Raw genomic sequence first — 64,141 nt, 5'->3', positions numbered from 1 at the left:
CCCCCGGGCCCGCCCCGCGTCCCCACCTGCACCGCCCGCGGCCGCCTCGCCCCGCAGCGCCGCCCCGCCCCGGCGGGGACGCCGCGCGTGTCCGCGGCGCGGTGGGCCCGGGGGTTGGCCAGGCCGTGTTTGCAGGGAAGGGGCCGAAGTTCTCGTCCTGTTCAATACCCGCACTCCTGTGCTGGGGCACAGGACGGTCATGGCACGCCGAGACGCTGCCACACACCTTCGCTCTGGTGACCCCAGCCGCGGCTCTGCCTGCCGACCTCAGTGGTGCCTTTCCATCCAAGTCTGACCAACCTGATGTCCCCTTTCACAGGGAACAAACATTTCAGCCACAGCTTGTTTCCTCTGCACCAAGGAGATGGCACAGAGAGCCAGTGGCCACGCGGGAAGCTCCCCGGCACGATAAGGAGCCGTGAGGCTGCAGGGATTGCGCAGCTGAGCAACGCCGGCCTGACCATGCTCACCACTCCCGCTCCCCCAGGATGCCTTTCCCGCAACCAAGCCAATTCCAGTACTTGCCCTTAAAAATGGCAGAATGCAGCCTATGCGTAATCCCAAGTCCTAATCAAATACACATTTTTTCTTGTAATCTTACCATGGACGTAGATTTTCATTGGAAACAATTTACAAGGGCAATTCTACAAGAGTCACTGAAGGTGCCTGAAAAGACCTCGTACTTCAGTATGTCCATTTCCTTTCAGTGCTGTTTTTCAGCTAAGCACCCAGCCTTTTGGAAGTAATCTAATTCAGCCCAAAAAACATACAAAGGAAGAAGTATAAATCCACTGGAGCGAACAAGAATGCAGAGAGTGTTTTGCTCTCCCCTTTCCATAGCAATATCTTTATGGCCTTTCCAGAATCCACAGCTTTTTTTCCTTGGAAGGAAAATGAGTTGCTATCCATGTTGTGCTATTTCACACCCTTTCTCCAACAGATGGCACAAATCCTCACCTGTTTATAAAGGGATGTTTGAAATAGTTTTACAACTTAAAAATAGAGCCTAGCAATCAAAGAAATTAGTGATTCCAACTCACAGGTTGCTTTTTTTTTCCCAAATATTCATCCCTATTTTTCCTTATTTTTGGAATTAGATGGTAACCCCTGCACAGTTCTGCTCAGGCTGTGAATATGAAACTATTGTGGGTAAGTCTCAGAGAAAGGATGGGCAAGCTGACTTGTAATTCCTGGGAATACTAGACTCGGGTACAGGTGCCTGGATATGTTGATACGACTGCTCACTTGTACATGTGAATACATACAGCACGTAATAATAGAAATAAAACATCATGTCTACATTTAGAGGTAGCCAGACTTGAATCTAGGATTCAAACGCTGAGGTCCAGAAGTAGAAGCAAATGCTGCAACCAAGTCATCTTTCTATAAAGGACTATGGTAGAATATGAATCCTGGGGTTGAGAGATGTCTGGCCATTTTCTTGCTTCTGTTTTCTTTGAAGAGCATCATGACTGTAAAAAGAAGGAAGGTTGAATGGTGCTGTACCTGCACAGCTGTAGCAACCTCCTGAGATTTTAATTCCATGAATTCCTACAAGTTTCTCTTCAAGAATGTACTTTTGTGTGATATACAGCCAGTGAACAGCTATATTGTTGCTGCCCAAGCCCAGAAACTTTCAGCTATTCATTGCCAGATCTGTGAGTGATTTGAAGCCAAATGGGGATGGGATTCAACACTGAGGAGGAGTCAGAGGATTGGTAAATACTAGTCATGGCTGATCTTCAGTAAAACAAGAAGAGTGAGGACTAAAGCTGTAATTAAAACAGACCTTTACAGATCTGTGTGGACTGGACAAATCCTAAAAGGAAAGAAAAACATTTAGGACCTCTTCTCTCTCAGTTATAACAGTGGAAAATGATAATGCTATGGAGAGCAATGCAGTCATAGTGTCATACCTGAGAAAAGAATGAGCTCACAGATCTTTATAATTTCTGTTTATCATTAGATAATTAAATTATTATTTAGAGTGTAGAGACTATCATTTAATGTAATCATGGAAGAGCTTTCTCATTTCATTCTTTGTCAATAGTGTTAGGAAGAAACACATGTTGACTTTCTGCAAGTTTGTGCTTCTCCAAAACTGACACCTAATTTCCTCTAACCCATGCTGTCAGTGGGGGAGTACCACACATTCACTGGCACATGTTCCTCCCAGCAGAGGAATGACATGCGTCATATTTTTCACGTGTAATTCAGAATTTTTGTTGCTGTTGTTGCCATGCAATTTGTCAGCCAAGCATAATCTCCTGGCAGGAGGAGACAGACAAACAAGATAAAGAGAAGCAATATACTTGGTTATAGCTTTTAAAGTATATGATTCAAGCGAAATTACCTGGTCCTGTTGTCAGCAAAAACAAGAAAAGTGCAAAAGCATAAGACATTAAGTATTTTTGCTCAGTAAAGTAAAAAATAAATTACATGGAATGATGTCCAATACTAATTGTCCTATTAACAGCAATTTTCAGATTCAAAAGTGAGTGGAAACTACTGAATGCTAAGAAACTCTTAACGATATTTTACAACATCAGAGAATCAAAGCTGAAATCAGACTTTCTAGCTTACAATTGCCATAGCCATGCAATAGGCTAGGCAGAACACGATTTCAGGATTGGAGTTGTTCTTGGCAAGAGTACTAAATCCTTTCATCAGATTCCCAGCCTTCACATCCAGCTATTGCTGTGAACTGGTTTGGGCACTGTAATTATTCGAAGGTTCTTCAAATTCCAGGTTGTCATATGGTCATGTATAACTTATCAAGGAGTCATTATTGATGGGAGACAATCATTACTGTCTCTTCTCCCCAGCTTTTTTTAGGGTTAATCCCTAGTCTTTAGCTATGACTGAATAGAGAATAGGAAATGATTTGATGAAAGAGCAGTGACTAAGGACCATGAGGACACCCAAGTGTCTCCCCTGCACAACGTGCCCAATGGGAGAATCTTACCCTTTGGTGTCAAACAATTCAGCCTCAGTTCAAGAAAAACATCTGCTAAGTGTAAGACCTGGACATTACTCTTCACCCTGAAGAGCTACAGAGGAGTAGTTTTGCCACAAAGGTGTGGGAACTGATGGAAATTAGAAGTTTCCTGAGGCTTTTATAGTTCTTTGAAATCCACTTGGAAAAAAAGTATTTAGAATACATTTCATGTTTTCATCTATTTAGAATACAAGGTGGAAGAGAACTCCCCTGTACATTTCATTGTAGTGGCTCATGTACAATAGCAGCACTGGATCTATTAAGAAAAAAAGAATCTTGTTATTTATATTGTCATTGAATTTTTTGCTAATTCTGCCTTTTAGAGTCCTGAAGTGTCCCAAGTGAGAGTCACGTGCAAACAGAAGGGGAAGTAGAGAGTTCCTAGAGTGTGACACAGACAAAGCAACAATGAATCTAAACAATGTCAGACATGAGTATGTAGGTTAAAAAAACAAACCATGGTTTATTTAAATGTGTAATGTACTTGGGAGGGAAAAAGATTACATTGTAATGGCAATACAGACAGCACATACCCTAACAAGCTCATCCATCTTAATGAATTCAGGCTACTCTTTCTAGACTCTTAATCCACTCAGTCACATAGATCTTTGGGAGAGGCTCACCCTCAATTTCTCTAGGGGACTCCACACTACAGATTAATTTCAGACAGAGTTTACTGTCCTGTTTCTGTATGTCAGACTCAGGAGCATTGTCCTCCCACCAGGGGAGAAAGACCAAATATAGCAAAACTTCTCATGCACTAAGACCCTCTGTCCTGGGTTAAGTAAAAGTAGCCTGATGAAGTATCTGATCCTAGGACAACTTACCAGGCTGTCTACCTTAACCTTATCCCAAATGTGTCTCACCACTGGGATGAGAAGCCTAAAACAGCAGAGACTGAGAGAGATATTATATTATAAAATGCCATTTCCAGACACAGATTTTTATTTCATGTTCCTCTCAATCCAGTCTTTGAAGGGAAGAGCTTTGGTGTAGCCACTGTAGAGTCCTAGGCTGCAAGTTTTATCATAACCCCAGCTCACTAATCCCATCAGGTGCCACCTTAGCTCAGAAGATGCTTTTCCTGGCAGAGTTATGGCTGCAATCCCACCAGTCTCAGCAGGGCAGATATTAGAAAAGGCTGTGTGGTCTTGTTTGGCACAGAACATACTATCAGTGATGCTGACTTGTATGCCATTATCCTCATACTGTTGCTCACACAACAGTGAATCCACCATCTGAACAGCTCCCATGCGGATTGTGTCATTCTTGTATCCGGGATCTTTAATGTCAGCCAATACCTTCCAACCAGTAACCATTATCTTTAAATCCTCTGTGGATGTCGTCAAGTCGTGAGTAGATGACAAGCAAATGGGTTGAACACGACTGCTGATTCTGGCTTTGTCCAGGAGTTTTATGATAGCTATATCAGAATCAAGTAATATAGGGTCATAATTGGGATGCACTATGATGGCAGAAATCTGGGGAGGAAACAGAATCGGAAGAATTGTAGAGTTAACAGGAATGGCAAGTCAGCAGCACTCTTTCCATACTACTAAAATACATGTTAGTTTATTTTGCATACTTCTCCTCTATCCCTGCTTCTCCTCTGCCCTCACCTATGCTGTTCTTTCACTATGGTGTTCACTCAAATGAGAAACATGCAGAGACTGAGCATCTTCTGACTTGTTTTTTTTTTTTTCCTTTGGCTTGGATTTCAGGACAGTTTTTATTGCATGAGACACTTCTTAATCAAAAGCAGTCAAGGACAGTTTCAGCAAAATGGGGAGTTAACATGCAGTTCAAGTTTTTCCACTGTTTACTAAAAAGGTTTTACCTGCCATGTCACCTTCAGCCTGTAGATTTTGGATGGAGGGGGGGCTTTGAATTAAAATGCTACCTTACTGAAATTCAACTATCTTCCCACCAAAAAAGGATATAGTAATATGTTACATAATATTGGGGCCAAACCTTTACTGCTCATTTCCTTAATGAAATGCTACAAGAACAGACAGGGTTCCTATAAGGAAATACTGTAAAAAAAAAAAAAAAATATATATATATTCTTACAGGAAAAGTATGAAAAAGCTGGGATTAGAGAAAGAAACTGAAGCTAAAAAGGGGGGCAGGGGAGAAAGAATCAAGTTAATTATGATTTCTTGGATAACATCTATTAATTAACTCATATACACACACACATACACACACACAAAAGAGACACATATTCCCAAAGTTGCTGTGTTTCTCCTCATTTTAAATTCAGCCTTTCTAGTTCTACATCAAAAAAGTAAACCACTACATGAGCCCAAGGTGCTATTTTTGGAGCTGAAGTCAGATATAAACTTCTTTTGAGTTTAGAGCTATACAGCCTTGGGGTGAGGAGTGAAATGTGCTCATGGCATCAAACCATGATCTAGAGCACAAGTGTTTCCCTCATAAATTATGCTAATCAATTTTGACAGTAGTTGGCATCTCCTCTCCTTTTTTTTTGTGGCAACATCACTCAGGACATTATGGCTCACAGAACCTGAGCTATTTTCCTCATGTTCTCTGTTAGAGGGTGGATGTGTGAATTGGACAGCACTGAGGAATTTAATGAACTACAGCATGTGCCCTTCCTGTGCCATGGCTGTTCAGTCAGTTGCCTCTCTAGATATGCATTTTGAAGAACAGCATGTAAAAGAGTTACATTGCTCGAAGTGTAAACTTTTTCTCCCCGTACAAGACAGGTGGGATCAGTATCTATCTGTACTCATCATTTTCCACTCCCATCAGACTTACTCACCCGCAGGTTCTGGATGGTCTTTTCATCCCTGTCATCATCTCTGTAGAATTTCCCCAGAACCACCTTGAGCTCTGCTGTCTTGAGCACGATGGTCTTGCCCAGGTCGGTGACACAGTGAGCTGCCACCACCACTGTGCGCTCATTCACCAGGGCCCCGCTGCAGATGAGGATCCAGGCCCCTTTCCGCAGGCTGTTCTCCTTCACCCCGTTGGCCGTGCGATAGATTGCTGCTTGCCAGGGCCACCTGGTAGAGGTCATTATCTTCTGAAGTGTGATGTTTTCTGCCTTTCCACAGACTGAGGAAACATGAAACAAAAGTTAAGTAACACCTTTTCCCCGCCAAAGAATCTGAATGTTACTCTTGATTCCTTCTTAGGATGTGCCAAAAGAAACTAAACTGCAACGACTAGCATGACGGACAGTTGTCTAATTAACTTCTATATCTGACCTGCAAAATTATAGGAGTATTTTACATAGCTTTAAAAAAAAATAAATCAAATTTTCCATTATTCTCTGAATTCCTGAATAAAGTAGGAATATGGATTTAGCACTTGAGCAGGTGAATTTTCACAACAGCCTTATCGAGCTGCATTATAATGAGATGACTGCATAAAGAAATGCAAAGAACATCCCTGATTCTTGTTTATCATAAAACACCATAAAGCCAGCATTGCACTAAAACTCACCCTAGGCAGTCACAAAGTACTTGTGAGGCCTCTACTGACACTAATCTTTGCACAGGTGAATTCATGCCTATGAGAACAGACTTGTCTTGCAACAAGAATGTTGAAGCAAATGCATGTCATCCTGGGGAAAAGAAAAAGCTCTGCCTTGTTCTAGAATTATGTTACCCAGGGTCAGACCTGGAGTAAAATCCCCTGTATTAGAAAATGTTTATTTCCAGTGAAAGAGTTACATCATATGGTTGCATTTTTTAGTGTCCCTTAGGACACTGTTTTTCCTGGGATGTAGTGTGGGCATGTCCATAGTGAAAAACATTGAATGCAATACTTTTCAAAATACATGATATGATCTCAAAGTAAAACCACAAACAAGAACAATAAAAATTTGTTTGTTGTTAAGATCTACTTTTCACAATACTGGGTTTTACCAAATCTTCTGATGTTCCTACCCTAACTTACTTTGTTCAGTAGTTCTGGATAAGATTTTATCTGGACTTAGAGTTCACAATATGAACCCTTCCTTAGCAGAGTTTGTTAAAGGAAGAGCCTCTTTAAAATTGCCGACTCTCCACTTTATTGCTTAAAGTTTGATGGTGGTGTCAGCTGTGTGCCAAAGTATAAAGGAAAGTGTTTTCGAATCAGGAGAAAAACTCAGTACACCTTTTGCTCAATGAAAGGGTAGAAATTAATGGTAAATTACAGTACTGAAAGATCACTTTACCATCAACTGCACAAGTTCTACTGGTGGATGAAATGACACATATACCCTTCAAGCTTTATCGCTTCTTTCTCCCAGCTGGAAGCATAGGCAGCCTACACTTCTGGGACTCCCTAAATATCTAAGATGAATACACATTATGTTCCCTCATCCACCCAAGTGATATGTGCATTTTTTTTTTCCCTTGGAGACTCACTTGGAATACACACAGGGGCTCTCCCACTCCATTTTCCTGTCTTCAGACAAGTCCTCCTGCTGCTACCCAGGCGGCGGTAGAAAGGAGAAACGCATTCATACTGGAGCTGAGTGTGCAGGTGCTGGTACCCTGGGGGCAGTTCTCCAAATGGCAGTGCTGGCTTCTTGGTTGGATAGATTTGAAGCTTTTGCTTGCTGAATGCAGAAGAGTAAAGTTGATGCAAAGGTGTTTCTCTGTTTCAAGGCACAAAGAACACAATAATTGTAATATTATAAAAGCAATCATTACCGTAACTTTATCACCAGTTGTGTTAAGTATCATTTAAAAAGCATATGAAGTTTGCTTGTGAAAGAATAAGGCAAAAATATCATTCCAACAGAGTTTAGCAATGCTCTCATTTACATATATATATATATATATATATATACACATGTATAAATACACATATGTTTATACATTTTCTCTTTGTGTCTCTCTTTTTTTTCATTTTACAGTTTCTGAATTGCAATCAGTTGTCTCTGAATGTGGAACAGTTTTTGCCATTCACAAAAGGGCTGAGATACCATTTTTAAATAAAGAAATTACACCTGAAGTAATTGCTGTAATTAATTCTCACTAGGCAGGAGTTAGGCACATCTTTTCTCTAGTGAACTTTCTAATAGGCAGTATTAGGAATTGACTCCGATTAAATCATGTTGGTAAAGTTGCTTGGTTTAGCAATTAATGGAGATAATTGCCTCACCACAGAGATTTCATAATTTCATAATCGCTAAGCTTCCATTTAGAAATTGTACTGATTAGCTGAAACATAGCATAATAATTAAAAGTAAATATATGCACCAGCCTAGATATGATCCATAAGCTTGACTACAGTCATACTTAAATTTTTATCCCTTAGAATATGTCCCTTGTTCTAATGCTTAAAAGCCCATATCCAAAAAAACCTATTTATGTCTGAAAAATTCAGCAGGAAATTAGTTTCCCTTGAGATATCTGGTACTGCCTGCATCCAGAAAAGACATAATTTTTCTTTTTCTCATGACAATTCCATTTTTATCACAGAGAGACAGACACCTCCATCATACCCACTCTGTGAGACAATACTTAACAGGAAAGTAAAATTACTAAGAACAAGAGCAATGGCAAGTTTCTTGTATTTTGGCAGGAGGATGAGAGCTGCTGTGGTCATGCTTAGACTGCCAGGGTCCCATTCCAAACTCACATATGACTTGCAATATTGCACAATCCAGACTTTGTCTCACTATTGACCTATGAAATGGAGATTCTACTTCAGGGGATTAAAAATAGCCCAAAAACATGAGATGGCATCATCTCATGGCATCTTGTAGATGTGGGGGCATGTATGTGCCCTCACACAGCTGGTGTTAATATCTGAAACATTTAGCATAAAAAGACCTGTATTCAAGTGAATTGAGAAATTTAAGCAAGAAAAATCTCCTAGTGGCTACTAAAGCCTCATGTTGGCCTCTCAGGGACATCTCTACAGTCATACATCACAGACCTGGAGAGTGGGAGAGTGCTTGGGAAGTGCATGCTTGCCTTGTTCCTAAAACCTTCTCTAGGTATCTACTACTGGCTGTTGCCAGAGACAGGATATGGCTTGAGTTGGACCTTTATTCTGACCCGATATGACTGTTCTTAAGTCCAAAGATGAGGACAGCTCTTGCACTGCATCTAAAATTAAATGAGTCATGTACTGCAAAAATAACCCTGAAATGAGAAATTACTACTTGGACAAAAATGAACCTGAACATAACTAATTCAGGTTGGGTTTATTTCAGGAAATCATCAGAAGAGTAAGCCCAGGAAGGTTTTGATCTTTCATTTCTTCCTCCCTTCCTACTCTACTTCCTCCTCTCCCTCTTGCCCACACTCAACTCAATCTCATATTGCTTTGGATGGCGAAACTTACTGGGAGCAGATTACACTGCAGATTACATTACATTGTTCCCTGCTCTCCTTTTGCTCTCTCTGCACATTTTTTCACTAAGACGGCACATGTTCATATTTTAACACACACCATTAGCCCAAGGAACTGTTCTCAGACTGTTCTTGTGTCTGTCACAAGCTTGAAAGCAGAATTCCAGCATCACCCTGTAGTTTGCACATCTCTGTGCATTTCTTCCTGGCTGCCTCCAGCAGCTTCAACCTGTGCTTAATCAGACCTCCCCTCCCAGCAGCCCTCATTGCTTGGTTATCAGTGCATTTGTAGGAATCGCTGCTCAGGCAGGCTAAATACACAGAGTGAAAAGGAGAGGAAGGAAAAAGAAATCACATTTTTTCTTTAAACTGTAGTTGACATATTGCATTCTCACCTTGACTGAACCTGCATTGGAAGCACTTTCTGTCTCACCAGGTCAGAGATCTTTGGCTCTCTGCAGGCTAGAAAAAATATAATGTTGCACAGTACTTTTTCACATTCACAGCTCAAGTGCTATGGTTCATGCACATTTCCAACCTTTCCTCTCACTAGCTATAGTGGACTGGATTAAGAAAAGAGGCAGTTAAATTACGTGCATTAAAATAAAGACAGACCCTAAAACCTAGAGCCTTGGAAGAATACTTCTCCACAGTTCGCAAGATCTGTCCCATTTACAACAGCGGAAGCTACGGAACACCTTCTGCACTGGCACTTTCAGACATGGAGGAGGATTTTTCCATCAGTGTGTCTGAATGCCAGATTTACACCACTACGGCTGATGGGTTTGTATCTGAGCAAACTTTAGAAACAATGGAATTATACACAAAAATACTTAATTTCTATCTGTGTAGCCCCACACAGCTAATCCCAGTGACTCAGCATACAGAGAAAGGTGGCAGGATGTTACGGACTTCTAAGAGTCTGTGTACTCATGGAAGGAACTGGAGACTCTGATTCAGGGGAACACCTCAGAGTTACCTGAACAGGCATAAAATAACAGAAGGGAGATTCAGGATTTCTAGTTTTGTATTTGTTTACTTTTAGAATAAGATAAAATATTCAGGTTTATCAGTTCAAATAACTCTGCCAGGGTCTCCCTGCTACTGCACAGAGTGGAAGAAAAGAAACCTTGCAGGATGGATTTTATCTGTATGCCTGGACACCTGTATTCTGTGTGATTTAACAATATCTAGTTCTTATGTTAACCGTTATGTCACTATCACAGTAAACATGAATAAAGATGCTTTTTACAGATGATTATACTCTTCAGGGGGTGAATATTTTCATCTAAAATAACAGAATAAAGCAAATTCCCCAGGAGACAGATGTATTTCCTTATATTATCATTATTTCAATTTTCAAAAAATCCATTAAAATATGTGTCAAACGATTGCTTTGATAAAATGAATTTGGGAGTTCCACAGCCCAAATTCATTGATTCATTGATTCATTCATTCATTCATTCATGGATTATAAACAGTTATAATAGCTCCAGGTCAATAGCATAATTCCCTTTCTAGCAAAGGATTTAAAGGTGTGATTCAGTGCTTTAATGAATACAGATAGTTTAAGGATGTCCTCAAGTGGTTTTCTGAACCAAATCTTCAAGGTAATCTACAGCCTTGGCCTTTTACACTCATGACTGGTCCCATTGTCTTAAAAGGATTGTGAGAGGAGAGTTGTTCCCTATGACAGCAACTGATTGTTGTCAACTGTCTCATGAGACAATCATTTCATTCTATTTCAATTCCCTGCTGATTTTCTTTGATTTTGATCTTATGCAAATTTGATCCTAGAATAGGGGTAATAAGGGTTTTAGGGAACATTCCTTTCCCTGTTTAAAGATGGAATCTTCTGGAATCATTTGCATCTTCTCTGTCTGAGTATAGCAGCCAGTAGGGCTCACAAACTACCTATCTCAGTATCAGGTACCAGTCAGACATCTTATTCTTAGAAAAATGATTGTTTGGTGAGTGCAAATTATATTAAACAAAATCCAGTAAAACCATAGCAGTTTGTGTGAGTTGTGGTAAAAAAGTTTGTAAACTACCTTTTATGCAGATTGGTTGCTTCCCTGACCATTCTCCATCGTCTTGGCAGGTCCTCTGTTCATTCCCACTAAGAACATATGAGTTGTTACAAAAGAAAGCAATGACTGTGCCAATTTTTGCATAGCGTCCATTCAAGAGCCCAGTGTCTTCTACTACTCTTCTGTAGCCATTGAGTGGGCCACCAGGATCTGAGCAGTTTTTTTCATCTAGAACTAATGATAGGGGAAAAAGATAGTAACCATTTTATCACGTTCACTACGTTATTTTCACCCATCAAATTGCTTGGCATTTCATTCTCATGTTACTAAACAGTCTACAGTTTATTAAAGATGCCTTTTCAAGACCCTTCTGGGATCGCTGTCTTTGAAAATATCAAATATTAAAGAAGAAATTATAATATAGAGATGTCTGTTTATAGTACATACTTTAGTCTTCACGAAAGGATAAGATTCTTAATTGTTAAAAATTCTCAAATTGTTAAACCCATAAGAAGTAGCTGACAATACTGAAAAAGAACCTTGACTTTACATGATGCTAATATCCCACTAATATTAACAAGGCTACTTCAATAACATAAAAGGCTATACTTAAACTATTTGCAGGAAATAGGCCCTTGTCATTCATTTCCCTCTTCTGTACATTCAATATTTCACTGGACTTGGATAATAAAACTAGACTACTTCATTTTACTTTTATGTTTGCATGCATGCAAATGTATGCATTTTGTTTTCTTAGCACTGAGAGAGAGCTCAATAATCCAGGGAAATATGGGAATTGAAAGAAAATATATATATGTATTTATTGATACTAAAAAGTAAATATGGAAAGCCTACTCATGCTATGTTCTGTCTATAAAACCTCTTTTACTTCCTCCTTCCCAGTATTTTCCCCTTCTTTTTAATTCTTGTTGGGTTTGGGTTTGGGTTTTTTTCTCTCAATAAACTTAATTTTTTGGCCTAAATCTGGATTGACTATTTGATGCCAGTAGATGTTTTCCCCTGTATTTTTAACTCTGCTCTTTCTATTTAGCATGTGACAAGGTACTATTTTTTCCCTTTGGATTTCATCTCAGTTTTCTTGTCAGGACGACAGTAACGTGCAATTCTGTTTAATTCATCTGTCTGATGTCTCCTTGCATGATAACCAGCAAACATCCAGTTTAGACAGCTGGTGTTGGTGCTGCTCTGCTTACAGAGGGCCGAAGACTGAGACAGATCAACTGACCTGAACGGACCTTTTCATATCATTGCTTCAGACTTAGCTGCCTGCTGAGCCTCATTTCACAAAAGCACCAACATATAACAAAGCACTTAGACATTTATTTAAATCACTTTGAAATCAACACAATTACAGCGCAAAGGTATGGCCTTGTCCTGTCCCCATATCCTCATGCCACCAGACAAAGCCCAACTCAGCAAAGCATCTAAACACACAGGTAACCCTAACAATGCAAGTCTAATGAAGAGCATATGCTTTTAACATTGAGTAAATTCAAGCTAAGCATACATTTCTGTGCTTTCTTTATGGGTTTTAGTACATGCTCAAAGCTATATATGTACCTAAATACTTTTCCACAAGTCCTATTCAGTAAACAATGAGGATGTCTGAACTTCCTCTCAACCAGGAGAAAAGGAAAAGCAGAGCCCTGTCTCCTTTTAATTTGGCTCCCTTTTCCTTCTTTGTACCTCACAGGCTCTCTCACTTGTGAACTGAAAGTGAATGGTAACTTGATAGAAGCTAAAGACTACAGGGAATCCACCACAGTATAATGCTTTATTTGCAAGTTGCTTTCTGCACTGATGGCTAGCCTAGAGGCATCATTTGATGAGTGGAGTACATGTTTCCAAATGTACCAAAAGCTTGACCAAATAGGTCAGTTAAGACCTTCTCTTATTTCAGTAATTTGAAAAGTAATTGTCTTCTTCCCTAAGCTCAGGTTTATGACCTTTTTGATAGATTAAAAACAAAGAGAAAACATCTGGGAAGGAGAAACCCAAATTACATCGCCTAGCACTTCAGTAACAGCCAAGTCTAGAGACAGATCTTTCTATAGATCTTTAGCCAGGAACATTATGCAGCAGGGACTTAGCATGATCCTGACATTACATTCACTGCAACTGGAGACATTCTCTCTAGATGGAAGAATGCTTAGTGCTTGCTCTTTCAGATGAACTTGTATACAGATCTTTTCCAACACTTCCCCCCCAAATTTACATTGTTTGACATAACACACTTGTAAAAGCATTTTTTCAATTGATACAAATTATTTTGGAATATGGAAATGAAATTGTGCCATACAAATCAACTAAAGAAAAATTAAAAGCCTCTTTGGATGAGAAGAAGGGGCTTGGAATTTCATAGCTATATCAATGTGAAAGGTAGGCATGCCATCTTGCACAGTCAGAATGAATGGAAGTTTCTTTTTTATCCATTTTTCTCTAGGATGGGAATTCTGTTGAAATAAGGGTCTAGCCTTCACAGAGTAAGCCCCTAGTGACCTCCGCAGAGCGCACCAGATTTCTGCAGAGAAGGTGTCAGGGATACATAATAATGGAAATAACTACTCATTGTTACATAGTGTCCCTCACTTGGCTTTGGTCCTAGACATTTTCAATCTGTGTATAAAAAGGATATATGCCTAAAGTCTTTGAGGATATTAGTTTTCAGTCAATTGATGTTTCAGTCAGACCTTTATGTAAGAAAGTCTTGCAGGCTTGGGTTCCAGTAGAGTAAAATAAAAATTCCTACTGCTTCTTAAAGACAGGAAGACAAAAGAACATGTTAAGTCACAGATCTACCAAATTTCAAGTGAGATTTGAATAGTCTAGTTTCATGGGCATACATTGGCCAAAGTATTTCATAAGAATTAAAACTTAAAATGACCTTACCACATTCAGGATGATGTGATGACCAAATCCCATCAAGCTGACAGTAGGCAACACGGCTGCCTTTTAAGCTGTAACCTGCGTTGCACTTGAAGTAAACCTGGGCCCCGTATTTAAAGTCATCTCCTTCCACAATACCATGAGCGGGAGCACCTGGAGTCCTACACATCACCACTGACAGTTCAGATATTTCAAAAAAATCCACTTTATTACAAAAACAGGACTGTGTTAGGATGATTCTATATTTAGAACATTGAAAAACCAATTAAAATGGACACAGGAGTAAAAATTAAAAACCTGGTATATGTTGATCTTTATATATATGTCACATATATATGTCACTTTTCAAAGCCTATATAGATCCATTAGTTTCAATGGGATTGCTCAGAAGTGTGACGTGATCATGTGCATGTGTTTGAATCATTAGGGATCATTTTTTCAAAATATTAGTACTTGAAGCACTTTCTATCTTAAAAGTGGTTTTGAATGAACTACTATGCCTGGTCAAGAAAAAATTTAGGTCCTTTCAAATTCTTTACATTTTTATATAGATTTGCAGATAACATCACTGAAATATTAAAGCATCATTATTTGTATAGACCAAACATTAGCATAATTACATTAAAAAGGAACCTTGATATTTACTAAACTGGAATATTTACCCTTTCTACAGGGTTCACTCTATTGGGGAAATACAGATGATGGTCTATATAACTACTGCAAGTACTAAATATTAGATTAGGCATCATAAGCAAGATTTCTCTGACAGCATCAAACCAACCATACTAAATCAGAACAAAAGTCCACCCAGCACAGAAACCTGTCCACTTGTGGTAAAGAGTAGATTTGAAGGAATATAAAAACAGAACAAGCATATAGGATACTTTCCTGGCATATTCTGTCAGCATTCAGAAGTCTGAAGCTCAAGGTCTAGAAGAACTAAAATGGTATTTTTGGTATAACATACCCTGATGATATTTTTTTAACATTTATTTGTCTTAGTGTTTTCTAAACTCAGCTACATACTTGGTGCCCACAATATCTTGTAGGAATGAGTTCTACAGATTAAGGGCTGTGTGAAAAATGCACTGCCTTCTTTAGTTTTGTTTCTAGCCTGACACCTGATAATTTTATTTGATGCTGTAATTTCTTTGTTATAGAGACAGAGAATGTCCATGCCCTTTTAACTTTCTCCAAGTCACTTTTAAAAACCAATTTCCTGTATGTAGAAATTACATATGTGTATTTCTGTAGATAGAATTCACAGCAATGTAGGAAACACATGGTTTATTATACACACAGTTATCCATCTCTTTGTCTCTCTTTGCCTGGGCCATTCATTGTGAAAAACTGCATGAGAAAGGATTCAGTGCAAAACTTAGATAGGCATATAGGTTTTTTACCTGGGACCTGTAATACTCCACTAAAGATACACAGATGAATGCTAAAGAGATCAATCCCTACTTTATGCTTTTAGAATTTGATTTTTTTCTGATTTGCCTCATAGCTAATTGCTTGCTAACCTGAAGCCAAATTTCAATCCTTACACTTTCAGAGAAAAAACTTTTCTAAGGCCTCTGCCCTGTAATCCTTACACAGAGCACACATAAATACATCTGTTTATGTGGATTGTGGACCATTCAAATATTCACATAAGGAAGACATCAAATAATGAATTGGAAGAATCATTTGTGCACTAGTGAGCACAAGTCTTGGCAAGAAAAACTGTCTAATGTTTAAGCATTAGAGAAGGGCCTGGACTCAGTGCTCCTAATGAAAACACATCCCGTTAGGGGAGCTCAGCATTTCCTCTTGGCTCCAAGTGTTTGGCATCAGTATCATTGTCAAAAGAATAATGATAAAAATTCAACAGAATTTATTTCTAGCCCTTGACATTTCTCATGTAAAATACAGACACATATACATGCATATAGGTGGATATGTGTATACACAAGCACATAGATAAATGAAAGGGAAATAATAGGAACACAGATTTTCTAGGTGTTTTAAATTCTCAGAACACTTATCTTTACAGTCATGATCTTTGTGTTCCCAGTCACTCCCTCCATATCTTTCTCTGTGCAGCAATCCATTTCCCTGCATTTATCTTTCTCTCTTTCAATGTAAAGTCACCCTGAGCTTGTCAAATGAAAAATTAGATGAAACATCTGTTTCATCACTCAGAGTTCTATTTTATCATCATAAATACAGGTTTTCTGTTTTGCATGTGGTCCAGTTCAACTCTGCAGAACAACTTTTGTGTTCTAGATCCATCCTGGAAAATTTTCACAAAGCTACACTTACTTACTTATAAGTATCTGTTCTTGTTCAGTCTCCTAACTCATTAAGCTATTTCATTTCTAGTCCTTTTGATTTGTTCTGTTGTCACACTTTCTTTAGATTCTCTGTGCACATGTGAGCCAGCTGGAACAGCTCTGGTTTAATTTATTATGTAAATTCAGTGTTTCCTACACAGGTTAATTTAGTACTGAACTATGGCCTAGAACAGAGGATATGGAGGCAGAAGGTCAGGAGATCTAATCATAGCTAAAAAACTGTGGTCATAGGTAGGTTGCTTCATCTGCTGTATCTGACAAATGAGAGCACCCCTTTCATCATAGGGATGTCACAAGCATTAGCTCATAGCCACTTATGTTACAGAGCCACTGCAGGGTTTCTCTGATGGCAAAACAGCTTAGTATTATTAATAGATGTGTCCCTTTTCATACCCATGCCTTTAGCTACTGCTTGTCCATTCTCTTGTAACATAGGGTCTTCCCTCATCTTCTGTCCTTTTCTTTAAAATTTGCCACTAGAGGCACAGCCACTCCATTTATTTTGTTAAGTTCAGATAATCTTGTTAAGTTCCTTTGTTCTCTCTACGAGTTAAATGTGGTTTTGAATCTTGGGGTGTTCTCTGCATTTCAGTACCACAGCTGAGCTCTCTGTTTTCAGTGATATTATCTAGCCTGAAAGATTCATATAGTTACTCTAGTACTTGCTTCTACTGCTTTGGTTTGAGCTCTATAGTTTTTTTTCCTCTTCAGTTTGACTTGCCTTTTATCCCTTTCATGTAGTACGCTTCAGGCATCTCTTCTGCACCTTTTCCCTTTACAGACAATGGAGTTTTGAACAGTTATTATGAAGGGAATCCTAGCCCGTGTGCTTCATCCAAGTTCATCTTATCTTTTTGTGGGTAGCTTCCCATCAAGACTGTGATTTTGACTGGTTCTTATATCTTTCAGAATGTGCAGTGTATTCCACTGAATTTTAGGACAGCCTCCTTTGTTTGAGATATTTTACTGAAGTCTTTCAACATTCTCTTCTGGTGTAAGACTACATCCAATTCTCCAACAGACATTTCTCAGAAGTCAAAAAAAAAGGAAAGAACATTTTGTAAATGTCATTCATACCTATCTTTGCCCTTACCCTTTGGATACATATTAGCCATAAAATCCAACCACCTGAGCTGACCCACTTCTCTTCAGTTTCTAAGGTTTCTAAGGTGTTTGATTGATTTCAGATTCCCTTGCCTAGGCAGGATGGGGCTGATCCTGCCATCTACTGAGTACTTCTGAGTATCGGTCCAGAGAGGGTAGGATTCCCCTCATAGCCCTCACTCACCCACAACCATCCCCATCCCACCTTGTATCCAGCCCGAGCTATACCTGTGCCTGGTCTAGCCTGACTGCTATAGCACAGACAGGGCTGGAAGCTGCTTGGACAGCACCTCCTTGGGAAGCAGGTGGTGGGCTCTCCAGCAGCACTCCATGAGCTTGAACCATTCCTAGGCCACTAATTAGACTGCCCTGCTCCACATGGAAAACAAAGAAACAAACAATCAAAAAACATTCCTACTGCTCTGTGACTCTGGCTTCCTACCTTTGAGGCAATTTAGATGTGTCATTTATCCTCTGTTTTGCTACAGCATTACTTGTCCATAGCAAAACGAGAGAAAAAGGAGTAGGAAAATCTGTCTTGATAACCCATGAGAGGACTTTTCTCAATGACACAGCAGTGGTTAAAGAAAGAACTGGCATCCAGAGATCTTATCCTACCTAAAGGCCTTATCAAATTTCCCTAGTGTTAGTGCAATGCCCTCTGAATAGCAGTCACTGCCTAACTTTTCCATGTGCTTTGCAAAGCAGACAGAGGAAGAAGCAAAAGACAAGGTAGAGAACTTCAGACAGAATTATGCATAAAATGTACCATGAATTCAGCAATACTTACCCCAAAATGTAAATTTGAGACAGCCCTACCAAAACTGAACTAAAAGCGTCAGGATTTCAGGTTGCAGGGCTCAATCCCTGAACTTTCCTGTCAGACCAAAGCCACTAGGAACCCAGAATATGGACCAGGTGTCTACAAAATTCTACTATGACGTGGCAATGGACAGCCAAATATGAAAGACATTCATTCAAGGTCTGCCAAAAAATATCTGAGCAACCCAGAGACTCCATGAGGGTCAGGCTGATCCCATTCCTCCTGCCGGGATGTCATCAGACCTATTAAGATTCTGGTGAATTTATATCTAGAAAGCAATAGGAAAATGAGAGATGTTTCAGGGAAAGGTGAAATTAATGTTAGGGAAATGTAATCTTGAGAGTGACTAAGAGCTAAGAATGACCACCCTGGTCATAGAAAAGTTAAAAACTGCAATAATCAAAAAGCTAAAACCAGAAAGGATGCATTAAAATGTTTACGGGAAGACAAAGAGGTATATTCAGGTAGGATAAAATGAAAAATAGGGTAATTCTTACTCAAGAAAAAGTCTCCTTGACAAATGTTAGAAAAGCATAATAGGATGTAAGTGGAAATTATGAGTCTCATCATTTGAAAATTGAAACTCCGCATAAAAAAAAATAGACTTTGGAGAGAACAGGGTGACACTAACAAATGCATTATGAATGGAGATAGTTCTGTTTGTTTGTTTTATTTTTTCCATATTTTGCTACACAGCATTGTTCCTGGGAAGTTCTACAATTAAACTCTACAGGCATATAGGTAACCCTTGTCACTTTAGGGTTTGAGGTGAGTTTTGGCTTGATACAGCTCCATACATAAGACGCCAAAGAAGGAAGACATATGATAAGGTGGTTACACATGCCTCTGGCAGAAATGCTCAGTTGTGGCAGCCCAGTTGTCAGATAATAAAAACCAGAGCTGCCTCAAGTGTCTATATCACAAACTCACACATTCCTGATAAAACTTATTGTGCTTCTTGCCTCTTATTTGGTGTCTTGGGAAAAAGAAAACAATTTCTGTACCATATGAAACATTAAAATGCCTCCACATTTCTCAAATAACTTTCCTCAATATGAGGAAAGTTTGACTAGAGGAACAGTAAGTTCCTGAATTTTTAAGTAAAATATTCCATTATTAATAATAACAGTGCAAATACTTCTTCCTTTTAAATTATGTGTAAGAGACATTCCTCAGATCTGAATTATGTGCCATTTAGAAATAGTTTTCAAGCTAATTTTATCACCAGTGAGATAAATTAGATGATCTCTTGAGCTACACTTTTCTCTCTTCAATGTCCTTCAAATCCTGCCTGATGGAATTATCATTTGCTTTTGTCCCAGGATCCCTTCAATAAATGAACACTATTTTTTTCTGCTGCCTTCCTCTCACCCACTTTGTTAAATAATATATATTCCCCTTCACACATATCATTTATTATCTCTAAATTCTGCACAACCTTTCAATAATATATTGCATGCCTGAAATAAATCTCATTTCTCATTGCCGGTACTAATAAAAGGTTTATATTTCTCTTTTTGTCTCTCCCTGAAATATTAGGTGCAAGAGCTTGTAATTTTATGGAGTTTTGTTCTTAAGTTGCTTACAAAACTTTTTAATATGGCTCCTGCAAAAGAAATTTATCTTGTTGCATATTTTCAATCAGAGTTTGGATTTTAGGCTGACTTGTGCTGATGTATATAGCATATTTTGCCTATGTAGTATAGCTCTGTTGAGCATTTTTTATAGAATCATACAATCATAGAATCATAGAATGGTTAGGGTTGGAAGAGACCTTAAAGATCATCTAGTTCCCTGGCATGGACAGGGAACCTTCCACTAGACCAGGTTGCTCAAAGCTCCATCCAGTCTGACCTTGAACACTTCAAGGGATGAGGCAACCACAGCCTCTCTGGGCAACCTCTTCCAGTGTCTCACCACCCTCATGGTAATGAATTACTTCCTGATATTTAATCTAAATCCACCTTCCTTCTGCTTAAAGCCATTCTCCCTCATCCTATCACTACATGCCCTTGTGAAAAGTCCCTCTCTGGCTCTCTCGTAGCCCCCCTTTAGGAACTGGAAGTCTGCTATAAGGTCTCTCTGGAGCCTTCTCTTCTCTGAGGTGAACAACCCCAGCTCTCTCAGCCTGTCTCCAGAGGAGAGGTGCTCCATCCCTCTGATTCTCTTCAGGGCCATCCTCTGGACTCTTTGCAAGAGGTCCACTTCCTTCTTGTGTTGGGGGCCCCAGAACTTTTGTAGGTACTTGTAATACTGCTTTTGCATAAAGTCTGTTGGTGTGCTCAGTGGAGGACAAACACTGAAAATGGTCACAGAAACTGCACTTGTAACAAGTAGGGGAATAGAGCAGCTTCTGCTGTAACAAATCCTAGCATATTTCCTCTGCAGAAAAAGAGTTATGGACTTACTTTGGAACCCCTGGTGCCACCATCCTAGTCAAACCATCTAATGGCTGTCAGAGAAAGCCCGATAGACACTGAAACTGAAGAAATTCGAAAAACTATCCTGAGAGACCAGACATTTTGTCTGGAGGAAGGCAAAATGACGTTCTGTTTCAAGTGAATGTTACCATGACCCTGCATGCTGCTAAAAGTCACAGAAGTTGCTAAGCCAGAAAAACACCTGCACAGGGATCCTGAGCATCAGGATTTTGGATCTGAACTTCGGGGTTTCTTGGCTTTACAGCAGTGGCCAACATGTTCTCTGGAGCCAGAGGACCTGGAAGCCCTAGAAACATGGCTCCAAGATGCTGTTGCTAGAGGGAGCACAATAGGCAGAGTATGTGGAAGTGACTTTTTTTTCTTTCTCTCTAAGGAAATAAAAATTAAATAAGAATACAGCAGAAAATACAAATTTCTGCTGTGAAACTGTTCTAACAGAAAACTCCTAGCCAGCTCCACCTACATACACTTCATACAGCTCACTGATATTGGCAAAGGCTGCCTACAGCCAAGCCTGCTGAAGTCAATAGCGATAAATCCCATCATGTTTGACTTTTGCACTGCAACTCTGATTTGACCAAATTCTTTTTGATGGTTTAAGTTTTGTTTAGAAGGCAAGTCTGATGACATGACTACCTGAGTATCATTATATAACAGTAATCTGTTTTTCCAATGTTTTTTATAAAATTAGCATGTCTGCATTTTACTGCTGGGGAAGTGATAGCACTGAGATATCAAATGATTTATCTGAAGGCAAACACTGAGTAAGTGGCAATGCTAACAGTCCTGTCATCTCCTGATATTCTTACTATATTTATATTTAAACTGACCCAACTTTGTGCGGCATTAAATAGTCTTACCATTTAGGAATCTATGCTTTATTCTCAGCAGCAGTGTTTTGTTCAAAGGTGATGAAGCCATATGGGAGCAGATAGTTCAGTATGTTTGAACACAAAGCACATGAGTTAAAGAGGGACCCAGCCACCAGAAGCTTAGCAGCTACTGCTGGGTATTGTGATGCCCTTTTCAAAGTCCCCTACGGGACTTTTCTGAATTCAGACTTACAGAATTTGTTGTCTTCACTCATAATAGAGCTTATTATCCTGGTCCATGAGCTCTGTCAGTCCATGTAAATCTCTGATACCATTTATCCCTGTGCTGATCTCTTCTCTCCGCAGCATGCATTCACTAGGTGAGGACCCTCAGGTTCTTACAGGGTTTGCTGGCAGAAAAGAACTGACATGGGGGAGGACTCAGATGGTTCTCCTGAGACATCCTCCTTCTGCAGCTTGGCATAGCAGCCCAGAGACGGTTAATGCCTAACACATAAGCCCACAGAGACTAACTTTAGCCAAAAGCATAAGGACCTTGGCTGTCAAAATATTTTTAGAATAGCTGTATCCTCTAGGAAAGAATGAGGTGAAAGATTCCTGGAGGCCATGGTTCAAAGTGCTCAGAATTGCTTTTCTATTGCTTCTCATAAGCAAGGTGCAGGGCTTTCAAACCAGCATATGAGTTTGGCAATGGATTTGATAAAATAGTCCACATTGGGAGGCATCAGGCCATTCTGCCATCCTGAGGCAGTGCAGTGTGGCTCTGCACTCTTCTGTGCTCAGGCCTGACAAACCTGCATTTGTTAGGTCACACACACACTGACTCCAGACTTATGCTTTAGGAGTCCTATTGTTCTTGTCTGGCTCCTGTTTGCCTTCAAGGTTCTCCGCATGCTGGAATCATGGGCACATCATAAGTCCGCTGACAGCAACATTGATCCGTGAGGTCCTGTAATGCCTCATAGAGCAAGCTGTGTAAATTGTGGAGGAAATGTCCTTCTCTCTGTGACTCTCTCTGCCGGAGCCTACAATTGTTTCAGCACAGGCTTTGTTCCTACAAGGAGTTAAATTCACAGTGATGGTAGTTATACTCAGGAAAGAGCCTGGCATCTTCTGATGCTGCTCTCAAAATCAATTCTCAGCTCAAGATCTCCTGAATAAATGGTATCAAGCACTGCAGGATCCAGCATAAGGAAACTAACACTCTTGCCACCACCTCCTTGAACCTCCCACTGCTCCTGCGCTGGAGAGCACTGATGACTAAGAAGCCACACAGTGACAAGCAGCCCAGCTGTTCTCCTCCAGACTCTGGCAAGAGCTGGATGTGAATGAGAGCCAGAGAGGCTCGATGGCATTAGCTTAGCAATGTGATCATCATTCTTCCCCACAGCAGGAACAGACTGCTGGGAGCTGAACAGCTTTGGAGGACAGGTGGTCTTGGTCAGACTTCTGAAGAAAATGCTTTCCGGGGGTGGTGTGTGTTCACACGGGCCATGTCTGAGGGGGCTGGTGTTGTCTAGAATGCTCGCTTGTCTTCTTTGTTGCCACTCAGAACTTTTACTTTTTGGAGCTGACAGGCTCTGCACTTTAGGTGAAAAAACAATCTGACTGCAGCTTTTACAATTAGAAATTAGAAGAGAGTGAACAAGGAAAGCCAAGAGTGCTAAGGTTTGGATTGAAAATTATTTTGTTTTAAAGCAAGACTCTGTAGCAGAGAACAAATACATGCAAACACCACAGTAGATCCTGTACAGGAAAGGGCATGGAAACCACTGTCATAAAAAGCGTTCACAGTGATGGCAGCATTTTCTGAGCAACTACAGCCACACATCAAAGCAGCACTGCTCTGCTTCGTTATGCCTGTCACCACAGACTCAGCAATGACTGGGCGAGGCTTTAGGCAGGGGTTTCAGAGGTACCTCAAACCTCTGTGTTATCATAGGCACTTAGCCAAGGCTAAGATACTAATGGCCAGCTCCACAAAAACACTCATGTTGTGGTGATTGCAATAGCTAAAACAGCAAACATCACTCAGGACCTTGGCCTTCAGTATCAAACCCAAGTTCTGAAGGGGTAACAAGGATTATTCCCCAAAAGTTCTTCCCTGCATTGCAGTAACGTCCATTTAGGTTGCTAGCAAAGGAGGACTTTTGATAAACTTTGTCTGCCCTCACTCACTTGTGCTTCAAAAGGGAAGAAACTGTTTACCTTCCTTCATGCCTCTTGTGATGTCCTAAGACACATTCTCCCAGCTCCATGCCCAGCTCCAGCCACAGCTCATGCAGAATTGCTGGGGCAGACTATTCACTACAAAGATCTTTGGCCTTAATTTATCCCCCATGGAAGAATCCTGTAAATTCAAATCTCCTCTCGTTGCATTTTGCCAGTCCTCACGTTAGTACTGGAAATGTCAAAGGAAATCATAACAAGAGCAGCTGATCAACCAGCCCAAAGAACCAGAGACAGTAGGTGTCCAGTCCTGCTCTCTGGGCCTTTTTGCTTTTACAGTGGTTCCACTGGCTAGGAATAATTACACAGAAGTATGACATAATTCCTACTGAAATCCAGATCTTTTCATTCCCTTCCAGCCAATTGGAATTCGCCCCTGATGTTTTCCAGCTCCCTGCCTCTGTGAATGAGACCGTATCCATGTGAAAATATGCTTGGATCACTCACTGTGATTTATTCATCCGGAGGCAATTTGGAGGTTGTTGCTTACAATTAGCCACTTGATCTTTATCAGCATTGTTCTTAGCCCTTAGAAAGCTGTGTCTCTGGATACAACCTTTCCGGTACTTGGATGGCCTATTTAATTATACAACTGGACCTGTTTGTGCTGGGATGCTGTATCCTAACAATCCACAACATTCACTTTCTCTATCAGTAGCAAGAACTAATATTTATCATAAGTTCCCTAATGTGTCCCTTGGAAAACATCACAGTATCGTGCTGCAGAGGAGAGCACTGTCTGCTCTGGGGGAAGATTCTAGGGCAAGAGAGAAGTGGATATGCTCATTATTATATCAAATTACAAATGAGAGAGTAAATAAGCCTGAGGTGTTTCACTGTGGAGATGTCAGCTTTCCAGATAAACAGGGACAAGCCCAAACAACACTGGATGAAAAAGACACTCTACAGAAATGCATATTGCTTTGAAACAATGTTTGTGAATGTGTACTAACCGTAACAGGAAAATAATATTTAATGATATAGATTCACCCTAGCATGGCTGACAGAATAGTTCATTCATCCTTTTGCGGGGATCCAAGCTGAATTTCATATAGAAAGGAAGATCAGGCATTGCCCATTTTAGAAAAAGAGATGGAAATTACCAAGTGTTGGGATGAGAGTATAGGGAAAAGAAAATTAAGGGAACTAAAATGCAGGAGAGTACTAAGGAAGTAGCAGGGCAATTTGGTTGGCTGTGAAATGCAGTTCCTGAGCTCTTGAAGAAATCAAGGAGGAGAGTGGGAGCCATAAGATATGATCAAGCGGAATTCTGCCTGGTCGTTTGTGTCATCATTCCTACCACCTGGGGCCATTCTGCCTTGGCAGGGTTTTGTATCACCTGCAAACAGCATGCAAGACAATGAAATCCATTCCCCTGAGCACAACAAAGGGAAGTGTGTAAGGTAGCTTGCCTCAGAGATGTTTGAGTGTAAAATCCTCAAGGAGGAACAAAGCCTTTTAATGAACTTGGAGGGGGGGAGGGGAGGAGAAGAACGAAACTGTCAGCATTTAAGCATGCTGATTATTTCAGCAAACTGTCAAAGCAGTTGAAAGATGAACTGCAAGACCGTGTGCAGACTATGCTTACACCGCAGAAGTTACCAACACTATATCAGTAGTCTGCAGAGAGGACTGAGCAGAAGGGTAGGAGGGGGAAGAAAAAAATAAAAATTGTATTTTGGGTGGGTTCCTGTAGCTGAAGCTTACAATGATGTGTTTTCAGGCCATAGACCTTGGAGAGAGGCCAAGTAGGAATTATGATGACCTATTTTTTACTTTTCTTAGGGTTGTGCTTTGTTTTGGGAGGGTTAGCAGTTGCATCTAACCCTTCACCATATTATGGAATGGTAGGTTTGCTGTTGGCGTCTGTTGCAGGGGGTGGGTGCTGGTTGAGTTTGGGGGTCTCCTTTGTGTCATTGGTGTTGTTTATGGTTTATTTGGGTGGAATGACAGTGGGTTTTAATTTTTGTCTTTAGTAGCAGACTTTTTTCCAGAGGCTTGGTGGGATTGGTTGTTATGGTGTGGGTCTTTTAGAACTTGGAGGTAGTAACTGGGGGGGGGTTACTTGAATGCTGAAAGTTTGGGATGGCTACTGTTGATAGTGGGGGTATGTTTTCTGTTCAACTGGATTTTAGTGGTGGAGCTGTTTTGTTCTTGTGGAGTGGGGATGGTTTTGGTCACAGGATGGGGGCTATTATTAACTTTAGTTGTTGTTTTGGAGCTTGTGTGATTGTTATCTGACAGGGTGATTCGGGCAATTTAACGGTAAAAATCAGAGAGTAGTTTAATGTAAAATACCAGCTTTGAGAATTGGAGATAGAGGTTTAGGTCCCTTTTTTCTGAGGTGATTTTTGGAATTCTAAAGAAGAGGTGTAGTCTTCACTTGTTGGTTTACAATGGTTTTCATAAACTATTAGAGTATTTTTAGAAGTTGAGTATTTTGTTTTCTAGGGCTCCAATAATAGGGAAGAGGATTAGGAAGGTGATGAAGCAGGTAAGGGAAACTAGCTGGCCAACAATGATGAATGCCTGACAGAGGCAGAGATCTCAAATCTATAATCTACTCTGGGCCTTTCTCTCATTTCTTCTAGCTCCAAAGAAACCAAAAGTTACATCTCCTCCTCCTCAGCTAGGCAGCAGAAAACACCTCCATCAGCAACTTGAAAGTTGGTTAGAGCAAGGTGCTAGTAACAACAAAGTCACAGGTTCGATCCTCATAGAGGCCATTCACTTAAGGGTTGGAGTGAATGATCCTTGTGGGTCCCTTCCAACTCAGAATACTCTGTAACTCTACACCATCCCCCCATCATCTTTGACCTTTGCAAAACGTGGGGCTAAGCTTAGAGCGTGCCAGTGATGCAAGCTGGTTTTGGCCTGCATGCGGTTATTCTATGCTGATTTATGCCATACATTAGAGCAGGCCTGCCAGAAGGACTTAGTCTCCTACATGACTCAGTGATTAAATGACAGGGAAAAGTATTTTTGGCCTGTCCAGTGGGGTAAAAATACCTGGAATGCAGCTTGGTCCAACACTGACTCATCCTTCCACATGGCAAGTCATACCAGGGAGAATCCTACAGATGGTTTTATTTCTAAGGCATCTTAGCAGACCAAGGAAAAAGTTCAGTATTGTTTTGGGATAGGGTAAGTGGAGATTCCTTATGAAAATATTTAATGTAGTTTAGAAATAGACTCCTTTTCCAGTGGCAGGCCTGGCCCTGGATAAAGACATTAACAAAGAGACAATTTTTTATTTGTTTAGATGATAGCAATGCCTGGGGCTATGCTCTGGGCAGAATACCATAGGGTTTTACCAGATATGTTTAACTTCATCAAAAACTAAAAAAAATGGCTAGTTAATTGACACCAAGAAAATAAAAAGGGACAAGAGCAGTTGTCAGTAAAGCAGATGTCCTGTCTCTTTCAGCCTTGCTGTTAGCAACACTTACTCACTAGAGTTTCAAAACATTATAAAAGTATTATGAGATCAAACACTGTTACATGGTGTGAGCACCTTCCTCCCAGAGACTGCATGACCTATCCAATCCAACAGTCATATTGACAAACTGAAGGAAAGACCAGTCCTAGGGACTAGTTTTCTGCAGGCTAATTTACAGGCAGCTGTTATTTAGTGGTTGCTTCAGATGTTTGCTTTCCATCCTCAGCCATCAACATCATTTTTCTCTTAGGTGTTTCCGTCCTCCTATGAAGCCTCTTGGCTGTTTTTGTAGCAGGAGCTGAACAGCTTTAGTTTATTGCTCAGTAAATTAAGACAACCTGAAATTGATGTTAGGTTATCTTAAAACAATAGACATCATGTTTGGTGGTTTGGCAGTTTCTGTGTGAACAGTTCCAGCATCCTTCTAACCAAGGGAGAAATCTCCAGGAAATATACTGAAATGAAAACTGGGAGCAGAAATCTCTACCTCCATATCTACCCAAGCCCTTCAAATTCATGCACTAGGCACTAAACAATACAGATTGCCTTGTAAACACATGATCCTCCTGGAAAGGAGTACAGTGTTGGGCAGTGAGTATATATAGGGAAGTAATGATAACATTCTAGCAAACGTTCTAGGCAACATCACAATGTTCTTCTCATCAGCTCAGTAGAACAAAAGAGTGCATTATGCCACCAGAACTGAACTCTGAAGATGACATTAAAAACCTCTCTAAGGACTGTAGTATCTGGCTTTGGAGAGACATGTGGGTCAGTGAAGCTTCCTGTGTGACTACACTGGCCATGTTATCACTGTAGGATTTTCTCACTCTTTTTGCACTAACAGTCCTGAACAGTCTTGGCCACAAAGAGCAGTTTAACCAAGTAACAGTGCTCGAGGCACAGGGAGTGATACTACATGTCCTCTCAGAGGGAGTTCCAGGAAGGTTCTGGAGAATGGCCACCTCTGAGGGCATCCTGACTGTGTTCACACTACAGAGTTGCTGCATGACAGCCCAAAGGATGGTGCTGTTTTCAGATTTAGCCTGTAACCCCTAATGGGATGTGGTGGAGAAGGAGTGACGTTAACCTCATCTCTTTGGCATAGCCACCAAAAGAGCCACCTTGACAGAAGTGGGGATGAATTTCGTTCCTTTAAAAAAAAGCCGTAACAAGCTATTTTCCACTGGAAAAACTAAGCTAAACCCAACAAACAACCAAAAAACCCCAAATCAAACCAAACCAAAAAACAAAACAAAACAAAACAAACAAACAAAAAAACCCCCAAACAAAACAAAAACCCCACACCCACAAAAACCCGCTCCCCACCAACCAATGTCAGCCCCAGGAGCAGGGAAATTAGGAGTCGCATTTCTGTTTGGAACATTTTCCCCAACTGGAATAGGACTGATTTCCAGGACAGAGTGGAAAGAAAGAACTGAGGGGTTATGAGGGTGTTTGGTTATCAGGTTATCAGGGGTATTATTAAGTTCTCCACTGTAATCATGCAGCATAGGCATGGTCTAACACATGTGGGCTGCAAATGGCCCAATATATACCAGTGATTATGACACTCCTTGAAATCTATTACTGAGAATCTTTCTGACAAAATTAAACCTGCAAGTGTTCCTTTAGAAGACTCTACATTACACATCCATGGTTAGGTAAGAAAACAAGGTTTAATGTCCAGAACTTTTCCCCAGTGCCTCATTATAGGCTCTGCTGAGTTTAAAACTCTGTCTAGCTTATGCCAAGCACTGACAGCTGGGCTCATTTCTCCCACAGCAGAACAGGGGGTGAGGTGTGGTGGTGGGATGTTAAATGCTTTCTCCCTGTCTTAAATATCAGTCACTCTGTTAAGGGTGAGCACATCCCCAAGAACCAACCCAAGTCACAGTTGTATGGGGCCAGGAAGGATAGAAGTGGATTATATAATCATTGGGGAAGGGCCTGAAAGCTACATTCAGAGGCCTGTTGGAACACATTAAGGCCAGCCCTAGCAACATCAAAGGCTACAGCAAGGAGTTAGTTTATACAGTTTAGTCAATTGGATTAGACTCTTCATTAGGATGCAGAGCAAACCTTTTCTACTTGGCAGACAGAAGCAAGAAACAGAATAAAAATGGAAATCAGATCTCAGCCCTGAATTCCCCATTCAGCAAAGCTCTTCTTATGTGCGTAGGAACCCTAGTTTGCTTGGCTTTGTTTGAAATAAAGGTAACAGGAAATTTCTGGGCAGGATGAGGTCAAGGTCTCTTGCTTTGGGGCCAGCAAGCTCTAGGAGGACTTGAGTCAGAACACCCTGTCCTAGGAGGAGGACAAGCAGAGGGCAAGAGCATGTGCTATGGGGTACCAGCAATACCATCTCTCTACAGCTGCATCTTCAGCAGGAAAACTCAACATAGAGACTTTGGAAAAGACCTTTCTTAGTTTAAGATCAACAAGTAGCTGTCACACTGTAGAGTCATTGACAATCTGATACTGGAGTGGATGCTTTTTAGCATGCAGGATGTGCACTTGTCAGCTGTTTACTTTTCCCCTGCATCTTTTGAGGAAGCTGCCACTCTGTCTCACAGTATTGCAGGCTAAAAGAACAAGATTATCTGATTTTGTGTTTTTTTGAGTGCCTCTGACTGCATTAAAATCTACAGAGGTCAAACAGAAAAGCCTGAGTTTTACCTCAATCATGTCACCATGGCTAAGGGGTTACTGGGAGGGGTATGCAGATATACTGCAAATTAAGTTTAAGGTCAGAAAAAAAGCCCAAGTATTTAAAATAGGGAGTAGTTTTCTCTACTTACTGTACCATGATAGCAATGCATATTTATCTGTAAGAAGGTATTTTTTTCTGTACTTAAGTCTTGTCTTTATTGTGGTTTTGGTCAGAAGAAAAAAGCTTAGTATTTGTTTTACAATTTCATATTGTTTGGATTTTTTAACAGTATCTGGAGTGAAATGAGACATATTTTTATAAAATATTTCTTGCTCTGAAACAGGACTGATCAAAATATATTAGCAGCTGTTAGAAAGATACTTGCTTATATTGCACTTCATGCTGTTGAAACCTTTAAATCACTGTATTAGCTCATTAAATTGTAAACAAAAAGTTAATTTCCTGGCTGCTATAGTGGAAGAGGAGAGAGATTGGTAGTTATAAGTAACCTGTGCCTTGGATTATTTTATTGATATTGCAAATCTTGACAGAGCAATTAGGGTTAAATATTACCTCAGGAAAGCAGCTTGACCAATGCTGACCATCCTGTTAAATAGATGGAATTTAGTTTAACAGAGGAAACAAGTGGTTCCTTGTGGTTTATCTCATTAAGGTGATTTCAATAATAATTCCAATAGTGATTCCCACATCCTTAAAATTAAACTTAGTAACAGACAAAAAGACACAGCTGCATTGCGATGGTAAGGGACCTACAAAATTTCTGATTCTGTAATGAAATATCCATTGTAAATTTGTTTAATTTGGCCTTAACTTATTCCTCAGTGAGATAATCCCCCAGTCTCCCTTCATCTGAAGTATGTCCCTGGGATTTCTTTAAAACCATTGTATCACTCTGGGTACCTTCTGTTGCACCACCACAAAGCTTCTACAGGCACTTAACATTAAGGAACTCTAATTTTCTTCTCTCTTATATCTATTTTTCATCCATTAACTTTAATGGGATTGCACCTGACTTGCTCCAAGAAAATCAGGCTGAAAAAAATCAGTCTTACAGTGTCCAAAGCCATATTCAGTGCTCCAACAGCAAATATTTTATGACTGTTTTCTGCAGAAATAAATTTAATTCCCTTGGCTCCACCTCACAAGACAGCACTGTTGCTGAAAGAAAGAAAGATTCTGAGCATGACACAATCTCTCTTTAACATTTAAACTGAAATGCTGTTCAGGAAACTACATGACTAATTTTTAAAGAATTACACTCATAGATATTTTTTCCCAGTTCTTCCTTTGGTTCTTAAAAAATGAATCAAACTTTAACTTTCTGACATTTCTCCCCCATACAGTGGAAAATACTTAGGATACCTTTTGGCAAAACTGAAGGAAATATCTTAAGAAAAAAAAATTATTCGAAGATGGAAAAAACAGAGAATTGCCATGATGTTTTCCCACTGTGAGGTTTGCTATTCATATACAACAAAAAAAGTCAATCTTTATTTCTGTTATGGAAAGCAGCAGTAGAGGTGCTGGGAAACAATACTTCCTAGCATAAGCAAAAGGCAAGCACACAGCCACAAACATCACAAAGTAACAGTATTTGATTCACCTAAATTTTTCTTTCACTAATCAAACTATAGGATTCCTACCAAGTTAAAAATCTTACTGTCTATATTTTTAAGTGTCTTCTCCCTTTCATCCTGTTACTGCTTGTACCCTTCATTGTTTACGATGACAGAAGTCTCATCCTATTGCTTTTTTTACCAACTTCCCTTTTTGCTGTGTGTTACAGAAAATCAGTAAAAGAACATAAGCTTCATTCCACGACTTGACCATAGTGTAGAGCCTGCCAAAACTAGGGTTGAGGTTTGCTGGAAATGTAATTAATCTGAAATACAGGTTCATTCTGAACCAGATAGGAATCTTTCCTTTTTTTTTTTTTTTAACCCTGTTCTAAAGGCTGGAACAGAACTAATCCCACTGAGCAGTTGCAAAGAGCTCGGGGGTTTTCAGTCCCTAAATGACCTGCTAAACAACTATTCTCAGGAAAGAGGTTGTTAGCAGAAGAGCCAGCCACTGTCTGTCCTGAGGTCAGGAACCTTCCATTTTCAGTAACCTTTTCCTTATGGAACACATACCAGGAATTGGTGCAATCTGCAGAATGAGGCATGCTGTTCAGAACCACAATTTTTTCAGACTCATAGAAAATATAAAACTACCTCTCCTCTGATCTGCTAGGATGGAAGTCAAGCCTTATGAGGTAATTCTGGATCTGCTGAAATCAAAGGGTGTTTTGTCTCAAAATGATCCATGAAAGGACATATCATGTCACTATGATTTAACTCCCCTGATGAAATAAAAGAAATTCCACGATGAATCCACTCCTGACAATGGCATATGCAGGGAAAAGATAGGTTTGGTGTATATTGGCTCCTCTGACCTAGAATTGAAAACTCTCCTAGCAGGCAAGGCATTGTGTGCCTTGTGACCAGAGTAATGCCACAGCCATGCTTCCTGTCTTGGGCCAAATATGATCTCAAGTATATTTCACCATCATCACTGAAATCCTTCAGGGTCAGCTGGAGGTCTAGCTCAGGGACTTTTAATGTTGCAGCATGCTCCTTTCAGCTAGTACAGATGATATAGCCATTGTCGTGGCATATATTGCACAATTCTTACTCCTTCTTGCTCTTTCGAGCCCTGTTAGATGAAGACATTTGCTCATGCATGAAGTAAATCACTGGAACAGACAATTGATTTAAACCCAATTATTCTACAATTCACTTGGCAGACAAAACCAAGTGTATATAGGGACAGTGAGGACTACCAACACAGATATGAACAGAATCTACCCTTCTTCATTTGTTTTGATCCCAAGACTCTGTCATTCATGGTGCCAGAATTCTACCTTTCAGGTGGCTGTGGGGGGAGACAAGTTTCCTATGACTGACTCTGACTAGAGCATCAAGCACAGGGCTCAGCTGGAGTATGTGTCTTTAGTAGAGAACAGCTGATCCACACAGTGGAAAACACCAGGCAGGTATACCTCTGTCTGATAAGGCTAATTCCCTACAAGATTTCTTGTGTGCTTTTCCTTAGTTCCACTTCTGTTTTACCTTTTTACACATAGACATAAAGCTCCAGAATGACTCAGTGGAAATCTTCATGAACTGCAAGCATCCTGTCTTTAAAAATGCCAGAGGAAGCTCAGTGTGCTCTCTGGCAGTATGTCTGACCTGACCTACACATCAATGACACTCGTAACAATTAATGGCCTATATCAGTGACAACCCTGGAGGTTGGTCATACACACAGTGCCTGTACTCACAGTTTTCACAGCGATTCCCTGTGTAGCCAGCCAGACAGGCACATTTGTAGGCACTTCTTTTGTCTAGAATGCACGTTCCATCGTGAAGACATGGAGATGAAGAACAAGCTGTAAAAGAAAAGCAAGAACAGTCATGGTCTCTCATAGGATCGGGGACCTATCTGGTTTTCCTCATGGTGGTTGTGACTTGGGGTAAATTATATATTCTGGTTAAAAGTTAGGAAGACAGAGTATAGGGCCTGATGCATGTCAAAAAGTCTTCTTCTCTTGCTTACTGGAGAAGGGATCTAATAGGGGTGAGTAGTAATTTACCCAATATCCATTACTTTTACATTTTCCTTTAACTGTAGTCAAGTGGTAAGAAATGTTTGAGGAAGAAAAATAATTTATGCCAAGCTCAAATAATGTTTAGCCTAAATTAAAGACAATAGCAACCTACATTTCTCTTGCCATTCACTCCAGAGTTTAGGGATAAGTTCTGGGTTCTGGCGGGTTTTTTGGGTCTTGCATCTTGTAATTCTAGACTTTGGAAGTTGCTTTGTCCCTGAGGAGTACTTCTCTGGTTTTTGGTTCAGGAAGCTGTGAATGGTCATGATGATCCTAAATTTTCTGGGGAAGCTCTTGCATGCAATAAGTCTAACAGTGATACGCATCAAACTGTACATACTACCATAAATTAATATCAGAATGTGCAACTGTGCAATTAATATCAGCAAATTCCACTGTGTAATAACACACACACACTTTCTTTGATGGCTGCTCTAAGGGGGGATGAGTGAGTAGGACTGCCGTGGTTTAATCCCAACTGGCAGCCGAGTACCAGGCAGCCACTCACTCACCCCACCTCCTCTGGTAGGGAGGACAATTGAGGAAATAAAACTAAACCTCACTGGTTGAGATAAGAACAGCTTAATAATTGAAACCAAATAAAATATAATAGTAACAATAATTGTAATAATAATTACATTGAAAGGGAGAGAGACAGAGAAATAACACCTGAGAGAAAAAAAACTATGCGCAACACAGTCGCTCACCCCTCACTGACTGAAGCCCAGCCCCTCCCCAAACAGCAAATGGTGGCTTCCAGCGAACTCCCCCCAGTTTATATCCTGAGCATGACATTCTTTGGCCAGTTTGGGTCAGCTGTCCTGGGCATGCTCCCTCTCAGTTTCTTGTGCACCTCCTTACTGGCAAAACATGTGAAACTGAAAAGTCCTTGATCTAGAGAAAGCACTACTTAGCAACAACCAAAACATGAGTGTGTTATCATACAAAGACCAAAACACAGCACTGCACCAGCTACTGAGAAGGCAATTAACTGTATTCCAGCTGAAACCAGGACAAGAACATAAATTAATCTCAAAAATGGAAAAAAAAATAATTTCCACTTAGATTATTTTCCAAATCAAGTGTGGATTTTAGTGGACAGAAAGTAGACCCAAAATCTCAAGATTTAGATCTAGTTTAAGATTCAAGTAACTCCAACACCTGAGGAGTTCAGGATCTGATGTCCTGCTTCAAGTCTATCTTTATAAAACAAGACTCTGCAGCAAAGTTCACATCTGGATCCATACCAGAAGTTGAGTTCAGTTTCAGTTCACATTGACTACAAAACATATTCCTTGCTATCTTAAAGAATTATCCAAGCATGGTTGATAGCTCACACATTAAACCTGGAAATCATAATTGCTAGAAAGTTCTGCATTCCAATTCTTTTACAGATCATCTTTGTCCTTCCATGATTATTTTGGTTAAAAAGAAAAATGAATGCCTGTACCAGCTGTTGAGTGTTGCAACCACAAGCAATCCACCCTGGGGGTCCTATGGTGAGATGGTATGTTCAGGTTCCTCAGGAGGTCACAGCCCTGATCTTCTCTTACAGCAGGAGGGACATTGCTTTCCCAGTCCCTGTCTTGCAGTCAATCTGCTTAAGAAGTGTGGGAAGAGATGACTGAGCCAAAAAAGACAGGCTCTGGCCCTCCCTGCAGCCAGACCTGGATGGCTCCATGTTTTTGGGGAAGCTCTGCCTGGGTCACCACCTCCTTTCTGGCATGTGCAGAGGACATAGCTCCCTGCTGAGTGGATACCATGGCTGGGCTCAGCTCTGCAGCTCCAGCAGGACCTTGCCCCCGCTGTGCACCCAAGCACTGCATGACCTGCTGCACACCCCCCGGCTGCTCTGCATAGGCATGGTGGGGCACAGAAGGGTGGTTGTTCTGGCAACGTGCAGGTCTCCTCAGCACCTCCCACGAGACCTGCTCAGGCGTCTCCCACCTCAGGAAAAGCCCCCATGTGCCAGGATCTGTCACTCTGCCACCATATGCACCGACCTCAGAGTAGCTTCTCTTGGAGAAGTCTCCTATATCCAGATGGCATGAGACAAGAAATATATAGATGCCACATATGGACTTCTCTGGAGGTTTCATGTGGTGATGTAAGAGCAATTCATACATGGCTGGACAACAAATATCTTCCAGGTGTCATTGAAGACTAAGACCTGACTAAAGACAGTAATTCATTTGTTAAAATGAAATATATATGTGGCAATTTTATTGTATCCAACTAATGTAAAATATCACTGAGAAAGGGAAGGAGAAGCAAAAGACTGTACAGACTGATCTTTTGTAATCACTGGTTTGAAGCTAGTGAACTTTCAGCTTTGTCTTTACCACAGCTTTGTCTCATGATTATGGAAAAGTAAGCATGTCAAGTGGACAAGGATAAGGTTCAGATACTGTCAGACACTGTCCTTGAAAATGCTTGATATTCAAGAGCACTAAATATTTTTCCTTTTTTAAGGAGTCTTGATTTCCTGGATTAAGTCAAACAACATAGGACAATACTATAAAAGGTTAAATCCACTATGTTGTGTCAAAGATCGCTAGCTTAGGGGTACAAAAAGTAAAGTGTTATTATTGAAAGTCAGTAACAGGCTTTCATCTAACTGGATCCAGCGTATGACTAATCCTTAAGAGACCCTGATGGCTCCCCATCTGGTCCCCCATGATTCTCATCTGAATTCTGTTGAGTGACTTCTAGTCACTCATGCCAGTTACTGGTTCCCAGTTCACACTTGGCATGGGATGGGACCTAGCACCTGCCCCAGACTAGGCAGCACAGCGGGTTGTGTGGTTTCATCCTTTAGTAACTACACATGCAGTGACCTTTCCTAAAGGAGATACAGGCTTTGCAGCTTATTTTGTATCAATCAAAACCTTTCTGGCAGTTGAACCAGTGACATCTGTGCAGTCAGCACCCCTGTTTCAGCAAGCTGTGACTTCTAAGCCAGTACAGAGCTCACAGGAAGGGAAGCCAGAAAGGGAAGGAATTCAAGGAATTCATTTTTGGCAGCATAAGATGCTTCTTCAGTCCTCTCCACTACTCCACTGAGGTGCTGGGGACATCAGATCACCTCCATGGCCTGGTCCACATCCTGTAAGCACTTGTGCTGCTGCTGCTCTCACCTGCAGCATAGGAAATTGCTCTAGTAAGCCCTGTGAAATCTGTTCTGGGGACTTTGGCTCTTCCACAGTGCTGTGCACAGAGGAAAATTTCAAGGGAATTGCTTCAGTTTTCAGTGTGCTGCCAGAGCTTTCGATCCTGTGCTGCCCTCGCTTTCAATTCTATGCTGACCCATGAACACTGTATTCTTCCCTTAAATGGTCCTGCTGGCCAGGTTAATACTTCACATAAAAAGACACTGGGAGTGTTTGAAAAGCCTTTCACTGCAGCTACACATTAGACCAGAACAGCCTCATAATAAAGTGCACAATAAGACCTCCTCACAAACTCTAAGAAGGCCTTTACAACGTGCTCTGTGTGGATTACCACACTTGCAGCCTCACAGCCTCAGAATAATTACCACTAAAAATGGGGCGGAAATAAAGTGCTCAACCATATTCGAATACCAAGTGTTCCCTGCTGGGCAGGGAAAACAGAACCAATTCAGCTTGCACCATATGGAAAATGTTAGTTCCCTGAGTGTAGGCAGCCCTTATGCAACATAGCCCACGCCACACTCATTTGTTCTATGTCACCTCTCCTGCTGTAAGCCCAGGCAAACTATCAATAGCTAACTGCTCCTGCTATGTTACTAGCAGGTACTAAAAGTGACATTTCAAGAACAGGGCAGGCTAAGAAATGGCATAGGTGCTGCATCCAGAAGTATGTACATTTCAGATTGCTAGTTACACTTCTGCTCATTGCTAAGAGCTGATCCTCTGTAGGTTTGTGTATTTATATAAGGGTTATATAAACTAACTAAATTTCCTGAGACAGATATACTCAGGATGACCTCATGAAATGTGGGTCACTAGTGTGTGCAGAAGGCAAGTTATGGTGAGTCATATATCCTGCAGGGTTTACCTATGGCAAAGCAGCACAGTCTGATTAACCTTCTGTGCCAGGAGTACTGTGGATAGATTTGACCAAAATTCCTTACATAGCTAAACAAGGAAGATCCAGAAAGAGCACAGAGGCTGCTGCAAATGCAATGGAAAAATGAGGAGCCAGCTACACTTTAAATGCTATTTTGTAGTCAGAAAGAAACTATGGAAAGCAATGTAGGAGACTCCAGCACTGAGTAGTAACAAAACCAGTAATTTTGGAGTCCTGCTTCTGTCATTCATAACACTGAGATTGCTACAGAATAGAAAATGCCTCTTCTTTTATTTTTTTTCTTAAAGAAAATAATTTGTCCTTTGTACAGCCTTTTTTTTTTTTATGCCCTAATGGTACATGAGCCAACACAAGAGTTCTGTCAGGGCATGAGGCTTTGCATCAGGTTTTTGGTAGTCGAGACAGTGACTCTGCTCCTGTATACAGCATTGAGCAATTCTGCCATTGCAGATACCCATGCCCCTTCCTCTATTTCCTTCTGTGCTCTTAATTCTTCGATTCAAACTGAACAGTCACGCAAAACAGCAGTTTTTCTCTATTGGCTGATGTGCCTGTTCTTCACACAAGTAGAAAGAATTCAGTTTTTTTTAGAAGAGCCTCACATTCACATGCCATCTGACAGCTTTTGGATCTTCCCCACACTGACTTTATGTAAGTTGCTGTTGGCAACACAGCATGAAAGTTTTTAATGAAGCAAAACAGGGAAAGAGATTAGTGAAATTGAATTAATGAGAATGAGTGGCATGTTCCATATTTGGACTATTTTACCTGTAATTTCTTCAAAGACAGCATGAAATCCATCAAAGTTCTTGGATCCATCAGACTGGAAGAGGACATGGAGTGAAGACCCAGTGCTTTGGATTGGAGGTGGCCTCTCATTTCCACAGAATCTCTTTATTATCCGACTGTCCAAATTGTCCCCATCACGGACCTCCACATAGTCATACTGGCACATATAGTCAAACTCCAGGCTCAGCATGGAAAATCTTGGGGAACAAGGACACACAGTCAGACTGCATACCTGTGCACCCTGAATATGATTTATTTGCATGTTTAGCTAAGTTAGTGCCTACCCCTCTCAATGAATCAAGAAGTCCCTAACCACATAAAGTCTCCCTCACTGCATCTCAATTTTTGCATCATGATCTTTGGAAGCCAGCTCAACTCTATACAGTTCCTCCATGAGAATAATAAAGTGTCAGAACAGTGAAGTCTAAATTGAAGTTATACAGTCTGCTCACATGCATCAGGTTTCTAACCATAATATAATGTCAGAACTTTCACATAGGGTAAGACAATATAGGGGGCATATTTCTATCGTGGCCATTTGCTAAAAATTGCTCTATTTCCCCTAAATAAAGTTCTAAGTACTGAAAGTAGTAGCATCAAATAACAAGGTTCAAAAGCTATTTACATTGTGATGTTCAGAAGTCAGCAATTAGGGATACGAAGAAAGCTTGGGGATGTAAGAGAAGCAGAAATAGCCAGAGAAATGGAATCAAAATATTACAGCACACTTTGCTTTAGAAAGCAAAATGGTAGTAAATCCTCAATGTCTGGCACTTGCCCTTCTTTTGAGAGCAGAAATAAGGCACAGGGGTTAGTGCAGAAGGGAAATATTTAAAGCCTTTTCCCACAATGTCTGTCTTTCCTAGCTTCAATCCAGGCACTGTGCGAGGCTTTTGTTCATTAACAGCCATGCTATATACTGATATTTGAATTCAGTTGGGTCCAGAGCCAAAGCATCCCACCAGAATATGAATGAGAAACAGAGTGAGATACACCCAATGCCTCTGGAGAATGCCTCAGGAGGCTGGGATCAGCCTTGGCACAGCAGAAAAAAAGAAGATATGGGCCTAGGAGAGACTGTGTAACTGTTCAGCAGGATATTTTATAGACGAAACTTGTTAGGTACTCAGTCTTCCTCGGAACCCCTACCACTGCAAACGTGTATTTAGGATTAGGCTATATATCCCACACTGCCTATTCCAGTGTGGGCCTACTGATTTGCAGACTGCATTTGCACACCAAAGAAGTGAGACAAAATTTTGGATCTGCTGCTGGACCTCACAGTTTGAAGGGAAAGAGAGTGGCAGAGCCTATTTCCTGAAATTCTCAGGCTCCCATGTCAAGGAGGCCCCCATGTTATGTGAAATGACCTTTCTTTGACTCTACTCAGTCATCTTTGTTCAGGTCATATGGTTAGTTTTAGAGCATTGTGTAGACTACATATAGAGAAATGACTGAGCACTTGTAGGAAACTACACCAATGGAGCAGAGCCTCACATTTTTTAAATCATCTGATGGTATGTAGAACAAGAAAAAAACCCACATCTGCTTTAAATATGCATCACAGAGCAATAATTCAACTTAGCTTTGCATAAAATGCATGAGTTGAATTCTAGTTCTGTCAGGTTTGTCATAGACATCCTCACAGGTATCAGGTTATACACTACATCTTCAAAACATTCTTTCACTGTTGAAACATACCCCAGGGATCTATCCTTATGGAAGTAGTAGAGCAATATAAATTAACCCATTCATCCTTATTACACTTATCAGGCTACAGTTTATGCTGAAACCCAATCCTAAAAAATATTTACTGGTTTTCTGACCTGGTGCATTTCTGATTAAAATTAAGTATGTGTGTGAGTACAAAAGGAAAGTTTCTGGAATGTCCATTACCTACTGGGAGCAGTATTGTTTATACATGTAAAGGTAAACTGTGTCTAGCAAGTGCATCCCTGAACAAAGAATATCAAGACATACTCACACAGAATGAAAACACATAATGAAAGAACCATACACAGAATACTCTCTTTAATTGTTTGTTTTCTCTGCATTAAAAAATGAGGAAAACAGAGTGGAAAATGTGAAAGGCATAGGGGTTCTGATTTGCATTTTATTTAACTTGGCATAGAAGCAGATATACTGTACTGACAACATGGGATCCCATGATTAAGACTCAGACTTGGCAGGTTAGGAAACCTGCCAAAGCTTTTAAAAACCTCTTGGCTATGGCCCAGTTGACAGGCCCCTTTACAGACCATGAGGTCTATTGCTGTTTAAATCATAGGTGCAGGCAATGTAATGAATCTCAGTTCCCTCACCAGTGAAACTGTAATTATAACTCTCTTGGATATTATAAAAATAAGCATGCTAATTTCATGCAACAGCTCATCAGATACAAAATGCAAAGTATTGTCTTGACTTCATCAGTGTCTGTAGTGGTGAATACATTCACCAACCCCTCTAAGGAAAGCTTCCAGCCAAAGAGAGTAGTTAAAACGCTCTGCTGAGACACTAAAGAAAAAGATTGAAAGTTGTGAGCTACTTCTACTGTGGTATGACACCCCTGACATGGTTCAGGCTGAGGGAGCTTATACATCACATCCCAAAACAAAACAAGGCTGGGAAAAAAGGCAGGGAAAACAAACTACTACCGCAATATGGGCACTATTTATCATAACAGCTCTTCTAAACCAACCTCCAAAGGACTGTGTGGCACAGCTTAAAGCAAGGGAAGATTTATCTGTGCTCTTGAGAGTTCTACTCTTCCTGCTCTATGTAAACGAAGACAACCACTTTGTTCACCTTCTGTATCCCAGTGTCCCCATCCTTGCCCTTGCAAGCCATCAGGGTGTCAGCAAACAGGATTTGTGCACAGACAGAATGAAGAAAAGAGTTCTTTTGTTAGCAGTTGTGCTGATTCAGCACAGTGCTGGCTGTGCATTACAGTTCTAAGCAGTTACCACCCACAGAGGGGATCAGCATGTTTGTATGAAAATGCAGTGAAGGAAACAGGGATGGCAGACTCAGGAGGCAGGCTCTGGTGGCTAGCTTAGTTGTACCTCCCTTTCTGTATAGGAATGGCTTAAAAGAGAAGTTGTAGGCTTATTGTGCCACTTTGCCACAGTGTCTAACTGCTGAAATACCTCAATGGTCAGCTTTGAGAACACACTACACAGAGGTACCTTATGTGAGGTCCTCCTGTTCTGTGTTTGTCCTGAAGGTTTCCTCTGTGCCTCCTGCAGAACTTGCAGGGTGGTAGGATTAAGTGTGGACATTGAGGAGAGTTTCTGATCTTTCCCTAGAAGTACTGTGTCATCTGACAGGATTTTTAGACATTCAGACATTAAACTCATCATCAGGCTATGCAAAGGGCTTTAGGCTTCTCCAACACTACCCAACTCAGATGAATGTAGATGCTTACAACAGAAGTTTGGTAGCTCAGGCTTCCCTCTTGGAGACTTTCACAGCTGGAATATAACAATTTAGTTACATCAAGGAGATACCTAGTACTGTGTTTGTTTCATTGCAGGGAGGCTGGACATGGAGAAAGAGAAAGGCAGTCTCTGCAGAATGCTCCTCCTATTAAAGTTTTGCATTTTCTGGTAACAGCAAAGATAAATAGAATGAACTGTACCGATCTCATGTGACACATCTTCCTAGTATGCATATGGGTGGCCCTCAGGGTCTACAATGGAGGTCTGATTTCTCAAAAGAGTTAGCACATCTGCTAACTGTACATCTTTTCAATCTAATGTCCTTTGTAAAAATAGCCTTTTCTCCCTTTCTCGTACCTTGTGCCTGATGCCACCTGGCTGTCAACATTTTACCCGGAGATGGGTGCATTCACTAGTGGTGCATGCACAGGATCCATTTCCACTCTCACACCCACCCCTGTAACAGTGAAGACAGGGTGACACCTGTAGCTCCTGAAGCACTTTTTAAGCCTTACAATTGACAAAGCCCTGTTCGGAAACAGGAAAAAAAAATCAGCTCCCTGAGCGTGTGCTGTCCAGATCATGCACCTCAACAACACCTTTTAAAAACAAGGTAGGTAAAACTCATGCATGCTGAGACTGATGTGAAGTTGTGTCATGAGAACACAAAACTCCTCCTCATAGCATTGCTCCTGTCTCTCCTACACATTTCTCCAAAGTCAAGAGGTTACAATGCTATCCCAGGCATTAGTTGCAGCTGCTCATAACTACACAATAGGCTCGCATTTGCGAGTCTGAAAAAAAGTTCATTAGTGTGGGAAAGCCACAAGCTCTTATTTTCTATTCAATTGAGTCATCTTCCTCTTATTAAGTCTCTCTTCAAACATACAGGAACACATTCAAACCTTTTAAACATATTTCAACTGTTTGTGTGTCTAGCATAGCTCTTTTTCCTGGGCTCCAAAGTTGGTGAAACGGTTGATATGAAGGGTTTGGCTACTGTTTTTATCATATTAACTAGTGGGGTTTGGATACCACCCGCTGCCACACTCCCTGTTGCATGTGTGAGCACCCTGCTACACACATATGAAATCAGTCCAATAGGAGGCTTTTCTGCACTAGGCAGTATACCCAATCAAAAACTGTGAGCTTGGGTCAGAAAGAACAGGTTAGTAAGTCTAAGTATACACAGGTCAGAAGAGCGATGACTTGCAGGAAAACTAATCACATCCTCCAGACACAGGAATGGTAAGAGGAATAACTGAAGCTGGTAGAAGACAGGCCTGGTAAAATAAGTGAAAGAAAAATAAGAGAGGGAAAATGTAGGCTAAATGCAAGGCAGGTCCCATGGGCAACTCTCTCTTTGCATGAGATGTCATATTAAAATGTTCCTACAGCTTTTCATCAAAGAATGTCGTAGTTCAGCCTGGTACCTGGTACTGTCTTCAGAAAATGTTGGGTTCTCTGGTATAAAGGTCTTGAAAAGAGCTACATTGAGCTTAAAATCTGAGAAACTCTCCTTAGCATCCAGCTGTCCTAAATGGAAATTGAAAGCACAGCACTGATGATTTGTCCAGTGGTTACCCATCACAAGCTAGACCAGGGGAAAGAACTGAGGAACCAAATGCAAAGTGGTAGCTATACTTTCAGTGCTGCAGAGCTTACAGCTGTTGACCCTCATTGGCTCTTGGTTATCCACATGCCCCAATGTCCACCTGAAATCAATGCTGGCTAAAAGTCAACATGACCCACCTTAATTCAATGTTAAATCCAGCTTGAACATGGATAGTCCATTCACATCGTGCATTCAGTGGGTAACCCTCCAGCAAAATCTGACCTCTAGAAGCCCGAAGAACCTGCCCACACCCTGGGGAGCAAAAGAAGAAAAAAAATCTGTGTGAGGAACCTGCAAGAGACATTTGAAGAAAATACACATAGAAACAACACCAGAACGAGAAGACAGGATGACTTAGGAAGATACACACCTTCTCACAAGGCAGTATATAAAATGATAGGACAGCCACACAATGGTCATAAAGAGTTATGACTATACTGGAGCACTGTTTAGGTTAAGAGCAGCCCTAGAAAAGTTTTAGTTGATTGCTTCTCCCTGGTTTGCAATGTAGCCCAATGAAACCATTTCTTACAGCTTTTGCCTCACAATAATTAGCCAGCCCACCCACCTGGCTGACACTCCAGCTTAGAACACTTTTGATGGAGCCTATGCTGACCTGTGCAATCACTGATGCTGAGGAAGCCGGTGGGAAGATGGCAAAACTACAGTGAATACTTGAATTAGATCAAGTGAGCAAGAGAATGAGAGAAGGAGCTGTTGCACTTAGCATCACAGTTTCTAGTCCTTCACAAGGAGGGAGGAAAACAGCTGATGTATTCCTAGAGGAGACATGTTTGTCATAGAATCATAGAATCAACCAGGTTGGAAAAGACCTCCAAGATCATCAAGGCCACCCCTTGATCCAACACCGCCGTGGTTACTAGACCATAGCACCAAGTGCCACATCCAGTTTCATCTTAAAAACCTCCAGGGACAGTGAATCCACCACCTCCTTGGGCAGCCCATTCCAACATCTGATTACTCTCCCTGTAAAGAATATCTTCCCAATATCCAACCTAAACTTGCCCTGGCACAGCTTAAGACCATGCCCTCTTGTCTTACTGCTGGTTGCCTGGGAGAAGAGACCAACCTCCACCTGGCTACAACCTCCTTTCAGGGAGGTGTAGAGAGTGATGAGGTCTCCCCTGAGCCTCCTCTTCTCCAGGATAAACAACTCCAGCTCCCTCAGCCTCTCCTCATAGGACTTCTGCTCAAGTCCCTTCGCTAGCCTCGTTGCTCTTCTCTGGACCTGCTCCAGCACCTCAATATCCTTCCTGAACTGAGGGGCCCAGAACTGGACACAGCACTCCAGGTGTGGCCTCACCAGCGCTGAGTACAGGGGAAGAACCACTTTCCTGGTCCTGCTGGCCAGGGAAGGCCAGGATGCCATTGGCCTTCTTGGCCACCTGGGCACACTGTTGGCTCATGTTCAGCTTCCTGTCAATCCAAACCCCCAGGTCCCTTTCTGCCTGGCTGCTCTCCAGCCACTCTGTCCCCAGCCTGTAGCACTGCAGGGGGTTGTTGTGGCCAAAGTGCAGGACTTGGCACTTGGCCTTGTTGAACTTCATCCTGCTGGAATCAGACCATCCCTCCAGCTTGACCAGGTCCCTCTGCAGAGCCCTCCTGCCTTCCAGATTAACACTCCCCTCCAACTTGGTGTCATCTGCAAATTTGCTAATGGTACACTCTATCCTCTCATACAGATCATCAATAAAGATATTAAATAGAACTGGGCCCAACACTGATCCCTGGGGGACACCACCAGTGACTGGCTGCCAACTGGATGCAGCCCCGTTCACCAGCACTCTCTGGTGGTGAACCGGCCATCAGCCAGTTCCTAACCCAGCAGAGAGTGACCCTGTCCAAGCCATGGGCTGCCAGCTTTTTCAGGAGTGTGCTGTGGGAGACGGTGTCAAAGCCTTTGCTGAAGTCCAGACAGACCACATCCACAGCCTTCCCCTCATCCACCAGGTGGGTCACTTGATCATAAAAGAAGATCAAGTTGGTCAGACAGGACCTGCCCTTCCTAAACCTGTGCTGGCTGGGTCTGATCCCTTGTCCATCCTGTAGGTGTTGTGCAATTGCACTTAGGATGATCTGCTCCATAACCTTGCCAGGCACTGAGGTCAGGTTGACGGGCCTGTAGTTTGCCGGGTCCTCCTTCCGGCCCTTTTTGTGGATCAGTGTGATATTTGCCAACTTCCAGTCGTCTGGGACCTCCACAGTGGGCCAGGAGTGTTGGTAAATGGAGAGTGGCTTGGCGAGCTCTTCTGCCAGCTCCCTCATCACCCTAGGATGGATCCCATCTTGTCCCATAGACTTATGAGGATCCAAGTGGCTCAGCAGGTCGCTAACTGTTTCCTCCTGGATTACAGGGGGGCTATTTGGCTTCCTGTCTCTGTCTACCAGCTCTGGAGGCCTGTTGTCCTGAGGACAACCGCTCTTACTGTTGAAAACTGAGGCAAAGATAGTGTTAAGCACGTCAGCCTTTTCCTCACCTTTGGTGACTATGTTCCCCCCCATGTCCAACAAACAATGGAGGTTTTCCTTGCCCCTCCTTTTGCTATTGATGTATTTGTAGAAGCACTTCTTGTTATCCCTAACAGAAGTGGCTAGACTGAGTTCAAATTCTGCCTCTGTCTCTCTAAGTTTCTTTCTACATGACCTAACTATATTCCTAAACTCTTTATGAGTAGCCAGTCCTTTTTTCCATAGTCGGTAAGCTCTCTTTTTTCCCCTAATTTCCTTTAAAATCTCCCTGTTCAGCCAGGCTGGCTGTCTTCCCCGCCAGCTCGCCTTTTGGCAGACTGGGACAGCCTGCTCCTGTGCGTTCAAGACTTGCTTCTTGAAGCATGTCCATCTCTCCTGGACCCCTTTGTTTTCAAGGGCTGTTTCCCAAGGCACCCTCTGAACCAGTCTTCTGAGTAGGCTGAAATCAGCCCTGTGGAAGTCCAGGGTAGAAGTTTTGTCCTCAGGATTCACTACATCATCCTTACATGTTAATACCACCATGTCAATGAGGTATATAAGCATCACAGCTCCTCCATCATCAGTGTTAATACTGATTACTCAGTGTAACACATATTGAATATACAGCCCTTACCCCATCTTTCCTACCTTTCTTCTACACCTGACCCACTCTGCCTGTGTTGCTCTCAGCTTTACATACTGTGAAATGTACTTCAGTGCCCAGCATCAACAGAATAAAATGAAGTACTCCAGTCATTTGTGCCCAGTCCCATCAGAGGACAATGAGCTGAACAAACAGCAGACAAGGTCACACACTGAGGAAGCAATATCTTTTCATGGTTATCCTGCAGCTGTCCTTAGGCAGTTGTCCAGGGATAATTGTCCTAATTCCTCATCTTGAATGCTGAACGCTTTTAGCCCAGAGAGTTCTCTCACCTTCAGTAACCTCTCCCTTTCCCCCAGCTATACAATATGTCTAATAGTATTTTCCTCTGTGGAAGAAGAAAAGTTGTTTAGTGATTTTTGCAGAGCTTACTGTGATCTGTACATGCAAGTGCTAGCAAAATGCACAGTTAAATCACTACACACCAAACAGAGCTAATTTCTCAGTTTCTACTTTCCTGACTACATTTTTCCAAGTGGAGTCTTGCACATGGCTATATCCCCTGGTAAGCCTTCTGTTGCTTTGCTGAGGTATGAGCCTGTGTCCGTAAGCCAAAAATTGCAATTCAGTCTAACAGCATCACCAAATCAGGAGACTCTGACAGTCTGCACACCACAGATAATAAGTAAAAAGTCAAATGACCAAAAAGACCTCCACACCAATTCTCTCACTTCTTTTTACCTCTTTAGTCCAACAGAAAGCCCTGCTGCTTCCATCTCTTTCCCAAGAGGAACCCTAAACTTTTAACCAGTAATACGGGATGAATGTTTCCTACTGAAATGGTGGGTTTTAATGCTTGCCCCTAGGCCCTTCCTTCCTTAGGGAAAAAAGGGTGACAGTGACCTGATTTGGTGAAGTACCAAGCATCTGCCGTTCCCATCGATCATAGTGTCTGGAAATCAATACTGCTGCATCAGGTCTATGGGGAAACACGAAACTGCAGGTCAATTACTCTTCTTTCTTCTTAAGAAAGTGTTGTTCAAATGAAATACCCTTTGTTCATTTACCCTCAGTTACCCTTAATTAAGCAGGACCCAAGGAAACAGAAACCCTGCTCAGAAGTGTTCCTCAAAAGTGTTTCATCCTCCTCTGTGGCTTGCTTAGTTCCCTGTGTAAAAGGCAAGGATTAATGACTGTGCCCAGCAACCACATTAGGATTCAATGAGTACAGCAGGATCTGCTGTGGTGTAAATGATAATGCTCCTTCCCACAGCAAGAAACGGGCCCTTGTGCTGCCATTGGGCTCCTGCCTCAAAAACAACCTGACACAAAGCTGCTAGAAATCTTCAGAGGGTTTGACAGGGGGCTTGGACCACCTCAAAGAAAGTTTCCCTTTCGTTGTGAAGGGCTTTTGAGTTTTTGATGCCTTTAACAAAAGAAAGCCAAAGAACTGGTGCAAAGAGATACTTGTATGCATGGCATACTAAACACACTCCTCTGTTTGCTGCGGTACAGCCTGAACTCTCTGAACATTGGCGCCAAGGAAGTAAGTTTGGCCAGCAAAGCAGGTGGTCCAGAGACTAAAGAGGAGCCATTCAATGACTATCTCCAAAAGAACGTTCTCAGGTTTGCTACCACCCGTCTCTGCATGTGAAGCACCTTTGCAGTCACATCAAATCCATGCTCTTTTATCTCCAGACCTTCTAGAAGTTAGGCTCACTCCTCAGACCAACAGTTCAATCATATGTTGATCAAAAGGAGTCTTTTCTCTTCCCATTCTAAATCTGCAGGAGACCTGGAAAGCTCTCAAAAATAATTTACATCATAAACACAAATGCTGGCAAATTCTGCCTCATTTACAAAAAAATAAACCACTTTGGCAGAGTACCAACATCCTTGTTCCGTTCCTGTTCCTGAAAAAAGGCAGCTTTCAGGGCCACAGTAAGATTTCCTCTAAAGCTTGTTACTAACAGAGAATAAAAAAAATTCAGGAGACCTCTGCGTTGTAGCCCACAGAGACCTGTGGGATGATGGAGGGAGAGGTCCTGAGACGACCTCTGGTAAGAACTCATTATCTGCTGTTTGAGTGCTAGATCTTTGATGTGAGGCTCCTTCAAAGGTCAAGAGGACTGCAGAGGAGAATGAGAGCAGAAACGTTACTGGTGTTCAGAAAAAGGCTGATATGGGAAGGCAGCTGTCACTTGTCAAAACTTGTCCTTACCTGTTGTTTGTTGGTCACTAGTATTATGTGAAACACTAATGTTCTCAAAGTATCAAAAACTGCAAGTGATGTTGTTCATCACAGGGACCACATTCGGACAGCAAGGCTCAGGACACCTGTTTGAAAACTCTCCTGCTCTGATGGAGCACGTGCTCTCAGGTGACATTTCAAACAGAGAAAAGGGTTCTATAGGTTGATTTTCTTCTGGTTTTAGTGTCTGATGTACCTTTTAGGGCATGATAATTCAATACAATAGAAGTCCCATTAGAAAATGTCCCAGTATCCAATTAACTCTAGTCAGTGTGTTTTTTTCCTAATAACATCCTTTGGCCTACCCTGTACCATTTACCATTTTACCATATGGTCTGGTGTCCTCTGGAGGGTTTTCAGCCATGTCCATGCATCCAGCTATGTCAGCAGATAGCATAAACCGGACAGACCTATACGCCATCCCATGGTACTGCTTCCTTGACACGGCCCCCCAGGCAGGTCACTACTTTTGCTGGCATTTCCCAGAAATCGCTCCCAGGGGCTCACCCTTCCCTTGAGACTGTGGCCAGCCCCTTGGCCACTGACACAGGGCTAGGCTTCACTGCTCCCCTTGAGGTAACCAGGCCCTGCCAGTTTCCACCACCACCCTGCCCCCCGTACAGTATCGAATCGGCATCAATCCCGCCCGCAGGATTCTCCGCACCCCTCGCTCTCCCCGCCTGGAGCCGCGGGCCGGGCGGCGCGGACTCCTCGGGGCCGGCGGGCGCCACCTCCCGCCCGTGCGGCGGCGGTGCCGGGTGGGAGGGGAGCGGAGACCCCGCCGGGCCGGGCGGGCTGGGGCCGAGCAGTGTCTGGGGGCGGTCCGGGAGCGAAGGGATGGAGCCGGAGCGGTGCTCGCCCTCCTCGTCGGCCCCGGCAGTCGGAGCACCGCGGTAACACCCGCCGCGCCCCGCGAGAGGGAGACAGAGCCCGGCGCTCCCTCCGCCCGCAGACCCGCCGGGCGCCGGGAGCTGATCCTGCCGTGTCTACTGCTCTCACCTGAGAGAGCGCCCCATGCCCCGGGCAGGTCCCCAGGGCCGGCCGTGTGCTTGTCAGCACTGGCATTGGCACTATAGGACACATTCCGTCCCTTAATTACTGTGGTTGCGCTTCCTTGTGTCTCTGGGATTTATGGTCGTTCTGCCGCTGGCAAGGCACCCAGGGCTGGCTGCAAAATTCCAGCTGTGATGCTGTGTGCAGGTGCCAAAGAGAGATGCCTCCTCCTTCCCTCTCCGAAGTGTGATGTGTTAGCACACCCACTGCTCCGGCAGCAGTGCATGCTGGTGTTCAAAGGCTCCTCGCTGGCCACCCTCCAGACCCCAAGCCACATCACTGTGAGCCTGCACTCCAGCACCCACCATGGTTATAGGGCTGCTTTCCAGACATGCAGTCTCTGCATGCCTGAGCCAAGGCCAAAAGTGAGATAGCCATGAGAGCCAGAACAGGGGAGCTCAGGAGTCTGGTGGAATCACAACTGCCCCCCGTGTCTCCTTTTTAAGAGTGGAAGAGACAACAGCACTATCTGACCTTCTTACGCTGCCTATCAAGTACCATAGAACCACACAAAAGAGATCACATCCTTAGTGTCACACTGCTTACCTCAAAAGAGCGAGTAGTAGGAAAACCACTAAAAGATAAAGCTCTCCAAAATCTTAATATTGCAAAAATGTCCAAATAGACCTCTTGTGAGGGTGTATTTGCTTTAAAACAAGTAAGGAGAGCAGACTGAAATATAATGTAGGCAACCAATATACTCAGGCAGATGGAAGAAATATTACAGGAGTTAAAGATTCTTTCTTGGCTCTGCTTTTATAAAAAGTGCCACGGGAGCTCTAGTATTGACCTAGAGCAAACAGGACATTACAGTGCTATCAGAAATCACACCATAAATGGCACAGGACTCAGTTGATCAACTTCCAAAGCATCGAGGTTGAGTTAGCTCTGTCGCCAAAACATGTTGATTCCCTACATTCTGCTGTTTGAAGTAATGATTTTATTTTGTATGCTTTCACCTCCTGAATGGTCATGGGCTGTGTTGGGAAAGCAAGTTGAATTTTTACTTTAAAATCAATGACTAAGAGGATGCAAGCCTGAGGTATGTAGAACAATGAACAGAACAGAGTAGGGAAAGCAGACTCTGCTTTCAACACTTCCAGTGAAATGTGAACAAAGAGACAGTCAATAAAAATTTAAAGTAAGCTCTACCTTCACCAGTGGGAAATTGGTAAAGGAAAAAGCAGTCTTAAACTGTATCCAATTAGCTGATGGAACTTGTTATTGAAGATACCACTGGGACCGTCAACTTAGCAAAATTTAAGGAGCAGGAGCTGTTGTACACTGTCAGGAACAAAACCTTTAGATATTGCTACCAGAGCCTGAAACACTCCTGGTCTCTCATGACATTGTCAGCAATTGCAAGACACTGTTTTCTGGAACTGCTCTGGAGTGCATTGAAGTTGTGTAAAAGAGAGAGGAAGTACTATGACTTCCTTGGGGCTGGTTCTTCAGTCCAAGGGTTGAAGGAGGACAAAGGAGAAGCTCTTTGATATAGCTGTTGCCCTTGTAAATATTTATGCTTATGCTCTGAGGAATCAGAGCATAAATTCAGCATTTATTCTGAAGTATGTCCAAGAAATGCAGACACCAGAAAATTTCTGGAGTCACAGTAGTTAATGTTTAAAAATAAACCAAAACAAACCAGAAGTTTAGTAGGGTCATAACCTGCCATGACAGGGGGCCCAGCCTATCTCTAGCAGACAAGCACTGGGAGAAAAGTTTTCCTCACTGTAGATCTGCCTACTGCCTGGTTGTGTTTGGCCTCTTCTGCTTGTGCCCTTTGCGAGCGTCACTGTACAGGAATAGCTGGAAAGAAACAGCACGGCTCTGGCTCTGTCCCACCAATCCCTGTCCCTGACATGCTTCCCTGCCCATGTAGGACACTTACTCATGCAGTCCCCGCCATACCAGCCAGCTCTGCACTCTGCACAGTAGATTCCCTTGATGTAGAAGTCATCAAGTGTTCCTCCCCAGGAGCCATTGCGACAGGACTTGCAGTTCTCAAAAATGGTGCAGCCTAAAAGGAGAGCCACTGTGTTAGATGAAAGCCAAGGTGGATTGTCCCGCAGGAAGAGGAGGAGCCTCTCTCTCTTTTCCACAGAAAATGCCAATGACATTAGTGATTGCTGTGGTGCTGACAGCTTCCCTGCTGTGAACTACACCCAACCTCCACCCCCAAAACCTAGGGAGCTGAGAGATTTGGAACCAAACTCCTAGTCTGACTTGCCCAAACCTCTAAATCTCATTGCTCCAACTGTAAACGCCTCTCTCAGAAATCTGAATGGGGATGCTGGTGCCACTTGGGCCCAGCCTAAATGATTCTAATGTCTTTTAACCTGGCCCTATCTCCTCTTGCTCTCACCTTTCACTTTTCTGTTTCCTCCTTGCTAGCAGGACTTCCAAATTGTCTCTCTTCTTGCTTTGGGGACGAAAATCATCCCAGAGCACCAAAAAACCCACTTTTGGTGTGAAGCCAGCTACCATGTCACCCTTTGGCAGCTCCCACACCTGCCTAAGACATCCTCAGGACAACACTGCTTGTATGAAGTGTCTTCTTTCTCTGGCAGCAATGTTACCCTGCCAAGTGTCTTGCTACTGTCAGCAGAGTAGCAAAGGGAGTTCCTGAGATGTGGGGCAATCCCATGCCTCAGTGAGATGTGCCTGCCCTCTCCACTCCCCTGCCCAGCATCCACCATTATGTGCTGATGCCTTGGCCAAAGATTTGGTGTGAATGCAGTATGGCCATAAACATACCTGGGTGGATTAAGCAGGAGTCACACTCATTATCCTCGTTCCGGCAGCAGGGAATGGTGTAGCCCACTCTTTGTTTCTGTCCAGGGCAGATGCACTCAATTTGGTCGTATTCGCAGCATTCCCGACACATGATATTCCACTCAGCACCTGGGCAGTTTTCATTGATCACTGTGTACTCTGCAAGCAGAGAACAGAGAGGGGGACACATGAAAATAATCCATTATCTGATGAGGATTGGCAGGATCTGTTCAGTGATTTGTCAGATCATGTATGGCATGAGGCTGGCCAAAGTCTTCAGCCCAGAAAAACCCAAACTGCACGGTAACACATGGCCAAAATGTCAGTGTGGCTTGGTTGTCTGAAGAACACAGAGGTAGTTTTGCATTGCCAGCCAGAGGAGGCAGAAAGACCAGAGGGAAGGAATATGTCCACTATCTCTGCAATCCTTCCCACTTCTGTGGTGAGAAGAATAGTTTAAAAAAACCACAGAGGATGACATCATATGAGAAAGTTTCTTCAGATTGCAGGACTGATTTATGGCATCATGTATAGTATAGATTATTTAAACTATGACAGCCTGTTTTGGTTGTATTTCTACTTGTGAATTTGCTCCTGAAGTCGAGGGTGTCCACCAGGAAAAGCCCCTTTTGAGGCTGGGTTTTGCTAATTTCACTCCCTATTTTCACTCAGAAGCATGCATTGTTACATTTGGCTTCTCTACCAAAGGAAACAAGATTTTTCGTTATTTTTGAAGGTTCATTTTGTCAAATACCGTTTCTAATATGGCAACATCTTTCTATTATTTAACATAACCTCATATGATACTTAAGCTATGCTGGAACTACTCTTTTAAGAAACAGCCTCAGATTGTGACTCTGCCACAATAAATGCAGATCCTGTCTTTCCTCACCAGTGTGCTGTCTAAATTCTACAAAGTAAGATCTAATGAGTGCACGGTGCTGTCAGCATGCCTCCTAACTAGCTGACAGGCCTGATGAGTGCTTTCATGGAGTTTGATGGTACAAAGAGAGAGAGCAGACTAGAAAGATGAGACATGAAGGAAATTTAATGAGACCAGCTCTTTTTATCCCCTCTATCCTCCTCTTTTTTTTCTTTTTCTTTTTCTTTTTTTTTTTTAATTGTGGTTAGGTAACAACCTTTTTCCTTGTGTATTAAACTCTGAGTAACGGGGTTGCTTGTCATTGCGACAAGCAATATATCTCTAAGGTGGAGCACTCCAATGCATGCCTGTACCTGGCTCCCTTCTCACACAACTGTTTTTTGTTTCATTGTCCCTGATAACCTAATCACTGTGCCTGCTGGAGCTCCCTACTACTGAGCCTAGCTGCTCTGTCTCACTTGATTCTCCATAACCTCATGAAACCTGGTTCCTGGAAGCTTATCTTTCCCCCTAATGATTTTTTCTGGCTTTATTAAAAAAGGGACCACCAAACTGTTTCTTCACTTTTTTCCTTTGTCTGGGAATGAAATTCAGCCTTTTGTGCTTCTCAGAACTGAGCTTTTCCCTTGTGCCTGGTGTACAGACCAGGGAGAGTCTGTCACTGCTCTGAGTTTAGGAACAAGGCTGCTTTTTGTGCTGAAACCTTTCCATTCCCCTTCTCTGCCCCTATAATCATTTCAAAAGGAAAAAGCTTCTTCTGACATTCAATAAGGTACTGTAATTTTTTGTTCCAATAATGAAATCTTGCATCAAAATAACCTTAGTGATCAGCAGTTTTATAGCCTTTGCCTGTAGATCTTGATATGCTCTACAAAGTCCTCTTTCCAGATGGGAAAATGAAGCACAAGGGAGGTGAAGTGACTTTGCTCAAGGTCCCAGAGAAAAACAAGAGCAGAGTCAGGAATTAAACTCATACATTCTAATTCCCAGAACAGCAGTCAATCAACCTGGCCAAGCTGGGACTTCTTAATCTATGGCTATTATTCTGTTTTAATTAAGCCTTTTATCTATGAATTGTATCTGATTCAGATTCCAGAGCAAATTGATTACATGTGTCTAATTATCTTATTAGAACTGACATTCAGTTTAATACATCTCACTATACAAGACAGAAAATAGCTGTTTCTCTAGTGTATGGGAGTGGGGGTCTCACTCCTTGCTGAAGCAGTACTCTGCAAAGTCTGACTATTAAATAAGTACCCAACACTCAGAGCTTTATTGTAAAGCTTCCTTTAAATTCTCGTCTTTCCTAACTCAAGCTAGAAATCTGATTTCTCTCAAGATTGCTAAAGCCTATTAATAAAATGGCTATATTCATTTGGGTTGTAGCTGTAAATTATCCAAGAGAAATTGCTATCTATAAAATTATCCAAATGTTCATAGACAAAGTTACACTGGAGTGACAAAGGTATGTCTCCATCCTTCCAGGAACTCCAAACCTGGCAAGATAAGGCTGTGAGCAACACAACCTCCAAGTGAGCACCAAGAAAGGGGCTAGACCAAATGACCTTCAGAGGCCCCTTTTCACCTAAATTACTCTATTCTTCTCTAAAATATTACACATGTATTTGTATGTGGGTAAGAGAGTGTGAATGTGTTCATAAGCATATTTATATGTAGAGTTTGTGTTCACAACAGGGCCAAAAAGCAGATGCCACACTTATTCTTGATGGACTGAATGTGTGTATTTGTAACATAAATTGACCTTGAGGCAATGTTTAGTGCTAAGATGGGAGCAGATCTTGTCCCTTAAATGACTTGCAAAAATAAACTTGCTGCCACCTAGAAATACTGTTTCCTCACTTCTTGCCTTTGTCTCAACTGAGACAGTGGAAATAGACTGTCTTTTGATTTACTGACAATTTAATTCCCTTTCAGGCTCTCAGGTACTGACAAGGAAATATGGGGATTTGAGACTTTTTTTAAGAGGCCTTTTCTAGGATTTTCTTCACATAAATCATGAAATTATTATTTTGAAGTTTTGCAGAAGCTATTCTTAAAAGAAATTTGTGTGAAGACTTTATGCACCCCTTCAATAATGGTGGAATCCCTTTTGTTTTGGGGATTTTGTTTTAAATATCTCTAGGCTACTGAACAAAAAGCACATAAAACCTTTGCCTCAGAAATTTAAGAGGGAGATGCACAGAGCCACTTGCATGTAAACAGTGTTTGTTTGTGTGGCTGAGCTCAGCCTGTGCTCCAGGGAGGCAGAGGCATAACCTCATTCCTCCTTGTGTGTTTGGGGATGGGTAACCACTGGCAGCTCCCACACCCACACTTGGCCATCATTACCCCAAAACAGAAGAGAAGGAGGCAGAGAAAAGTGGGGAAAGATTTATTGGCTGAATAAAACACTGGAAGCAAGGCCTTGGCCAGCTGTGGCAGAGATAATTGTGGGGTGCTCTGTGAGCTTTACTTTGATAATCTTCCAAAACAGGCAGTCTGGCTTGCAGGCAGTGAGTGTGTCTCTGATTTTGGGACAAGCAGGAAGAAGCTGCTTGACAACCCATGCAAAATATTTAGCTGCAAAGAACAAACAAGACTCTGGACAGGCAAATAAACAGTGGATTAATTTATGAGATTTTAATGATGGAAGAAAAGCCCATTAAATCCAGGCATAAACAGCACACATGGAAGCAGCTCAAGACCATGGAAACCGAGCAAAAAATAGCTGTGTTGGGAAAGCATGCAAACCTCCAGGGCAGGTGCCAGAGGGAAGACTTCCTTGGCTCAGGAGCCTGGCAGAGCACAACACAATATTTCACCTTATGCTTTGAGTCCAGCATGAGGAGGGCTGTGAGGTGGGAGATGAACATTTTCAGGTTCATATGACAACACATTCATGCTTTTCACTGACATCTGCACCTAGAAAGACCTCCTAATCCCTATAGCACATGTCAGATCCTAAAGGCTGTCAGTGATGGATTTCGTGAGACAGCAGTAAGAGGCAATGCTCCCAGTCACTTCTTAGTGTCAGTCCAAGGGCTGAGTTACTGCAAAGGCAATTCACCACAGTGATGCTGCTGCCTCTCCTGATACCCAGGGCTGAGATCAAGCTTAAAGCTTTAGTGATTCAGGAACAGATTCACATTGGTGCCTCAGGAGTGGGTCAGTCAGCTCATCATAGTAAAATGTCAGCTTCAGCACACTAATCTTTTGCCATAGTGAATTTGTCAATCATAGATACCTTGCTAGATAGAAAGGGATTTTTGTTCCAAAGGTCTGAAAGCTGGGAAAATTATATCACTAAGAACTAACGTGAATTGGCACAAGCCTAATTATACCAATTATCTCTTGTGTCTTCCACTTCTTTGGAAGAATGGGATTTTTTTATAGCGTACACTCACTTTAAGCTGATATAATCCCATGCTTCTCCTGAGATGGAACACTTTTTTCTCTTCTCTCCTTGACTTCCCATTCCCACTTCCTATGGTTGTGCTGACATTAGCTGCTATGTGGAGGGATCAGATGACTGTTTGAGCAGAAAACCAGCTTGCCATCTCCATCCATACCTGGGGGAAACGAAAAGTTTGCCACCTATATGTGCTCTGGAGTCCTCCAAAAGAGAGAGCTGTATGTATGTGTGTGTGTGTGTGTGAGAGAGAGAGAGAGAGAGAGAGATGTACGTGTGTTTTTCAGAACTCCTGAAAGATGGAAGAAAATATTTTATAAGGACATCCACATCTTGGTCTGCAATGATGGAACTTCCCATCCTACAAGTCCATTCTGTTTTTCTGCAAAGGTGAGTTATCCTCCCATGCCTCAGTTTATCCATGAGCACATTGGTAAAATACTACTTAAGTTTAAAGAAATATTATTTCAAATTGCTTTGAAAAGTGCCACTTGCATTAACAATGCAGTGTAATAAGAGCAGATACAAACATCTCTAGAATTAGAGTTTGTAGACAACGAGTTTTTCAAATTGATTATTTAACCAATTTAAAATTCCTTAGATGAGAACATATCCCTTTGTATTTGATTTCATCTTAATTTTTCAGCATCCTGCTCAACAACAACAACTGCCTTCTGAAGAAGAAAGGAATATTTGAATTTGAAGGAGCAGTTTCTTAAGGCTGTTATTAGGGAATATTTGACCATGTAATAATTCTGAAAGGAATCATTCTAATTAAAGAAAAAACGGCTTCAACAGAGGTGAAACCTAGTAGCAGCTTACATTTTCTTTAGGTCTGTTTCATTTTTCTGCTCCTTTCTTACTCAGCTCTACTGTCATTGCATAGATAAGCAAACTGGGCCTCACCCCACATGTATCATGTATGTGGATGTTAACAACAGGAAATGCTTTGAGCACAACGTGGGGTGAAACTGTGGCTCCATTGTGAGGAGCAGTAAAATTCTCCATTTGAATTCAGTAAGGCCAAGAGGAATAAACCTTGGAAGGGAAGAGAGACATTCCTTTTAAGAGACTTTCACCGGGGCTCTTGGGAAATTATCTACCCCAAACCATTAAAAATAAAGAAAAGTGCAGGTCTTTATTGTTAACCTTTTTGCCTCAGATAAACTACTGTGCAAATTATGTCTATTTACCTATTAGATGTGTTAAGAGGATGAAAGGGACAATGCTGTCTCTAAAACCACTTGCTTCTCTTTAGAAATTATGTACCTATTACTCTTTTCAGCAGCTGGGCTAATTAAGAAAGGAGCTAAAATACATTGTTTTTTTAGTTTTACTCAGTGTACTTACTTTATGAGTCAGAAACCTTTGCTGAAAAATTAGACTGCTGCGTCTACAGTCAGTCAGCATCCTTTTCTGCCCATAGTGCATGCTTTACACAGTAGTAAGGGGGAAGAGGAGGGAAAGAAAGGATTTCTATTAAAAAAAAAATAAATCAAAGCTAGTGGGAGAACACAGGAGGAAGTGTACAATACTAAGCTGAATTTATCCACTTAATAAATGTGCATCAGTTCAACTGTCTTTTTTAAATATCCCTCTCCTTCAGTTTCTTCTCTGTATTTATAAGCTGGCATTTGTGATCTTATTATTGGCACCAGGGCCTTGTGTTTTCATCCGAGAAAAGCTATGACAGGAAAAATAGCCAAGATAAGGCTAAAACTCAGAGGTTGCCACATTACCCTTCAGATTTGATTCTTTCTGGTATAGAGGAGCTTGTTCTGACCAGAAATATTCTAGTAGTGTGATCAGGAAGAGAATTTGTTTTATCTGTGCTGAAAGACAAGGAATAGGAACAGGTAATGAATGTAGAACTTTTGAGTTAGTGACAGCATTGATGAGGTTAGACTTCTGCAATATGGGACAATCTTTGGAAATCTGTGGAGAAGAAGCAGCTGCTGTATTGAAATTCATTACCACAGAATATGAGAATGTGCTCATGTCCTAAACACAGAGGAGTGGTGCTGGACCTGTCCTGAGGGCTTGCCTGTTATAGTGGTGTGAGACCTGGAACATGTTGATAGTTTACTTGCAGTTGCCCAGATAGGAACAGTCCACACAGACAGCAGCAACCCCTCTGAGCCTCTATTTCAAATTTTACTCCTTACAGCCCCCCTGAGGTGTGTAGTCCAGTCCTAACCAAGGACCGAAAATGTCATCAGTGTGCCAGCCCTCTGTCACTGCTGATAACTTCCCTCCCTGCCCTGTGGCCTTCCTCCCCATTTGCCTCTGCACCACATCCATCTCTTGCAGGAGAGAAAGGGGCACCCACTTCCCCGAGGGAGCTCATGCTGCTGACAGCAACTGCAGAGTCCTGTGGTGGTGAGGGGTCCCTCTGGGCTGGTGGAGAGAAATCCTGGGCATTGGCAGGCTTGCAGGGACTTCTGGGAGCCACTTGAGGTGGTCTCAGGGTCAAGAGTGAGTAACTCCAGCTTGTTTTCCAAAACAAAAAGCAAGTCTCTTTCCCTTTGTCCATGCTAGGAACCTAAACATGTGAACTGAAGTAACCCATTTGCTAAGACAGAATGCATCTGGATGCATCTGAGTGCATCTGGCCTTCCCTTCTCTAGACAGAGACTGGAGGGGGAAGGGAGGAGAGGTTGGGAAGAGTTTAGATAGGCAGAAACACACACAAACACACATATATTTTTAAGGAAACATGAGTCACATGCACTACAAGTTTATTCCAAAAAATAAATTCCCAGACTGCCCTGACTCCTGCCCCCAACTCTCGAGGCAGGCCCTGTGCAACTGGGTGTGATAAATGTGGATAAAAATTGGATACATCTGTGGGGAGGAGGAAAAATGCTATTTTCCAACCTGCCCTGACATGTTAAGGCCACTGCATTTCTGAATCGCTCCCCTGTATCTAGGAGCCCCTCCCGCTGTGGCTAAGGGGAGCTCCTGTTCCCCTCATGCTGCCAGACTTGTTTTGGGCAAATGCCCACCAGCTGCCCCACCAGCCACATGGCAGTGGAGGCATGGCAAGGAAGGGGAGTGGGCAAGGGAGACGGCTCACCTCCATGTGTCCCGAGGCTCTTCTCACACTGCTCCTGGTGCAGTAGGAAGTGTCAGGAGAATCAGCACCCACTCTCCAAGGCTCACAGCCCTTGTGTCCCATTGCCCATAGTTGTGCTTCCTCCTGCCTTGCCTTGTCACTGCTGCCAAGGGGACCTGATGCCCAATTACTCCATGGATCAGATTCTCCCCATGAGAGAGACATGCTGCCCCTGCAGCAGAAGGGATTTGTTACCCACCAAGCTCCTTGAAAACCACAGCCTTTGCCTAGGGCTGCTCTGCCACTGGCAGGGCTGGGTTTGTGCCCCTCCAGCACATGCCATGGAGCCACTTCCCTTGGCCAGTGTGCAAGGCGGCACATGGCTGAGGAACAGGCCACCACAGGGATAAATCAGTGCATGTAGGACAGAGGTGGGGAGAAGCTCTCTGTGCTTGTGAGCCAGGGGCAAATTTTGGCAGGAGGTCAGTCTCCCAGGACAGCTGAGGTGGAGATGGCCAGCCTGGTGTGCAGACAACACTGGTCACCACCTGTCCACTGTACCCTGTGTCCTCAGGGGTCAGCAGGGAAGGGCACTGCAGAGGCAGACCCTCTGCCACCGCCCCTGGTGCAGCAGGCTCTGAAGCACCAAACTTGACACCAATTATTTATAGTCAAGATCCGAGCGCCTGCTTATCTGACAGCTCCCCTGGTAAGAGGCACTTACCTTGCCAAAATCTGCAGCAGCTTGAAGGGTGGGTGATTTGAGGGCACCTCACCTCCCAGTCCTTAGGGCTGCAGCTCCCAAGGAAGCAGCCTGTGATGCTGACTGCAAGCAGGTCCAGACACCTCCAGGTGTAAACAGCCCATGTTCATGGCCATAACTACAGCAAATGTGCACTCAACAGTAAATGCTTTTTGCTCAACCTTATCAAGATAAAACCATATATGCTGGTTCAGCAGAAAATGGAGTGAGGCTTGAATATAAAAAAGATCATTCTGCTTTAACAAGGCTTCCCCTTTGAAAGAATAATATTGGCAGAACTAAATCCCAGACTGGAAACAATGTGTGGGTTTTGTTTTCTTTTTTCTCTTCACTTTTTTTCTCCCTTGCCTTCATTCTTGGTGTTGGGGCTGGAGAGAAAAATCTCTGTCTTGCCAAACTAAACAAATTACACTTTACAATTCAGAGACTTAAATGCCTCTTTTTATCATCATTTCCTTAGCACTGAGTGTTGAGAAAATAAAAGGAATAATAAGCTAAGTGATTGCATACCCTTTTCTTGATGGCCATTGGCAAACAAATTCAGCCAGTTGTTTCTTTTTAAGGGTATTAAGTTTGACCAAAATTAATTCCTGAGTAAACCTCCCCACACACACACTCCATGCCGACAAGGAAAAAAAATTCATAAAGCAGAGCCCCTTCTTTCTATTATCCCTGCAGATCTCTCTATTTCCCATGACAGCACATGAGATCAAACCCCTCTGAACACGCTGAAGGAAAGGGACTCATTCGGCCATGCCGGGAACACACACACTCACTTACAGTACCTCTTGGCAGGCAGGAGATGAGCAGGAGCTGGAGAAGAGTGAGTCCTACATGTGTCCAGGGTGCTCGCTCCATACTGCCCTGGCCGGTGCAGCTGTGTGACTGCTCAGGAAGGGAAAGCAGGCAAACAGCTTTTACTGGGACCTCACCAGCTCCAGGCTGCGAGGGATCTCGGATTTCAGACCTCAGCACGCTCCCATCCTCACCAGAGGGGAACTACCTTCAAGAGACTTCTCAGGCGTCCAGAAGCACACGTCACCCCAAACCTCTCCAACTGCTGCCTTAACCCTTTCTGGACTCTGGCAACTGATCCCTTTTGTGATGGGTTTATTGGCTTAGTGCTCAGCTCTGAGATAGCAATTTTCATTATGTAAAGAAAGATATTGTTAAGGCAGGAGAAACAAAAATGCAAATATCTGTATGAGCCATCCAAGTTGCTGTGGGTGAGCTGAAGTTGCAGATGTCCCCAGAAGGAGGCACTTTGTACTTGCTACCTTTGGACTTGCAGGGGTTGGTGTCTGCCCCGGGTGCTGAGAGGCTGGGTATGGGGTGGGTGCAGAGAGGGATTCCTGGCCCATGATTCCGCAATTGGGCAGCCTGGCCAAGTGACATGATCCGCTTTACAACGTGCTTAAAATAGCTTTGCATTTTTATGATGGGGCAGATGAATGAATGAGGCTCACTAAAAGTTCAGTCCACAGTGAATGAAAACCACAAAACACAAAAGGAATCACTTGGCATACATGTGCTTGTGCTAGTCAAAACCTTTTTACAGAGTCCATTTCTGCCAGGATTGCAATTTTGGCAAAATTTAGATGTTTTGTGGGAACATGTTGATATTGAGGAAATGTTTAATCCAAACAAAAGAGAACATTTAATTGAGATTTTATCTTTGTGTCATATTTTGTTTTGCCTTTTCTATTAGCACATGTTACTGATTTTTTTTTTTAGTGTTTAACATGTATTTCATAGCAATATACTTTATTTTTTTTATGTTTTTCTTGTACAATTTTTTAATACTTTCCAAAGCACACATTTTATACCTCTAAGTCAGACTTTCTCAATTTAATTTCTGTAGCGAGATTTCAAAATTTACATATATTGCGAGAGGGGAAAATTGAAATATTTGCAGTTGCAATGGAGTAGAAACTCAAGAACCTCAAAAGCTTTAACAAATACCTACAGCAGTTTGTAAAACTCAGGCATGTTGAGCAACCTCAAAAATTTGAGACCAGTCGCCAATGGAAACCTTGAGTAGTTTACTGCAGTGCAAAATCCATTACGCCTTCAGGTGGTCTTTCATGGGATGAATTCCTTTATCCAGACATCTCTCTAGATTAGGCTTGTCTGTCTGCCAACCTATTGACTTTACACTGTCAACAGTCTTTGTAGGGTTTGTGCACCTTCCGTGTAAAACAATACCAAAATATTAATGATAATCTTTTTTTCTCTGAGTCTCTTAACACTGATACAAGCCCACCATTGAGAATGTCAATATGAGAAGACCTGAAATAGATGCCAAGATTTTAACCATTATGGCACATAGTCCCTGGCTGCTGCCCTGGGTGCTTGTCACCTCAGGAGGAGGCCATCAAAGCTCTCCAAGTCCCACTGGACCTTATTATGGGTCAGTGACTATGTTTCCCTGGAGCCCTTGATGGGCATCTCTTGCCCAGAGTCCTGAAACCCTGCTTTGCTGGCCCCATGCTCCTTTTTGATCGTTCATATATATGCTGAAAACTCCTTTCTAATTCCAGCTTTGGGTTCCTCTAACAAACCATTTCTGGTCAGTGGCAGGAGGAAAAAAAATGAGGAAAAAAATGAGGCCTCCAAAAGCAGATAAAAATAGTGAAAATTGGGAAAGAAACACAAAGCTATTTTAAAGCCTGTGGAATCATAATTAGTTTATTTTCTAGACATTATTTCTCATAAGCAATTAAATTATTTAACCTAGTAAGTCCTTTTTGGACTGAAAGTTGGCTTACAGATATCTGAGGCTTAGATATCTCTGAGGGGGAGTTTCATGAGGATGTAAGCCAAAATCCAGGTTTGGTACATAAAGTGAATGGAAATCCCAGAGCACCTAATGAGGCTGAACACAGGCAAAGTGAGTGTTAAGGCCAGACATAGAGGACCAAATACTGAGGTTTAATAAAGGCCAGAACCACTGGGGAAAATATACCCACAAGGCCACAACTATTTGTTTGAGTCAGTTCCTGTGGTGAGACATTCAACATGGTAGAAAAGGAGTTGCTGAAGTTGTGTCTTTGTCACGTGCAAGGATCAGCTCTGCAGGGACATCTTCTCTTCTAGAGTGGAAAAGTGGTCTTTTCTGTTTTATGGAGCTGTGAGCTAAAGGGTAAAACTGGTAGATTTATTACATTTTTTTTTTTCT

The 64,141-nt window shown here is 42.1% G+C and overlaps 1 protein-coding gene across 2 annotated transcripts; it reads right to left on the bottom strand.

Moving 5' to 3' along the window:
- Positions 1-3,429: 3,429 nt before the first annotated feature.
- Positions 3,430-61,930, bottom strand: PAMR1 (peptidase domain containing associated with muscle regeneration 1). 2 transcript variants are annotated; one of them, XM_027642491.1, is made up of 12 exons: positions 61,749-61,930; positions 52,833-53,009; positions 51,967-52,095; positions 43,836-43,950; positions 38,626-38,843; positions 33,460-33,567; positions 14,262-14,432; positions 11,373-11,585; positions 9,717-9,783; positions 7,381-7,613; positions 5,784-6,079; positions 3,430-4,479 (listed from the first exon to the last, which is right to left on the bottom strand). In XM_027642491.1, the coding sequence occupies exons 1-12, from the start codon at positions 61,819-61,821 to the stop codon at positions 3,943-3,945; spliced, it is 2,337 nt and encodes a 778-aa protein (XP_027498292.1). In that variant the 5' UTR covers positions 61,822-61,930; the 3' UTR covers positions 3,430-3,942. The 2 variants fall into 2 exon arrangements, with proteins under 2 accessions (XP_027498292.1, XP_027498293.1); XM_027642492.1 differs by lacking the exon at positions 14,262-14,432.
- Between the last annotated feature and the right edge of the window lie 2,211 nt (positions 61,931-64,141).

Source organism: Corapipo altera, unplaced genomic scaffold (genome assembly GCF_003945725.1).
Source record: "Corapipo altera isolate COAL_440 unplaced genomic scaffold, ASM394572v1 23b, whole genome shotgun sequence".
Classification (NCBI taxonomy): domain Eukaryota; kingdom Metazoa; phylum Chordata; class Aves; order Passeriformes; family Pipridae; genus Corapipo; species Corapipo altera.
This window is presented reverse-complemented; position numbering and strand designations above follow the sequence as displayed.

Excerpts from the sequence above, each read along its gene's own strand:
- PAMR1 (XM_027642491.1), bottom strand. The coding sequence starts at position 61,821 with ATGGAGCGAGCACCCTGGACACATGTAGGACTCACTCTTCTCCAGCTC. Across the intron at positions 52,096-52,832 it reads CTCCTGCTTAATCCACCCAG|GCTGCACCATTTTTGAGAAC; the intron begins GTATGTTTATGG and ends CTCTCCTTTTAG. Across the intron at positions 43,951-51,966 it reads GTATGGCGGGGACTGCATGA|GGTGTGGGCAGGTTCTTCGG; the intron begins GTAAGTGTCCTA and ends TTTGCTCCCCAG.